The sequence below is a fragment of the Vulpes vulpes genome, chromosome 15 (assembly GCF_048418805.1).
Source record: "Vulpes vulpes isolate BD-2025 chromosome 15, VulVul3, whole genome shotgun sequence".
Classification (NCBI taxonomy): Eukaryota; Metazoa; Chordata; class Mammalia; order Carnivora; family Canidae; genus Vulpes; species Vulpes vulpes.
In genome coordinates this window covers 13,875,461-13,947,549 of record NC_132794.1, presented here as the reverse complement: position 1 = coordinate 13,947,549, position 72,089 = coordinate 13,875,461, and the positions used below count along the sequence as shown (strand labels likewise).

The 72,089-nt window shown below is 35.0% G+C and overlaps 1 protein-coding gene across 1 annotated transcript; it reads left to right on the top strand.

Annotated features, from left to right (window-relative positions):
* Positions 1-47,872: 47,872 nt before the first annotated feature.
* Positions 47,873-48,019, top strand: LOC112909481 (uncharacterized). The gene has a single exon (XM_025985433.1). It carries the CDS (start codon positions 47,873-47,875, stop codon positions 48,017-48,019), a length of 147 nt encoding a protein of 48 aa, XP_025841218.1.
* The last annotated feature ends 24,070 nt before the right edge of the window (positions 48,020-72,089 follow it).

Genomic DNA, 72,089 nt, shown 5'->3' with positions numbered 1-72,089 from the left:
GGGAATAGCCCTTTGGGAACAAAGACCTACTGTCATCATGTTGAACCATGTTTTCCAGCTTCATTTAAATAGATGAACATCTGTGACAATTTTCTGTTGTTGATTAGCATGCTGCTCCAAGATGGGTATGTCCTTCTCTCAGAAGATAGAAAACTTTGGGAAAGATGACACTATAACACCTGCAGATAAACTTTTTTTCTACTAGAGAATTTTAAATATTTTCGGGGCTTTGTTTTTTGTTTTTGTTAAGAACACCATATAAAGCAAAAGTTTTGAAGTTGGATGTCAACAAGGGCATACAACATATGTTTTAAAAAGATAATGAAGAGGGTCTGACAAATGCCCTCTTGTAGGACATGCACCCATTTAATTTGCAGAGATTCACTTACAAGTGTGAAAGTCTTTTGTTGACCACTATCCAGTGGACAATAAACCCTGCTTCTGTTCTAGACAATTTGGAAAAAAAAAAGCAATCTTCATGCAGAGTTCTGAATATAAACCCAGAACAGGCTGAATATTAATAAGAAAATCACATAATAAAGAAAAGAAACTTTTTTTTAACCTTCCCATTCTTGTTTTAGAAATTACATCTCGGGATCCCTGGGTGGTGCAGCGTTTTGGCGCCTGCCTTTGGCCCAGGGCGTGATCCTGGAGACCTGGGATTGAATCCCATGTCGGGCTCCCGGTGCATGGAGCCTGCTTCTCCCTCTGCCTATGTCTCTGCCTCTCTTTCTCTCTGTGACTATCATAAAATTAAAAAAATAAAAAAATAAAAACCTTTACCTTTAAAAAAAAAAGAAATTACATCTCATTTGCACTGAAGAAATTAGTTACATCATATTGAGGTCTCAGTAAATGCCATATTTTACATATTTTTTCTTGATAAAAATTATGTCATGGATACATTATTTTGAATTTGCTTTTTCACTTGTGTAATGTGTTTTTTTTTCAAAAATATTAGAAATTTATCTCACTCTTTTAAAATGTGCACAGAAGAAAAGCATTTACTTTCAGTGATGTCAGAGCAGCTAGTACTGCACTAGCATTCCCTTCATATTAAACTGGACAAAATAAATGAAATAAATTACTGTTTTCAAAAATTACTCAATAGGTTCTCAGGACCACAATCTTTTTCCAAATGGAAACAAACTTTTTAAGCCCTAATATCACTTTAGCTTTCACCCTGTAATTCTCTCAGGCCCACATTTTAAGAAGGGGAACCCAAGAAGAATGTGACATTAATATTGAAGAAAGATGAAATTTCAGAGACTGATTGTAATTTTTGAATAATTATAGTAAAGAAATGAGAGCTACACAGAGAAAGAACTTAGATATTCATATAGGGGTGTCTTCTGCCTGCTATATTGAATAAGACACTCAAGTGTATGGCTAAATTCTGTAAGAAAAGGCAAAGAACAACTGCCCATCATAAGCTAAATAATTTTGAGATCATGCAGAACTGAACAACTCTTGAGATCCACCAGCCAGAGTGAAGAGACTTCATTGAAAAGTAAACCCAAATGAGAGACATTTGAGTAGTTAGGCAAAGACTACGTTAGAGTCATTGCATTGTGCAAAGTTCAAGGGATGCACAAGTAACTTGACTGCCTGCCAAAACCAACTTCCATGCTATTTAAAGAAAGACAAGAAAATCCACATTCCAAACAACAGATTATTAACATTGGCTGGCACATTTTATAAAATTACTAGACAAACAAAAAGCAGAAAAATTGTGACTATAAGACAAAATCAATCAGTTATAACAAACCAAGAAATCACAGAGATAATGAAAATGAACATTAAGATCTTCAAATAACTGATATAAAGATGCTCAAGAATGTAAAAAACATGAAAATTGGAAGACAAGAAAAAACGAAAAAGTACATCTCAAAATACAATGTCTTAAATAAATTTAATGGATAGTATTAAAATCAAATAAGGGGCACCAGGGTGGCTCAGTTGGTTAAGTGCCTGACTTCTGATTTCAGCTCAGGTCATGATCTCAGGGTCATGAGATTGAACTCTGCCTCAGGCTTCATACTCAGCATGGAGTCTGCTTGAGATTCTCTTTCTTCCCCTTCCCCCTCTGGCTCTCTCTCTCTCTCTCTCTCTCTCTCTCTCTGTTTCTCAAATAAATAGATAAACAAAATCATTTTTAAAAATTAAATTCAATCATGAGAATTAGGGTGGAAAGCCACTACTGAGAGAAGATATTTGCAAAAGACATACTTGATGCACTAATTCCGATCCTCTTTGTCTTACTTGACTCTTGCTTCAGTCACCACTACCCTGGCCATTCTGTCTGGGCTCCATCCAATCCACTATCTTGCAGGTATAGCAGATATAATGTAAGAAAGCTTCACCTTATATCCCTGCTGTTTACCTCCCATCACCAGCCCAGGTGCTTTCCTGTTGCTATTGCAATAGGAGATGCTGGAGCATCTCCCAATGCCTACATATGTGTACCAGGATATGCATGAGAATCCATGCCCCCTGGAATGAAAACCTAAATTAGGTTTAATTACATTCTATAACACATACTTGTTCAATGTGTAGGTTACATTTGTTTCCTTATAATTCTCTGGGCTTGCTAGGGTCAAACCTTAGGCATAAACACCTGAAAAAAAATTGTTGCCCTTAGAATGATGAAGGTTTTTCTTTTCTTTAATGAAAATCTCTGTGGTAATAAGACCAGTGAGTCTGTGTTGCGTGTTCCACCCATTCCCAGTAGTATATGAATGTCTCAGGGTGGAATATGACATTCAGACTCTAGAAACCTCCACCTGCTTGGAGGTGAAATACTGAATACCAGCTTCTAGACACCATGTGTTACGACTACTACTGAAACTCATGTGTAGCTATGGCTCTGGCTCTAGCTATGACTGTGGCTATGGTTCTGGATATGGCTATTGATATGGCTATGCTTCTGGCTATGGATACAGTTCTGGATATCATTGTCTTTGAGGTAATGAATACAGGTCTGGCTTTGGCTCTCTGCTGTGGCTACCAGCCATTTTGCTATAGAAGATATTATTCTCCTGGCTGAAATAATTTAACTGGAGTGCACCATTTCTTTTAAACTTATTATTCCAAGACCATTTCTATTTCAATGTGTCATAATTGCATTAGAGCCCACTGAAGAGAGAGTAATCAGAATCTGCAAAAAATGGGTAGCCTTCTTAAAAGTCCCATTTGCTATTGAGGGAGCTGAGTTAACTCATAATGTTCCTATAAGGCAGAAAACCTCATTTTGATCATACCGCAAGTATAAAAACTCACTACCTTCTATTCTGTGTGTCTATGTTGCAACAATTTCCAAATAACTGTGTTTTATGGGCCCTAACAAGTTTGTGTGCCTTGTATGCCAGATGTACTACTGACTTCATAAATGAGCAAGGATAATTAATGTTAGCAGTTTAATTATTTATGTCTGGCTTTCATTCTAATAGACCAATACCCATGACATACTAAATGTTACGTATCTTGAAATTCATCCTTGATAAAAGAAAACTTCTTTATTGGCTGAGTCTTGTGTTCATAATTCATTTTACTCAAGGGTTTGTCTTAAATGTTTATGTTTCATGGTCCTGGGTCTGTCCATTTCTTCCTTTCCATATTAATAAACACTTTATGCACTCATCAACACACGCACACATAAATACTGGATATCACTGCCTTTGCAGTTATGGACATGTGCTACAGAAAAATCTTTTTTGGAAAGTGCTAATGGTGAAAAAGCACGTTGGAAGAAGAGATACAAAAGGCTCAATAGTTAATATATAAATGACCTAGAGACTGGCTGAATGGTCCTGCATTTGGAAGGTGGCATAGATAATGAAAGGGAATAGATGAGTGTAAGGAACTCTGTGAAGGTAGAACCTGTAAGACCTTAAACATCTACAGTGAAGGAAAAAGTAGAAAAACCTAGAGACATTAAGTACTAAAAAAGCATATATTTCTTCTTAGCACTTAGAATTATGAGGCATTTAGGGTGATATATACAGTTACATATCTGAAAGATTGGTATTCCAACATTATTAGGATTATTATTATAGATGTACTCTGTGTCTTTCTAGAAACACTAATCTGGTGAATTGATAATCATGACATACAAATTTTTTGACACAAGTGTTCTTTCTAATATGTGACACCATCTGAAACAAGAGTAATTTCCTCATTAAGTGGTCTTTTACTAGATGTGTCTAAACCTAGGCAAGATCACTCATTACTAGAGTTAATTCAGGAGAAAATTATAAATTCAGGAAGAGTGAATAAAATGATCTTACATACCCATTTCTATCTCCATTCTATTCTAAGATACTATAAGTTAGGAATGAATTTGAACTTTGAAATCTGATTGTGAAAATAGTTAATGCTGACACCAGGAAAATACAGAACTAAAACCTTTTATGTTGCTATATTAAAAAGGAGAAGCCGGTTATAATGCAATTTGGCTTTGCAAATCCTGTCTTTATTTGAGACATAGAAAGACCATTAAGTTTCATCCATCCATATTAAATAAATTCAGTGTTCTTAGCATCCCTTATTTCTGAAAGAAATTGCAGGTTTGAGCAGAGGAAAAGCAAAATAGGATGAATGGATAGATTATTATTCTTGAAGAAATAGAAATCTAAATGTTGGAATAAGTTTTTCAGTACCTACAAATATATTCTGCTGATGTTTTTGTTGAGATTGAGTTAAATCTATACATCAGTTTTGAGAGAATGGGAATCTTAATACTGAATTTTTCAATTCATGAACATGGTATATCTCTGCATATATTTAGGTTTTGTTTGATTTTATTGGTGGATGCTAATGCAATATTGATCAAGAATAATTATCTTTTTCCTCACAGAGTATATATTCTAGCAATATAGAAAAAAATTTAAAAGCAATCAGCCATCTAAATGACTGAATAAAATTAATAAATTACATAATTATAAAGTTTTTATAGTGATTAGAAAAATAAACAGTGGCTTGCTATAAAAAGTATCATATGGCCTGCCAAAATTCACACAAGAAAAAATAGACAATATTAATGGGCCTATATCTATCAAAGAAACTGAATCAATAATTATTAATCTTCTAAAAGAGAAACACTAGACCCAGATGGATCCTGGAAAATTTGACAAAACATTTCAAGAATAATTACTCTCTACAATCACTTCCAGAAAATACAGAGGGAATAGTTCATAATCATCAAAACACTGTGGTATTGGTGAAATAATAGACAAATGGATAAGTGAAACAATAAAGAGACTTAGGTAGGCTCACATAAATATAGTCAATGGATCTTTGAGAAAAGGAACAGAGGAAATACACTGAAACAACTATTCAGATGAAAAAAAAAATGAAACCAAAATCTACAAACAGACCTTGTACTCTTCAAAATAATTAACTTAAAATGGATCATAAAACTAAATGTAAAATGTAAGAATATAAAACTTCTAAAAGATAACACAGGAGAAAAGCTAATCTTGAGTATGGTCATAGTTTAGAAACATCAAAGACGCAATCCAGGAAAGAATTGATAAGTGGACTTTATTAATATTAAAAGCTTTTTCTCTGTGAAGACAATGTCAAGAGAATGAGAGGACAAGCCACAGACTGAGAAAATGTATATATAAAAGACAAATCTGACAAAAAACAGGGTTTATTTATTTATTTATTTATTATTTATTTATTTATTCATGACAGACACAGAAAGAGAGGCAGAGACATGGCAGAGAAAGATGCAGATTCCTCACAGGGAGCCCAATGCAGGACTCTATCCCAGACCCCAGAATAATGCCCTGAGTCGAAGGCAGACACTCAACCATTGAGCCACCTGGGCGTCCCAAGAACAGTTAATCAGAATATACAAAGAACCCTTAAAACTTAATGATAAGGGGGAAAAAAAGCACAATCTGACTAAAAACTGAGCCAAAGATCTTAACAAACACCTCATCATGTTTGATATATAAATGATACGTAAATAAGCATAGGAAAGATGCTTTACATTGTATATCCTCAGGGAAATACAAATTAAATAACAATGTGCTACCACTATATACCTATTAGAATGCCCAAAATCTGGAACATGGATAACACCAAATGCTGGCCAGCATGTAGGGCAATACAAACACTCATTCATTGCTGGTGGAAATGTAAAATGGTACAGCCAGTTGGAAAGACAGTTGGGTGATTTCTTACAAAGCTAAACATACTCATATGATTTAGCTTTTCCACTTATGCCCATACAAGAGAATGTACAGGGATTTTTATAGCAGCTTTTATAACTGCCAAAACTTAGAAGCAAACAAAATGTTTTTTAGTAAAAGAATGGATAAATAAACTTTGGTGCATCTAGACAGTACAATATTATTCTGTGATAAATAAAATGAGTTATCAAGCCACTAGAAGACATGGAGAACTTTAAACACGCATTGCTAAGTGAAAGGATGCAATCTGAAAAAAGTCACACTCCATATGATCCCAACTATGAGACATTCTGAAAAAGGCAAAACTATGTAAACAGTAAAAATATCAGTGGTTTCCATGAGTTAGTGGTAGCCAGGGGAGGGAGGAGGGATGAATAGGTGAAGCACAGAGGAGTTCCTAACAGTATAATGATGGCTACATGTCATTATACATATGTCCAAACTCTTAGAGTGGATAATACCAAGACTGCACCCTAATGTGACCCCAATGTAAACAACGGACTTTGTTTGATTATAGTGTGTCAATGTAACTTCCTTAATTATAACAAATGGTAGAGGGTGTTGGTAATGGGGGAGACCATGCATGTTGGGGGACAGAGAGTATATGGGAAATCTCTATACATTCCTTTTAAATTTCTGTGTGAACTTAAAACTGCTCTGAAAAATTAAGTTTTAAATAATCAAATTTAATATTGCTAAAGAAAAGATCAGTGAGTTTGAAGATAAAACCATAGCAATTACTGAACCCTGAATACAGAGAAGAAAAAACAAACTTTAAAAAGAAGATAAACAGATGCTTTGTTATCTGTGGGGCAATACTGAGTGATATGATATACATATACATATACATATACATATACATATACATGTAAAAATGCATACAGTCTGAAAACTTATATTTCCAGAGAGAGCTCAGAAAAAGTATTTGAATAACAAACAGCTGAAATATTTCTAAATTTAATTTTTAAGAAAAGATACTATAAACCCAGTGACTGAAGAGCTCCACAAGCACCAAGTAATAAGAGTGCAAAGAAAATGAGAACAGGTGTTATCACAGTCAATATTTGGGTAGACTGAAACATTTTTCATTCTTTTCATTGTTTTAAATAATTTACCTTAAAGTAAAAAAAAATAAACATGATGTATGGATTTATGGCATATATAAAAGTAAAGTTTATAATAATAGCAAAATATGGAAGGAAGTATATTGCTATAAGAAGTATATATGTATATATGAGTAAAATGATATAATATTACTCTGGCACAGTATGGCAAATTGAGATACATACTGTAATCCTTAGAACAGCTATTAAAAATCTATGAAGAAATAAAATGGAACACTAAAAAAAGTGCAGAAGAAGGCAAAAAAATAAGGTAAGAACAGGAAATAACATCTGTAGCAAGCAGAGAAACAAATAACAAGATACAGAATCTCATACAACCATGACAGTAATTACACTAATTGAAATGGTCTCAACACTGCAATTAAAAATAAGACCCTACATCTATGCTCTAAAAGAAACCTACAACAAGCATAAAAATGCAGATGAGTTAAAAGTAAAAGAATAAATAAATATACATTATGCACATAAGTTACTAATATATAATAAACATTAGTTTAGGAAAGTTGGAGTGGCTATATTAATATCAAAGTAAGCCTCAAAACAAAAAATAATACAAAAACTGAATTCTTCAATGAAACATAAAATCTCTAAGGAGCCTGACAATAACATTAAGAATGGAATGAAAGAAAAGATGTATGCTGCTGTAAGTGGATTTTATGTGAAGTGGTATATTTGAAAAACAAAAAGTGATAAATTAAGATGTATACTTCAATATTTGTAGTAACCAATACATACATTATATCTAATAAGACAATAGAGAAGATAAAATTCAATTTTTAAAAAACAGTAAAATAAGCCAATAAAAATCTAGGGGAAAAGGGCAGATTAGGAAATAGAAAACAAATAACGAGATAGTGTAGAGTGAAATAAAACTGTGTCAAAAGTACAATGAATTTTAAAAAAAAGTACACTGAATTTGAGAGTCAAAATATATTCATTATAAATAAGAATAATTATGATTTGTGACTTATCCACAATATACCCATATTAAATGTAAAAACACAGAAAGACTAATAATAATAAACCTGGAGTGGATATATCATTACCAATCAAATAAACCTCAGAATAAGGCATATTACTAAAGCTGAAGAGTAATATGTCATAATGATAGAAAAATCAATTCCTCAATAACAATTCTAAATGAGTTTGCACTTAATGACGGGATTTCAAAATGAGGTGAAGCATAAAGAATGCTGAAAATAAAAATGGAAAAATTCATAATTTTAACTAGAGATTTCAAAACAATTAGTTTGGCAACTGACATAGAACTAAGTAGACAAAATAAAAAAAGAACTAAGTAGACAGAAAATCACTTTATTTCTGGGAACGGGAACAAATCAACCCAACTGACCTAATTGGCACAGACAGGGTATTATACTCAATAGTGGTAGAAAGTACATAGTTTTCACGTGTATATGGTATCCTCCAAGATCTGTCATAAGCTGGGCTATAAAATAAGTTCTAATAAATTAAATTCAATAAATTAAAAGGAATAAATTATATTGACATTAAATGAAACATCAGGAACACAGAAATATCCAGAAAATCTCCAAAACAACACAATCTAAATCTCATGGATCAAATGTGAAACACAATATAAGTTAAAGTAAAATCTGAAACGATTAAAATGACAGTTAAAATGATACAAATTGCGGGATTAATATGTCAGCAGAGACTGCAGAATAATTTATGGCTTTAAATGCACATATTAAAAGAGAAGAAAGTTTTAAAATCAAGCTTTAACCCTAAGAGTTAGAAAAAGAAGAATAAACTCTATCCAACCATGTAGAAGAAGGAAATAATGCGGATAAAAGCAGAAATCAACAAAATGAAAAACAAAGAATAAGAGCAGTGAAACCAACATGTACTTTTTTACCATCAATAATTAGTTTTGCCTGTTCTCTAACTTCCTATAACTTGATACAAATAAAAACATATGGTCTGTATATTTGGTACCATCATCTTAGATACAAAATATTTTGTTTGCAGATTTAAGCTCCCTATGTCCCAAGCTGCCAGTAAATACATTGACACCATTGGCACAATAGGTTAATAATTAAGAAATATTATGCAAAACTATAATGGCTTCCATCATACTCTATGTCACCAACCTGTATCAGGAATCAGATATGTGGGCAGGAATAAATACATAGGGTGATCAGTTTTGCACAATTTAACAAAGTTTTCTTCAAATTTACCTTTCTGATATTTGGTTTCCCTTGGTACTACTAAAATAGAAATTAAAATGACTAACCTATAAATCTGTGGATCCATTAGATGGCATAATTTATGCAAATATCAAGCAGAGATCCAACATATATTTTATGTTGGAGAAATCATTTCCCTATTCTCTTCATATTTCCTCAAAGGAATGATCACCAACTTTAACCAGTCACTGGGTTGGGAAAGTCAAGTTAGCACTTCATAATGGGCTGACTTTTTCACTTTGTGGAGGAGGGAGTACACACCGACACAAAACCAAGAAGTTCTTGCCTCTGTTTGGTTTTAGAAAGCTTGCAGCTAGGGACCAGGGAAGAGAACACCAGTCCGTCATGTTGATCTCCTTTATCATGATAAGCCTACTACATTCAAGAGTAGTAAATGAAAGCATAGTAACTATTGTTTCTTTGTGTTTTACTGCCATTTCTTTATATTATTAGTGGCTAACTATGACTATTAATAAAGGAAATAAAAGTAAGAATTCATCACCAGGAGCTTCACTGAAAGTCAATTAAGCTACCAAGGTTGAGACCGTATTATTCAGCATACATTTGGGCCACACATGTGATTCTACGCTATGTGTTACCTTCTGGTAACAGGGACTCTGCCAGGAGATGTCCAGAATATGGCACACTCAAAAGACTCACTGAGCTACACCTCAAAATGAGGTGAGCATTGCTATGGGTATATCAGATTATTAGGCATAACAAGCAGCTACATATAGAGATTCTTACCTGTGAGTGAAAGGGAGAAGTAGGAATATATAATGCAGGGGTGGGATCATATCTGTATAGAGACACATGTTTAAGTGTAGACGCTCAATACAGAAAAATTGCAGTAGAAAATACAATATTTGATAGGCAATAGTGCTACTGTTTTTACCCAGTGACCTGGATCAAACACACATGCACACATACACACACAAGAAGACACAAATGACGAAAAAGAAATGAATACATAGGATAAGCACTACATATCTTGAAAGTTATTAGCTTTATTGAAAAGCAAAACTAGAAATTTTTCCACATGAAAATTGTTAATATTGTATGTAATCAAACATAGGAGAGTAACAAAATTTCTTGATTGATAGGACATTCCACCAATCAGTGCAGTTATGATCCATAGTAATTAAAGGTGAGATTTGGTCCAGTTTGGACAGACAATAGCAATATTTCTGTAACATTTCCATAGTGAAAAGTCCATTTCATTTATGGGAAAAATTACACTTATATAGTCAAAATCTGTCCATTAATAATGTTTCTACTGAGAAGGACACTAAATAACACTTTGTCACAATACTGTGTTTATGCATTTTTCTTATAAAAATATACTCACAAAGACACACAAAAAGGAAACATTTTGAATGAATAAAATATTATTTCATTTATAGACTTGATTGTATTAAAATCCTATTTCCTTATTTGAATTTCTTATCAAGGCAGATGAAATCACTAATATAGAGATTTTGTGCTCTCACCTCTCTGATAATTAGGAAAGAGCTGATTAAGATACAGAGGGTCTCCCAAATTACCTTCATACTGTACTTTAATCTTTATTCTATACTTTAATCTCATCACTGTTAAATAAGCCACACAACACTACTTGACTCTGGCCTGGAACCAGAATTAAAACTATATTATGGAGGGCAATATAATTTGGGGAGGTCAAAGAGATAAAAGGAATTATGGTCAAGAGCAAGTCAATTGAAAGTCCCGAAAACGTTCCCTGAGTTATAGGATATCTGGTTGTAGAATATTAAAGTGAAGATGTGTTATGAAAGATAGCCTTGTAAGTGTGACTCTACCATCTCATTAAAGGTCCTCAATTGGTTAAAGCAAGCCTCCTTAATGCCTTCGGGCATTAGGCTCTGGTCTTGAAACAACAAGTTAATTAGATGAGTCATAAAATTAGCTAAGGACATGAGCACATGTGGTGAGGCCCCCTCATCCTGAGGCATATAAAAGGCCCTCTGCAAGGAGAAATCCACACTGAAGTAACACTTCACCTCTTCTTCTCTACCTGTGCACAACGTCAACAACCAACACCATGTGTGGCAGCTACTACGGAAACTACTATGGAGGCTGTGGCTATGGAGGCTGTGGCTATGGAGGCTGTGGCTATGGAGGCCTGGGCTGTGGCTATGGCTCCAGCTACGGCTGTGGCTTCCGCAGACTGGGCTGTGGCTATGGCTGTGGCTCTGGCTGTGGCTATGGGTATGGCTCCCGCTCTCTCTGTGGCTGTGGCTATGGCTGTGGCTCTAGCTATGGCTCTGGCTTTGGCTGGTACTAACTGAGGTCACGTTGGGAGACTCTCACCCTCCACATCTGGACATGGGACTCGCCAGTTCTGAGACCCACACGTTCTGAGCCTTTGCCTTGGGTGATGATATCCTGAGTGATGAAAGTCTAGTCTGGTCTGTTGTCACCTACAACCTAACCTACAGAGTCCCCGAATTTGCTGCAGGAAATGGGAGATGGTGATCTTCACCTGTGACCCCTACAGTTTTGCTTTCATCAGGATGATGGTGTCAGAGCAACTCCCTGGATGATGTTTATGCTGGACCTTGTTTCTGGGTTGACCTAATAAACTTGTTCAATCCAAACAGCAACCCTGTTTTTATGTCTGTCATTTGATGTTCCAAGTGTCTAACTGGCATTTTGTGGTTTCAGTATACAAAAAAGTTGACAGTAATCTCCCTAGGGAACTATTTTCCTGATATTTTTCGGTCAGGTTCTTGACCAATTTTTCAATTGTCCTAGGAAAGTAATTTATTTTTGGTAAACTTCAGCTTCCTCCTCTGGTACTGAGGGAATAAAATTTGTTAGATTGGGTACCCCTTAACACCAAATGCAATATTATTTTATGAATTATGAATTAAGCTTTGTGTAGTGTATGGTAAATAATTAAGAAAAATAATAACTTCCCCAATTTTATATTCATGTATCTCTTAAAACAAATGGATCCCATAACAGTCTTTTCTACCTCTAATATTTTTTTAAAAAAATATTTTAATAAAAGACACAACCTAAGGAATATTCTTATAATCTATTACTTCCTAAGGTAGTAATTTGGAATGCATGGTGGGCCATAATAACTAGTAAAAAACAGTAGATTACACAAAGTTTCAGGGTCTCACAATGTAGTAATCAAGTTGTTTGCCAGAAGTTTGGTCTCATCAGTCTCAACCGAGAAAGGATCTGCCTTCAAGCTCAACATAGTTGGCAAAATTCAGTTCCTTGCATATAACTAAGAAGCTCAACATTGGCTAGAGGCCTTTGCAGGATGTCTGCTAGAGGTACCTTCAGCTCCAAGAGGCTGCCCATAGCTCCTTGCCAGGTGGATTCCCATATATGGCTGCTTACTTTCTCAAGGCCAGGAAATAAGGGGAGTGGCTCCAACAAGGGTGCTACCATCCCATACAGTTTTACACAACATAATCACATAGACACAATGATACATATTTTACTATATTTGCTGTATTTTATTTATTAAAGGTGAGCCACAGTTTTGCTCCCTCTCAAGGGGAAAGGATCATACAAGGTACTGACATCAAGAGGCAGAAATCATATTTGTCCACCACTGATATCAATGCTCTATGTCTTTCCTAATAGGAAGTTGGACATTTTCCTTCATCTACTATTCTCTGAAATAATTTATAGCAGGTTCAGAATATTTTGATTTGGAGAAATTTCCCTGAGAAACATATCAAGAGTTGGAATTTTTGTGGGTCATTTCCTTAATTTTCTACTAAAATTAATCTCTATGATTTCTAGATATAATGGTACCAGTTTTGGTAATCAGTATTCCTCTAAGAATATAAGTTTTCAAATCTATAGCCATAAAAAACAGCAAAGTAAATTTATATGATTTTAAGACTTATTTCCATTATTTCTTGCTTGCTTTTTATTTTGAATATGCCTTTTCCTTTAGCTCCTTGACCAAATTAGCAAGTGATTTATAAATATTAGTCTCTTTAAATAATATCATTTTGAGTCATTTTTAAGGATTTTTTGTCTTTTCTCTACTTCATTAATATCTGCTTATCTGTTTATTATCATTTATTTAAAGTATTTCTTTGCACTTTCTTTGGTTTACTTGGTTGATCTTTATGAAGATCTTTTTATTCTTAACTGGGATGTTAAATTATTTATGATATTTCTTTCATTTCACTGACAAAAGTGTTTAGTACTATGATTTTGTTCTCTACTGCTTGAAATTTTTTCATTCTGTTAACTATTATTTTCATTGCTGTTATTTATTTTAAAATGCTATAACCTGGGGCACCTGGGTGGCTCAGTCAGTTGAGCAACCAATTCTTGGTTTCAGCTCAGGTCATGATCTCAGGGTGGGAGGATCAAGTCTGTGTCAAGTTGCAAGCTCAGTGGGGAGTCTGCTTGAGATTCTCTCTCTCCCTTCCCTTCTACCACTACCAATGTCCTGCTGGCTCACTTTCACTCTCTCTTTCTCAAATAAATAAATAAATAAATAAATAATAAATAAATAAATAAATAAATAAATAAATAAAAATAAGTAAATCTGTTAAAAAATAAAATTAAATGCTATAACCTCATATTACATTTTCTTTTTCACTCAAGAGTTTTTTAACCAAAGATTTACTTTCCAAGTGAAGGAGATTTTTTGTTGTTAGGTTTTGTTAATAATTTTTAGATTTATTGGATAGAAATCAGAGAGTGCTTGTGCAGCATTTTTTAATTCAAAAATTTACTAATTTTGGAGTACCTAGGTAGCTCAGTGGTTGAGTGTCTGCCCTTGGCTCAGGTCATAATCCCAGGGTCCTGGGATCCAGTCCTACATCAGGCTCCCTATAGGGAGCCTGCTTCTTCCTCTGCCTATGTCTCAACCTCTCTCTCTCCCTGTCTCTCATGAATAAATAAATAAAATATTTTTTAATTACTGATTTTTTTTCTTTATGACTTAATATATGATTAATTTTTGTGTATTTTCCATGGAAGCTTAAGAAGGCTTATTCTCTATTATCAGTATAGAGGTGGATATATATCATAAAAGATACCTTTTATTAATTATAATGCTTACGTGTTTTCTCTGCTTACTTACTTTTTTCTACTTGATTCTGCTTTGTGACAGTGGTATATTAAAGCATTCCATTACTAGTGTGTTTCTATCATCTCCTTGATAGGTAGATAATATAGATAGAGATAAAGATAGAGATGAAGATAAGTATTCTTCATAAAAATAGTTTCGGTGTTTCCTTTTTTTTTAAGATTTTATTTATTTACTCATAAGAGAGAGAGAGAGAGGCAGAGACACAGGCAGAGGGAGAAGCGGGCTCCATGCAGGGAGCCCGACGTGGGGCTCGATCCCGGGACTCCAGGATCAGGCCCTGGGGTGAAGGCGGTGCCAAACCGCTGAGCCACCTGAACTGTCCGTGTTTTGGTGTTTTGGATATGAAAATAAAATACTCACAAGTGTAAAATATCTTTTATTCAGCATCAGTTTTGGAGAGAAAGATTGGGGTTCAAGTACCAAGGCTTCTGCCATTTTCTTAAGTTACACATAAGAATGTAGGATAAATACTTAAGAGAATTTTTCAGTGAAGACACCTGAGCCTAGAGTTTTCTTTTTGGAAAGGTGTTTTTAATTAATTCCTTTCTTTTATTAGATATAGTGCTATTCAGATTGCAATCAGTTATGGTAGTTTATGTATTTAAGGAAAATTTTCCATGTCTTCTGTATTGTGGAATCTATTGGCATAACATCCTTCATAATATCGACTTATCCTTTTTAGTGCTTATGTCTTAAAAGATATTCTTTTATTCTTCTTATTGGTAATTTATATTCCCTCTCTTATGTTCTCAACCAATCTGTCTGGAATTTATCAATTTGATTGATTTTTCAAAATACCAACGTGGGTATTATTCATTTTCTTTTTTTTTTAAGTTTTTATTTAAATTTCAGTTAGTTAACATACAGCATACTATTAGTTTCAGGTGTACAATAAGTGATTCAGCACTTCCATACAACAGTGGGTGCTCATCATAAGTGTGATCCTTAATCTCTAGCACCTACTTCACCCATCTCCCCAATCTCCTCCCCTCTGAAAACCATAAGTTTGCTCTCTGAAGTTAAAGAATCTGTTTCTTGGTTTGCCTCTCTCTCTTTTTTTTCTCTTTACTCCTTTGTTTTGTTTCTTAAATTCAACATATGAGTGAAATCACATGAAACTACCTTATGATCCAGCAATTATGCTACTGGATATTTACCCAAAGAACACAGAAATATTAATTGAAAGAGATACATGCGCTCCTGTGTTATTTACAGTAACCACTTTATGGAAACAGCTCATGTCTATCAACTGATGAATGGATAAAGAAGATGTAGTATATATGTGCAATGGAATACTACTTAGCCATGAAAAAATAATGAAATCTTGCCATTTTCAGTGATCTGGTTGGAGCTAGAGAGGGTTATGGTAAGTGAAATAAGTCAATCAGAGAAATACAAATACCATATTACTAATTTTCTTTATAGTCCATTCATTTTTTATTGAATTGAATATACTCCCATCTTTGTTTTTCTTTCATTCTTCTTACTTTATATTTAATCTTCCTTCATTTCTAGCTTTTTAAAGGAGATTAGAGCATTAATTTTTAACATGTTTTTTTTTCTAACATAAATATTTGAAGTTATGAATATCTTTCTAATCACTTCTTCAGGGTTAGGTCATACACTTGGTATGTTTGGGATGTTGACCACTTTATTAATCAATTCAAAATAACTTCTAACTTTCCATGTGATTTCTTTTTTCTATATATCTGTATATTATTTAATGAGAGCTGTTTCCTGATCCAGTAAGACTGTGTTTTTAAGTGCCTGGGACTCTTCTGCCCCTTCCAAGAGACCTCTTGGCAGTGAAGGAGGTAGGTGGGGATTCTCACCATGCCCCTATTCCACCAAAAGGCACACAGCAGATGGACTGGCAAAGGTTCTTCTACCCTTTCAGGTAGTAATGGCAGGGGCCAATGGGACAAGTCAGTGGTGCAAGATAAACCAAAGAGACCAAAATAAGACTGCAACAACTCTGAAAATTATGAATCATACACCACAAGACCCATGTCCTACGCCTAAGCAGTGTGACTACTTCATTTTATAAAAACATTTTTAATAGGATCAAGATGCTCTTAACACAAAAAATTACCATCATACCCATCATACCCAGAAACAAGAAAATTACAACTTGAATGAGAAAAGATAATTAACTGACCTTAACACTAATCAAGTTTTCCAATTATATGGTACAGATTTTAAAGTTACTGTCATAGAAACATTTCAACAAATTCTCTTTTAACAAATGACTTTAAAGTAAAAGAATGGAAATATATATACGTGTTATCCAAATAGCAATACTTTAATGCCAAAAAATTTAGTAAAGAAAAAGGGGAACATTTTGCAATGATTAAGTAGGGTAATCTATCAGGAAGATATAATGAATGTACTGATGTTAAATCCACTTGGTGCTAACAGCAGAGCACCAAAATAAACAAATCAAAAAATTGATAGAATTGAAAGATAAAAAAGACTGCAATAACAATAATTGGAGGTGTTAATATCTCACTTTGAATAATGGATATAGCAACTATATAAAAGATTATAATATACATAAACTTGAAAAAAAAAACCCACTATAGATCAATCAGATCTAACACTCTTCTCTTCTAGACAGCATTTTACCCAACTGCGAGAAAACACAAGTTTCTTTCAAGTACACATAGAGGCTGTTTTCTAAGATAGATCATATGTTATGTTAAAAACAAGAGTCAATGAATTTAAAATAATTTAAATTGTACATGGTCCCATGTGCTATCTTCAGCTAATAGGGGAAGACATGACTATCTAATTGTCTCCTCTAGATACATTTAGAAAACATGAATTAGGGGCAGGTTAAGATTTTGGCCAGCTTCCTAATTTGATCTCTATTCAGAAAGTAATTTTTTTTCTTTATTTTTTTTTAAATTAATTTTTATTGGTGTTCAATTTACCAACATACAGAAAAACACCCAGTGCTCATCCCGTCAAGTGTCCACCTCAGTGCCCGTCACCCATTCCCCTCCAACACCCGCCCTCCTCCCCTTCCACCACCCCTAGTTCGTTTCCCCGAGTTAGGAGTCTTTATGTTCTGTCTCCCTTCCTGATATTTCCCAAAATTTCTTTTCCCTTCCTTTATATTCCCTTTCACTATTATTCATATTCCCCAAATGAATGAGAACATACACTGTTTGTCCTTCTCCGATTGCAGAAAGTAATTTTGATGGGCCCATTGTCAGTTTTAATTTTACCAAATTCCAACATTATTTCTTAAAATATCAATAGATATTATTGATTTATATATTATTATTGCTGACATTATTATTACTTAATAATAATAAATCAAGTGAATTAAGAGAAGTTATTATAAACAGCTATACTGAACAGACTACCAGGATCAGGGATACATTTCGCAGTCTGCATTTTAGATCAGACTTATGTTTACATAATTTTAGTCTGTGCAAACCACTGTCTTGTTATGAAACATATCTCTTTCCAAGAGCCAAGCAGAGACTGACCCCTTGAAAATTTCACTGAAATAACCTTCAAATTCTATATCTTCCTCAATATTTTTCACAGAACCAGAACAAATAATTCTAAATTTGAATGGAAACACAAAAGGTCCTCAATAACCAAAGCAAACTGGAAAAAGAAAAACATAACTGAGGTATCACAATTCCTGACTTCAAGTAATTCTAAAAAGGTATAGTAATTAAAACCATAGGTACTGACACAAAAATAGACACCTAAATCAATGAACAGATCAGAAAGCCCAGAAATAAACCTATGATTACATGGTCAATTAACATTTGTCAAAGGGGGAAAGAATATGCAATGGGGAAAACATCTCTTCAACAAATGGTCTTGGGAAAACTGACCAACTACATGGAAAAGAGTGAGACTAGACCACTTTCTTACATCATACACAAAAATAAACTCAAAATGGATAAGGACCTAAATGTAAGACCTGAAATCATAAAATCCTAGAAGAGAGCACAGGTAGTAATGTCTCTGACAATAGCCATACAAACATTTTTTCTAGATGTCTCCTGAGGTAAAGCAAACAAAAACAAAATAAACTATTAGGACTACATCAAAATAAAAATCTTCTGCACAGCAAAAGAAACAATCAAGAAAGCTAAAAGATAACCTGCTGAATGGGAGAAGATATTTGCAAATAAATATCGAACAAAGGATTAGTATACCAGATAAAGAATTTATACAAATCAACACCAAAAGAACAAATAATCAAATTTTTAAAAGGACAGAAGATATGAACTGGCATTTCTCCAAAGAATACCTACAAATGGCCAACACATGAAGAGATACTCAACATCATGCATCGTTAGGAATATGCAAATCAAAAACACATTGAGATATTACCTCACACCTTTCAGAATAGTGAAAAAAAGAAAGAAAGAAAGAAAGAAAGAAAGAAAGAAAGAAAGAAAGAAAGAAAGAGAAAAAGAAAGAAGCCACAAGTGTTGATGAGAATGTGGAGAAAGTAGAGCCCTTATGCACTATTGGTGAAAATGTCAACTGGTGCAGCCAGTCTAGAAAGCAGTATGGAGGTTCCTCAAAAAGTTAAAAATAGAACTACCATAAGATCCATAATTCCACTACTGAGTATCTACTCAAAAAATACAAAAATACTAATTCTGAAAGATAATGCACCCCCATGTTTATTGCAGCATTATTTACAAAAACCAAATTATGGAGTACCCCAGGTGTCCATGGATAGATGAAAGGCTAAAGAAGACATAGGATAGATATACAATGGAATATTATTAAGCCATAAAAAATAATGAAGTCTTGCCATTTGCAAAGGCATGAATGGAGCTAGAGAGTATGATGCTAAGTGAAATAAGTCAAAGACAAATGCCATATGATTTCACTCATACATGGAATGTAAGAAACAAAATAAAGAAGCAAAAGAAAAAGAGGAGAGACAAGCCAAGAAACAGATTTAACTATTGAGAACAAACTGACAGTTACCAGAAGAGAGGTGGGTGGAAGGATGAGTGAATTATGTGTAGGGGATTAAGGAGTGCCCTTATTGTGATGAGCACTGGGTGATATGAAATTGTTGAATCACTATATTGTCACCTAAAACTAATATGATGCTGTATATCAACTATATTGGAATTAAAATAAAATAAAATAAAATAAAATAAAATAAAATAAAATAAAATAAAATAAATAAAAGTACTAGTTGAACATAGATATTCAGCCACACAACTACCTTATAAACTATAGACAACCAAAAAGATCAACAACCACACACCACACACACATAGATACACACATGCACAGAGAGAAGAAACCTAGATAAATATACACAAAACGTTGTAGGTATGGAAAACATTACTTTTAATGAAAAATGAATTTAGATATTTTCCCAAATGGAAATGGTGCAGATTGTTTGTGTTCAATCATGTAATAGTAAAGATCAAATGAATATTTTTCTCAGTTGTTGAAAACTCAGGTGATTTCAATCAAAAAAGTTCTGCTGTTATATGGTAGTCTTAGATTTGATTGTCATTTATTTGAACAGACAATAACATAGTTATTATAAGTAATTCAGAGGGTACATATAAGACCTCATACAAAAAGTTCCCAAAGACATCAGTAATCTAGAATTTCTCAGAAGAAACCAGAAGACCAGTATCCTCCAAAGCAACATGGATGGTAAGTGGCATATCCATAGCCACCATAGCCACATCCATAGCCACATCCCAGGCCACCATAGTAGTTGTTGTAGAAGCTCATAGTGTAAGGACTGAAGGTTCAGTTGAAGAGCAAAATCAATTTCTAGGATTTTAAGTTTATAATCTACACGAGGTCAACTGAGTGATATGTAGGGCAAACCACAAAGCACCACTGGATTCATGCTTCAAACTAATTGGCATTATAACCATCTCAAGAATTCCTCATAACCAATATATCCAAGACAATTTTGCTGTGTGTCAGGATACCTGTAATAAAATCATGTGCCTTTAATGAAAGGTTTTTCTCCTACTTTGGTGACTTGTTTATTCCAGATGAGAGATCTAAGCTGTATTACGAGCAACCACGAGATCACATAACCCACACATGTTTCACTTCTTCAAAGTTCTTTTTTTTCCCCCCTTTAATAATATCTCCCTTCCTAGTTGCATATATTCACCCTTGGGAGTAAAAGTATAGTTTCAAAGATGTAGGGAAGGTTGGAAAATTATCATGTGGAGAAGACATGGTAGAGTCATATAGACTACAGAAAGAAGTCCTGGCAGAGACTTCTAAATATCTGAATGATTAATGTGTTTTGTTTTGTTTTGTTTTGTTTTGTTTTGTTTTGTGGAGCAATATTATTCACCTTGGTTTATACTTCTCATGTATAGGCATCTATCATTTTGTATATGATCAAAAACCACAGTAGAATCCATGAAGTTTAAATCCATGGATCATGGTTATATAGAAATAGAAAGACTTACTCTATTAGTAATTTGAGTTTAAAAATCTATTGCAGGGATGCCTGGATGGCTCAGTGGTTGAGCATCTGCTTTCAGTTCAGGGCATGATCCCAGGGTCCCAGGATCGAGTTCCACATTGGACCCCCATGGGAAGCCTGCTTCTCCCACTGCCTGTGTCTTTGCTTCTCTCTCTCTTAAATAAATAAATAAATAAATAAATAAATAAATAAATAAATAATCTTAAAAAAAGAGAGAAATAAAAATAAAAATCTATTCCAGAAATTCTCAAAGACTTACTGACATGTACCTCCCACTATGACACAATGAAATAGGTATGCCTCTTTTGGTATTCTTGCCCAAAATGTATAACCTCAACTTTGTTAAAACAAAAAAAAAAAGAACAAATCCGAATTGAAGAACATACTACAAAACATTTGATTTTTAAATTGTGAATGCCATTAAAGTTAAGAAAAGACAGAAACTACCACCAGTTTGAGGGAGATTAGAGAGATAAGACAATCAACTGCCATATGGGATCTTGAATTGGGTCCTGGACCAGCAAAAGGACACTAGTGAAAAAAAAAAAAAAGTGAAATCCAAATAAAATGTATAGATTAGTTAATAATATTGTACAAGATTAATTTCTTAGTTTTGATAATTGTACTTGGTTATGAAAGATATTAACATAGTTCTGTGACTGGGGGAAGGGTATCAGAGAATGTTCTATATATTTTTGTAACTTTTGGTAACAAATTATTTCAAAATAAAAGAAATTTAAAATGTCACTTGATTACATTGATTTGGTTGTTTAGTAATCTTTTCATGCATCAAACCTTTAAGACTCAATTATGTGTCAGGCACTACTGTGTGTATTGGAAATGGAGCTATGAACAAGCAGACAAGATTCCTATTGTTAAGAGCTTATATTCTAGAGTGAGCAAGGGCAGGAAGTGCAGGCAGATATTTGAAACCAAATATTACAAGTGAAGGAGATCATTTCTGATAGCGATGAGTCTATTTGCATAACAAATCAAAGGCTAGGGAAGGTAAATTTAAAAAGAGCACTAGTAAGAGATTACTTCAGACTGGGTGGTCAGGGGAGGGAAGAAAAGGGCCTAGCCATTTTTGCTATTACTTTCAAGGGTTCAGCAACCCCAAAGCAGAAGCTCAAGCTGGAAACAGAATATATGCATACCTGAAGAAAAAAGAAAGGCTACTGATCTCTGTGTAATACAAAGAGAGAAAGAGTGTTCCAAGAGGCACTCATAGATCTAGTCAAGGCTGTAACCAGGCAGCCCATAAAGACTGTGTTACTAAGCTTTGGATTACTAGATATAGGAAATAAAAAATTGACTTTCAGATAAACAATTTTTTATATAAGCATATCTCATGTGGTATTTGGGAAATCCAATATTCTGAATTTCAGCATTCTGAAATTCAAATTTAACTAAGTGTCCAGTGTAATCTAGCAACCTTAATGTGGAAAGGCAGTAAAGGATAAACCAGGGGGAGGCACTTCATCTGATTTATGTCTCATATGCTTTAAGATGTAGGAAAAAAAAGAAGAAAGAAAAAGAATTGGGGCTATAAAGAATCTAGAGCTTAGTTTCATTTTATTGAATTTTTGATGACCATTAACAATCTAAGGAGATTTCAAGTGATTATTTGGCTATAAACCAGAACTGGAAATGTGAACTGAGATTAATTGGCTAAAATAATGCAACCAGAGTAATTCTGAAGAAACTTTAAATACCATATTGAATCTATAAAACTCATGTAACACAGACTATATGTTATCTACTATGAAGTTAAAAAAACTTAATTTATAAAAAAAAGTTTAAATAGAAACTATAGGTGGGACAAGCACTCAGCTGGGCACCCTCACATTTGATAACAGGATCTGAAGAAGAGAAAAGAAAAAGCTTGCTAAAAAGGAGCACCTAGTGATATGGCAATTATATCCAACGTGTGGGGCACCTGGGTGCCTCAGGGGTTGAGCATCTGCCTTTAGCTCAGGTCGTGATCCCAAGGTCCCCAGGGTGGAGTCTCACCTCGGGCTCTCTGAGGGGAGCCTACTTCTCCCTCTGCCTATGTCTTTGCCTCTCTCTCTGTCTCTCATGAATAAATACATAAAATCTTAAAAATAATCAATCAATCCAATGTATATGGTAGGAGATAGGTAAGTGTCAGGGAGTCTTCCAAAATGAAAAGAGAAACTGGTAAATCTGACTGCTAGTCAGTTTTAGTTAAAACAAAGGAGACTGGCTTTCTAGCTTTGACAAGATTGGGGGGTTAGTGATCCCCACAAGAGCAGTTTTGGTGGAGTGGTGAGGATCAAAGACCAAGGTGTGAGAAAAGACAAAAAGAGAAAGCTACATGAGGAATAGAAATTGACAGGAGGTTTTGCAATGAAACAAGAAAAGGAGAGACAACAGCTGGAAAGGCCCAAGAACCCAAGGAGCATTGTTTCCCTCTGCTTTTGATCATGGACTGTACTTCACAACTGAATATGATTCAGAAAATCGCAGCAAACAAATTGCTAATGGAATCTCCTTGGATGCAAGCTCTCAATTATGATCAGAAAAGCAACTAGGCTCTTCAGAAGAAACAAATTAGCTCCAGGAAGTAAATTCTATAGAGATAACCTCATAAATGTTGTTATTAGGGACATTTTCTTGCACAAAACAATGTCTTTTACAGCTACATTAATCAAATACCAAGAAGAAAAAGTTAATCAGAGTTTTGTGTGTGTGTGTGTGTGTGTATTTTAACCAACTGATGCAATTTAGTAATACCAATTTCAAGTGATGTTCTAAGAACTTAGCCTAGAAGAAAACTGATCAGTATGTTATTGATATTAGTTTTTATTGAAAACTTATTCTAAGTTATTCCTTGATTAACTGCAGTGAGAAGGTACGGCTACTTCTATTTTCTGTATGGAAAATCTGAAAATTATATAGTGAAGATGTTCTCTCCTTCTAAGATCTCAATCCAGGAAACAGTGAATAAAATGACAATAATATGCCCAATTTACAAAAATGAAGCAACCAAAAGACACACATGGAAAGAACATTCAAAAACATACACTAAATAAGAGGTTGGATGGGTTTGATCAGATCCTTAGTGTGAAAATATTCTATTTTATTAAGAGGAATTTTTGACTTATGAGATACACTTTAAAAGGCAGATGAATTGGAAAATTTTTTAAATCTTGTGTCTTTGTTCTGATAATCTGTGAAGAGTTAACTAAAATACTGAGAGTGTCCATCATCTTGTACTCCCTGTCTCTGCCTATGGTTATGAGGGGATATGCAAAAATATTAGTTTGACTCAGAAATACCATTAGAAAAACAGAAATATACTGACATTACACATAATGTGTGGATAATGACACCTCCCCACATTCATTCTTGTGAAGTTACAAATGTACATTTTTTTAAATGTCACATGAAACTGTTCTCATTTTTCTGGTGCCTCCCCATGGGAAGAATTATCACATCAATTTGAAGAAAGATTAATGGTAGGGCTGTGTAACAGAATGAAGTATGATTGGTTACAGACTTCTGTGTAATATATTGACAAATGTAAATATGTGATATTAAGCCTATTGGATACTTCCTTAGAATAGAAAATGTAAATATGTGACATTAAGCCTATTGGATACTTCCTTAGAATAGAATTCTAATATTAATGAGAATACTATTTGCATAATTGTATGCTCAATTTATAGAGAAAAAAAGCAGAGCAATTGGATTCTAAAGAATAGCTTCTGTTTTGCAGTTCTTTGGGATACATTGAATGTAAATGGGAATTAGACACATTTGTACACTAGAAAAGTGTAATGTATCTGGCTCAGACTTGGTATTTTGGAAAACTTCATTGGATTATTATCAACATCCTGAGAATGAAACATACATTATCGTTTTAGTATTGAAAAATAACTGAGGAATGCCTGGGTGGCTCAGCAGTTGGGCGTCTGCCTTCAGCTCAAGGCATAATTCTGGTCTGGGGATCCAGTCCCACATAAGGCCCCCTGTGAGGAGCCTTCTTCTCCCTCTGTCTATGTCTCTGTATCTCTCTCTCTGTGTCTCTTATAAATAAATAAATTAAAAGTCTTTAAAAAATACAAATGATTTTTTACAAAAAAGAACTGAATCCCCGAAGGAAACAATTAACTTGGATCAAAAGAAGAAATATTTATGAGCCAAAGGTAGTATTATTCTCATGAAATATTAAAAATGCTAGTGAAACTAACTGGTTCCAAGAGCAAATAAGATTGAGACTAATAAATGTATTCTTTCTTTCTTTTTTTAAAAGATTTTATTTATTTATTCATGAGAGACACAGAGAGAAAGAGAGGCAGAGACACACAGGCAGAGGGAGAAGTAGGCTCCATACAGGGAGCCCACCGTGGGACTCAATCCTGGGTCTCCAGGATCAGGCCCTGGGCTGAAGGCAGCGCTAAACAACTGAGCCACTGGGCTGCCCCCTACATGTATTCTTTCTTGATATAAAAAAATGGTTATAGAAGGCTAAAATGAAATTCTAATTTGGGGCAGGACTATATAGGTGTGAGTGTGTATCTCCTCTCATTGAAGCCCTTGATTGGTTAAAGGGAGTCCAAACTGAGGGAGAAACACAGAAAGCCTCCCAAAACCCTCTAAAACTTATTTTATGGTTGAGGAACAACAAACTAATTAGATTAGTCATAAAATTAGCCAATGGGATGACACATATGGTGGGTTACACCCACACTGAGAGCATATAAAAGGTCTCTGCAGGGGGATTATCCACAGTGAAGTGATACTTCTCTTCTCCTTCTCTACCCAAGCACAATCTCAACAACCAGCACCATGTGTGGCAGCTACTATGGAGGCTGTGGCTATGGACGCTGCGGCTATGGAGGCTGTGGCTATGGAGGCTGTGGCTATGGAGGCTGTGGCTATGGAGGCTGTGGCTATGGAGGCTGTGGCTATGGAGGCTGTGGCTATGGAGGCTATGGCTACGGAGGCCTGGGCTGTGGCTATGGTTCCAGCTATGGCTGTGGCTTCCGCAGACTGGGCTGTGGCTATGGCTGTGGCTATGGCTGTGGCTATGGCTCTGGATGTGGCTACTACTAATGGAGGTCACCATAGGAGACTCTCACCCTCTACACCTGGAGGTGGGATTCATCCGTTCTGAGCCCCACAGGTTCTGAGCTTTGCTGAAGACTTGCCTTCTGGAGCCCTTTGGGTTGAATACAGCAATCTTTTTCCTTCCTGTATTTAATTCATGTGAAGTGGGAGCATGTGAAATTCATCCTGAGAACGTGTGGTCTCTCATTGGAATGATGCTGCCATAGATCCTCCCTTTTGGCGTTCAAGCAGAAACCATTTCTCTAATTTCTCAATAAATTCATTCAGTCTGGAATAATTAACCTGGCTTTCTTCTCATTTCTTCTCATTTAAAGTCCCATATTTGTCATTTTGGCTTTTTTTTCCTTCCTGGATGAATTAAAGGAAACAATTGCCTTATTTGAGAGATGTTGTGTTTTAATAATTTGACTTCAGTTGTTCTACCGAATTCTTGATTGGCAACATAAGGAAGTAACAAAACTTGAAGCTCTTGTTTCTCTGCTTTGGTAAGACACTGGCATTGTGTGTTATGCTGGTTTATTGTGAGGATTAAAATAGGTAATGTTTGTCAATTTAGTTAAGCACTGCCTGGAAACACTGTATATTCCAAGTGCCTTTACACAAAACCTTAATTATGAATATATGAAAGTTGGCATAGAATTATCCAATTCTAATCTGTTTGGAGGCTTATTTATTTATTTATTTATTTATTTGACAGAGCACACATGAGCAGGGGAGGGATAGCAGAAGATGGAGAGAGAGAATCCCCAGCAGGCTCCATACTGATCTCAGTACCCTGAGATCATGACCTGAGCTGATATGAAGATTCAGATGCTTAACCAACTGAGCTACCCAGGGGCCCCAATATTTGGGGGCATATTTAAGAGAATCATTTCCTATGGTTGTTTACCATAAGAGGTAGAGAAATTTAAACCTACTCTCTACCTAACTTCTTTGTGTCAGAAAATGTATAGGTTTTTTTTTTCTTTTTTAATTGACATCTTTTTTAACATCCATTACATATTTAAATTTAGAACCGCTTGATGGTTTTCTTGAGATTTCTTTTTCCTGTGATTTATGTGATTTCACAGTTGTAGCCATAATCATTTGTTTTTCCACTAATTTTCTGTGACTAATGTATCTGTAAACTTGGCAATTATCTTCTCTTGATAGGGTATTTCAAGCTTTTGTGTTAGACATGAGTGAATTTAAGTGGCGTTTTAGTGTAAGATAATGGATATGTCCCAATTCATTTTGACTGGTCCAAGGTAGTAAAGAATTTGAAGCCATAGAAGGAATTAAGATCCTTGGAAAAATCGTAACCCAGAAGAGAGTACTTTTTTCCTTTAAAATCATTATTTTATGAAGACTTGTCTTTCCTATTTATTCTTGAAGCTTAGAATTTTCTATTGCATATTATGAAAAATTTAGATGGCTTATGCTTGTCCATCTCAGGAAATGGTAGATTTTAAAACTATTTTGGCTTACCTGGTAGATCATAACAATCGAACACAAAGAAACTAGATATTGACTTGACTTAGAGAACACGTCCTTAATATCAACTCACGAGATAAGACTATTACTGATCATAATTTTCCAAGATCTGCTGCTTACACTCTCTCAACATGAGCACATCCAGATGACATATTAGCTTCTCTAACATATTTCACTTCAAGTGAAATGCCGCCACTAGCAGCCCCAAACATACATCTACTTTGCATTCACATTGCGTTGTTCACTTCTTTAAAGGCTTCAAATTATGAAGAACTCCAACTGAAACTGAAACTTGTAAGATTCTGTTATATTTTATCCAGTTCCACAGTTGCTTCTTTTTTTCTTCTTACACTGAAAACTCTGGACCACAACAACATCGCTGTGTTAACTCTATTCAAACCTGTGCACAGTAGACACTCTGAATTTCCATACTGAAAGCAAAATACCCCCGAGCAACCTGCTAAAATTTCTTAGCAGCATCTTTAGTATGAGAAGGGATCCCACTAAGAATGAACAGAATATTGTGCTCGACATTTATATGAGTTAATTTTCTTCCTGAATAGTTATGCTATTCGTTTTATGGCTAGAGTTCTTTTGTTTCCATTTATATTCAATTTCAGGTGTATTTATTCTGTTTTTAAAATATATTAAGTATTTCCATGGTTCAGAAATCAAAACTATATAGAAAGATATACTCAGAAATAGTCTCACTCCCATATTTATTCCTTCCATCCATTCCCACTCACCCTGTTTGTATTTTCATTCTCTTCTCCTTTCTTATTACAGAAGCAAACTTATATATCATATTTATGCATCCTTATTCTCCCTCTGTGTTACCCAAAGGTTGCATACTTTTTGCAGTCTTTCATTTTTATTTTTTTATGTTTTTTATTTTCCCTCTTACTTGTTTTAACCTTTATGCTCATATTCAAGCTTTCACATGGGAGTCACTTACATTGAGGCATTAAGGAAATGACTCAATTCAAATTTTACTACTCCAAAAAATAACGTTTTTCTCTATATCAATTCATTTCTCCCAGCATTTACTTTTGAGAAATTTCAAACCCTAAATTTTGGGAAAGCAATATAATGAACAGCTAAGTACTCTTCACCTAGATTTGGCAATTGCTAGTATTTTGCCAGTTTGGTTTCCCCTCTTTGTCTGTCTGCCCTCTCTCTGTCTCTCTGTTTCTCACCACACACACACACACACACACACACACACACAATTATTCCTGAGCAATACCACTATATAATTCATAGTCTATGTTCAATTTTTTAAATTGCCTTATTTCTGATACAGAATCCAATGAGTGAAAACTAACGTACTTTGCAATTATTGTCTGTTATAATCTACCATTTTATGAAATCTAGAGTACTTCTCAGCCTTTTGTTATTTCATGATATTAATACACTAATACATTTTTAACATTGCAAGATAATCATTTACTAAAACATGACAAAATCTATTTTTTCTGACTGTATCAATTATAATAATCATATATTTCCAAAACCAATATTTTTATGACAGAGATTGAGATCATTAGATATATCAAAAATTAGGAAATTAATGCCAAAATTGAGTCAATCAAGTATTGAGTGACTATAAGGCAACTTTTTGTTCTTTTTGGGGAGACAACTTTGTGTTCTATAATAAATTCTGGGAATAAAATTCAACGTATAAAATGTCAAAATTGTATCAGTGATAATCCCAGATAATAGTTGGATTACTTAAGAGCTTTATACTAATTTTTTAAATATTTATAACTGGACCACCCTAACATATGTAAATTTAAATGTTGTGCATTCACCTTTGGTCCCCATCTTCTGGGATTATTTTGTATAGTAGTATTCTATTCCTCTTCAGGAATGAAAAAATGATTCTCCATTTGCTGGGGGGTGTTACAGGCAGAGTGCTGTCAGCTGAAGAGCACCACTTACACAAGACAATGCCCATTTGCTGCCACCAGCCTCCCATGATTCATTCGTGAAGGGTATAATGGCACACCTTCTTGCCCTGACTTCCAACTGTTCTTCTGGCAAATCCCAACTTTAGAATCTTCCATATTGGTTTCTGAGCCTTCCATTGAGCCTACTGCCAACTCAGCTCTGCCTTCTCCTCTTCTTTTCTACAATATTCATTCCAAGAACTAATTGCTATAATAATGCTCTTATAGAAAAATAATCTGTGAGGCACCTGAGTGGCTCAGTTGGTTAGCATCTGCCTTTGGCTTATGTCATGATCTCAGGGTCCTAGGAATGAGTCCCACGTTGAGCTCCTTGCTCAGCGGGGTATCTACTTCTCTCCCTTCCTCTCCCCCTACCCCAACTCATTCACCCCCATACTCTCTCAAATGAATAAATAATATCTTAAAAAAGAAAGATAATCTAACCTGGGATAACAAATGTACTCAGTTGTCACACTGCCTATAGTCTTCCCTGGCCTTAATATTTGTACAGATTACAGGAGAATTTTTTCTTTTAGAGTATTCCTTGGTTCTGATATGCCTGTTTCCTCATGATTAGAACAGGTTATGCATTTTGTCAAGCAAATAAAGGAATGGCTGATGTTAGCTTTTCATTATATTCTATTCATTGGCACTCGAGTTGATTTATTCCATTACCGATAGTGATAATTTTACACTTGATCACTATGGTGGATACCCGACTTCTCTACTTGAAAGTTACTTTTATTATTCTTTTAGCCATTAAGAAGTTTTTTTGGTACAGCTATTTTGTGACTATATAAATATTCTATTCAAATCCCACAAATTTATCACTAGTCTTAGCATTTATTTTTCTTTCTGGCCTGAATTATTTATTATGATGATGGATTGCAAATGTTGATTTTTCTGATTTTCATCTTCTTTTTTTCAAATATATTAGCTGGCATTCTACTGCAAGGAAGTTTTCTTTCCACTTCATCATTCACTTATTTACATCAGTCTATATTCATGGATTTCTATTATAAATAATCCATTATTATAACAAAGATAGCAACTCCTAGGCTCTCTCACTAGGCAAAAAGTGTGCGCATAAATATATTTCATTGTGTGAGATTTAGATTCTAACATTTAGCTGCCTATGACATTGAGCGAATTATGTAAATTCTTTGGCCTCATTATTCTTACATAAAAATTCACCACCTATAGTTTGGTGCTTTTATGAGAATTAAATGTGTTAAAATATGTAGAACATTCAAACCATGCCTGGAATTTAATAAATGCTGTCTATGTGTTATCATGTACTACTCTACACATGGTTTCTTTCTGCTTCTTCGTATATAGAATATTCTCTGTTTATCTTGCCTGGTGCTGTTCATGGAATTATTATATTAGAACTCTGTGTAACAATTTATGATTATTTTAATGACAATAACAATTAAATAGCATTTACAAGCTGTTTACCACACAGCACTCACTGTGTGAAATCCCTTGCGTGTGTTATCTCATATCATGCTTGGAACAAGTCTGCGATGTGGTAAAACCATCACAGTTGCATCACAACTGCAAAAAAGTAGCGATGAAGTAATGTACTCAAGTGGTAGTTCTCATCACTACATGATTTTTGTCTCTTAATGTATAAATATAAAATATTTTTTCCTGCCTAGGTAATATTTTCCCCAGAAGAAGCAAAGGAACTCCCAGGACATTTAAATATTGGTATCTTTTAATTATTAATGTCTGATATAAAACTAAATATACATTTACATTTTAGGAATCCCACTCCTACAAATGTCTTTCTTTAAATGTTTCCCTGCTTCTTCTCTCTGTTTAATCACTTTGTGATTTTAATCACCATATTAGATACCTAGAATCAGATCTACACATCTTTTATAATTTTGTATATTTTTTCTTATACTTTTACTCTAAATTTTAGGAGAATTTCTGAATTTGCCCCCCTGTCTGACTTCGTATTAATATTTGTCTGTCTTTAATGAATTTTTACATTTGGAAGTCAACTCTTTCATGACAAATATGTATTTTCTCTTTCCAGATTTTGCTATTTGCATGTATGTTTGTCATACTTTTCTAAACTATGTGGCTTTTAAACATTAGTAAGTCAAAAAAAAATGTCTGAGAGTGTTGTCCTTGTCTTATAATAACAACTATTTAAAAAGTTGGAGTCTTTCTGAGTCCTCAGATTGATCTTCTGATTTCTAATAGCTAGTTGCTTTCATATAGTTCTATCATTAAAAACACTGATCTATACATACCTAGTACTGAGACTAGAGATTTATTCTATCAGAACTTATATGTGTTCATATGTAAACCTCTCAAACACAGAAAACGTAGAGAAAAATACTGATATTTTTCCCCTTTTAGTTTGCCTAATAAGGACTATCCATTATTGGGATGCCTGCGTGGCTCGGTGATTAAATGTTTGTCTTTGGCTCAGGGTGTGATCCTGGAGTTCTGGGATCAAGTCCTGCATCAGGCTCCCTGCATGGAGCCTGCTTCTCCCTCTGTCTGCCTCTCTGCCTCTCTCTTTCTGTGTCTCTCATTAATAAATAAATAGAATCTTTAAAACAAAAAAAAAGAATATCCATTATTATCAAGGGAGCAGTGTGGTAGACAGAGCCAGTTATTTCTAACATAAAGTCATATAAAAGATTTTATGCACATGTTCATTGATGCTCTATTTCAGATTCCTTCTATCCTCTCCCTAGGTAAGATTTTCTTTCTTTTTTTTTTTTTTTTAAGATTTTCTTTTTTAAACAAAGAATCCTAAGTTATTGCAATTTCCCTTCATCCTAATTTTTTGTAGATAGGTCAGCAAGCAACACTTTCCAGATTCTTACAGGGGATACTTGTGTCTCAACCATTTTCCTTTGTAATAATCACACACATGGTACATGTATGTTGACACAGATAAATGAATATACATTTCAAAGTATGCTTCCAAAGGACTTTATATTTAATAAAAAAATAAATTAGATTTTTTTTCTAAAGAAAAGTTGAGTGAATATGTGCAAACATAGTGTAACACACATCTTACACTTATCAAATGTGTTCTACTCACTCCTAGAAATTGATTTTTCTAGGGACATAGAAGCTCAGAGTGTTTATTTGATTATATCATTGAATTCAATGATGAACTTTATTGTAGTAAAAGTAATAATATAACAATGATAATAACAATGTTTTTCTCATATTTTTCAGAGTATGGGATATTTTACCAAGAGTCTTTTAGTTAGGGAAAATCTAGTAGATTCCATTAAAAAGTATCTGTCAGCATTATTGTTTTATTTTTTTAAAGGTTTTATTTATTTATTCATGAGAGACACTGAAAGAAGGCAGAGACAGGCAGAGGGAGAAGCAGGCTCCTCACAGGGAGCCCAATGTGGGACTTGATCCTGGGATCGGGATCATGCCCTGAGCCAAAGGCAGATGCTCAACTGCTGAGCCACCCAAGTGTCCTAGTATTATTGTTTCAAATTAGAAACACCATACTCTAGTCAGATCACAAAGAATTTAAATTTAAAAAAATATATTTCATGAAAATGTCATTTTATAAGTCAAATGAAACCTCATAATTTCTCTTTTTTTTCTAACTGTGAATTCAGGATATAAATTTGAAGCCATGGGGAAAATATTTCATGCTTTAAAAATAGAGTGTTAAAAGTTTAAGAAATATTAATGTAAATGAGAACATCCAGTTTTCTTAGGCCTGGTATTTCAGAACTTTAAACTATTTACTTTTTACCAAAATCATCATGAAATGAAGTAATCAAATTTTAGCTTCTAGTGGTAAAACATCTCTCACATTAAAATGAGATGAATCGGGATCCCTGGGTGGCGCAGTGGTTTAGCGCCTGTCTTTGGCCCAGGGCGCGATCCTGGAGACCCGGGATCGAATCCCACATCGGGCTCCCGGTGCATGGAGCCTGCTTCTCCCTCTGCCTGTGTCTCTGCCTCTCTCTCTCTCTGTGTGACTATCATAAATAAAAAAAAAAATTAAAAAAAAAAATTAAAAAAAAAATAAAATAAAATAAAATAAAATAAAATGAGATGAATCTCTCATGGATAACAATAGGTTTGGGGCAGGAGGTAATAGATGGAGAATTCAAGCTTAAAGGAGAATATTATGATCTGCTGAATGTCAGTAGAACGAAGGTAAAATTATTCATCTGGAGCAGGTCAGAGTTTGTCAATAAAAATGCTATTTCTTACCACAAAGATTGGTTACAAAAGGTAATTGAAGATTTCATGAGTAAAGCTTTGAGGATGAGACGATTGATTCTCATCAATGGCCCACAAAATAGTTCAGATGTGGTGAAACAAAGCAGGTATCTCCATTGCCTCTGAAGCCATGTCTAAAACCAGAAGTCAACAAATTACTCACATTGGCCCCACCAATTAGCCAATGACATGACATTTGTGGTGGGTGACACCCACTCTGAGAGCATATAAAAGGTCTCTTCAGGGAGAAAATGTTCACAGTGAATTGACACTTCTCCCCCTCTCTGCCCAAGCACAACCTCAATAACCAACACCATGTGTGGCAGCTACTACGGGAACTACTACAGAGGCTGTGGCTATGGAGGCTGCGGCTATGGAGGCTGTGGCTATGGAGGCTGTGGCTATGGAGGCTACGGAGGCCTGGGCTGTGGCTATGGTTCCAGCTATGGCTGTGGCTTCCGCAGACTGGGCTATGGCTATGGCTGTGGCTCTGGCTGTGGCTCTGGCTGTGGCTACGGATATGGCTCTGGCTTTGGTTGCTACTAACTGAGAATGCCCTAGGAGACTCACTCTCTACAACTTCACTGAATGACTCAGTGGTTCTGAACCATGTGAATTTTTTGTCTCACCCACAAGAGATGTTTATTCTACACTACATTGCAAACTTCTGATATGATTTGGTAAAGGTCTGATACCTGGAACTGATACTACTTGATGTCTGGAAGAATATGAATTTCAACTTGTGAACTCATGTTCCAACAAAATGATGTTGGTATAGCTCTTATTTTTGTGATTTTATGCTAAATTTGCTTCTCTTTTCTTCCTAATAAATTTTTAATTTCCTCATAAATATGAACGAGAAAACTTTTTAAAATTAATTTATAAATAAAAAATTTAAAAAAAAAAAAATAAAATAAAATTAATTTATTATGTGGAGGTTGGCTTTACTCTTTTGGGTTATTAATAGAGTAACAATTACTTTTCTTTGGGAACTAATTTTTATCTTCTTATGTTTGCATACTGATCTCAATATTTGTGACTACAGAAAAAATCTGTGGCCTTTGTAAATCTCAGTTTCTTGTCTGGTAAAGAGAGGAAATATTTTTTTTTCTTATAATGATTTTAGCTCTTTATGTTTTTTTGCTGTATAAATTTCTACAATTTCTTAATTGGTATTTCAGGCCACTTCCAATCTCAACAGCGACCTGACATGTGGGGCAGAAGTTGACTTTCCCTTACATGGCCAGAGATCTATGAGTGCTGATATTGTCAATAAGTTTCATTGATAGTTCTTGGATAGGGTATATGGAATTTTGTCAGGTATGTTCCAAAACTACAGTGCAGATAGCCCTATATGAATTCTCTCCACTGGAATCCACACAGAGCTCTGGTTTGACTTATACCTTACTGCTCACAGGCCCTATCAACCATTTGGATCAGGAAAAGAAAATTATACTTAGGAATGGAGGGGAAAATAATATGGTTCAGATTGCCCAATTGCTCTATTCAAAAGATTTAGAATCTGCCATAGATATGGGTTAATATCAATGTTTCAGCAGATTATTAGACACTAATTTTTATGGCTTCATAATAGACAGGAGATATTGCAGCCTGAGAACATATTATATGAACATAGCTTAATGTATAAAATCTTACCTTCTGGTTTCGAGTTTCTTCTTTCGCTTTGATATATATATATATATATATATATATATATATATATATATATATAACATATTCAATAATGACTGAATAGAAACTGTAATGGGATGAAGCTTCTCAGGCTAATCTCCTGCTAACAGAAAATAACAACAACAAATAACAATCTCTCAAGACTTTTAGCAAGATCCAGATAACCACAGCATAATATTCAAGACAATATTATATTGTCTCTAAGACACAATATAAAAATCATATGGCATACAAAAACCTAGCAATTGTGATCAGTTCTCAAGCAGGAAGACCACTGAAGCAGGCCTCACTCTGACATATATACTAAGATGGCCCACATTTTCCCCACCTACTGATATTCACACCCTTGTATTACCCTTTCCCCTTCAGTGTGACAGGACCTATGGTATCTTCTAATCAATATAATGTAAAAGGGTAATAGGAAGTTACTTTCGTGATTATGTTACATAAGACCATAATGTTCATCTTTCTTACATACTATCTTCTTTGCTGGCTATGATTAAGCATGAAACTATGCTGTGTGCTGCATAATGGAGAGAACCACTTGGGAAGGAATTGTAAGTGCCCTCTGGCCAATAGCCAGCAAGAAACTGAGTCCCTAGGGGCACCTGGGTAGCTCAGTCAGTGAAGCATCTAACTCTTAATTTCAGCTCAGGTTATGATCTTAGGGTTGTGAGATCAAGGCCCACCTCAGGCTCTGCACTGGTATGGAGCCTGCTTAAGATTCTTTCTCTCCTTCTCCCTCCAACCCTCCCCTCTTCATGAACACATCTTCTCTCTTAAAAAAAGAAGAAGAAGAAGAAGAAGAAGAAGAAGAAGAAGAAGAAGAAGAAGAAAGAAAAAGAAGAAAGAAAGAAAGAAGAAGAAAGAAAAGAGAGAAAGAAAGAAAGAAAGAAAGAAAAAGAAAGAAAGAAAGAAAGAAAGAAAGAAAGAAAGAAAGAAAGAAAGAAAGAAAAAGAAAGAAAAGAAGAAGAAAGAAAGAAAGAAAGAAAGAAAGAAAGAAAGAAAGAAAGAAAGAAAGAGAAAAGAAACTAGGCCCTCAGTCCCACAACCCAGGAGTCACTGAATTGTGCCAACAACGATATGGGCTTAGAAATGGGTCCTTTCCCAGTCAATCTTTGAGTCAATCCTGGGTTTTAGACCCAGCTGACATCTTGACTCAAGCCTTGTGAGAAATCCTTAAGCAGCAGAGCCAGCTAAGTTATGCCTAGAGCAGAGGCTAACAAAAAATGTGAAGTAATAAACTTGTGATTTTTAAGCTGTTAAGTTTGTGATGACAATAGGTAAACTATTATAGGTGTAGGGCTCAATTTCACAACCTTGAGATCATGACCTGAGCTGAAATCACGAGTCAAACACTTAACTGAGCCACCCATGTACCCCTAAGCAACTTTATAACTATGATCCATAGGGTAAAGATAAACATTGAATGAAAATAAAATAAAAAAAGATATCTTCAACAGAGAAATAGAAATATAAAAAGTACCAAATGAAAAGTTTATAACTAAAAAATACAATGTCTGAAATTTTTAAAAAAGATTCTTTGGATGGGTTCACTAGCAGAATTGAGATATCAGAGGAAAGAGTCAGAAAATCTGATGATAAATCAGGAGAAACTATTGAATGCAAAAAAAAAAGTAAATACAATGTAAAACTATAAATAAAAAGTGTCAGGAACTTGTAGGACATACCAAAATTTCTAACATTCATAGCGCTAGAATCTCAAATGGAAGGGGAATATAGATTGATGCAGAAATCATATTTGAAGAAATAATGTTTGAAATTTTCTTAAATTTGGGATCCCTGGATAGCTCAGTGATTTAGCACCTGCTTTTGGTTCAGGGCATGATCCTGAAGTCCCAGGATCAAGTCCCACATCAGGCTTCCTGCATGGAGCCTGCTTCTTCCTCTGCCTGTGTCTCTGCCTCTGTGTGTGTGTGTGTGTGTGTGTCTCATGAATAAATAAATAAAATATTTTTTTTAAAAAAAGAAATTTTCTTAAATTGGTAAAATTCACAAGTTTAGAGAGTCAAGAAGTTGTATATCCCAATTAGAATAATCTAAAAAATTATGTCCATATGTAACGGAACCAAAGTGAGTTTGCTCCTTGGTGAGTCAGAAACTGCATCAGATTGAGCTGTTACACAAAGAAACTTATTTGAAGCAAAAAAGGAGATCACAGCAAATAGCTTCCAAAGCTATGACTCCCTGAGAGACTGAATGGATTCTTCTTGTTTAGGGTTAAGATGAATATTTAGATAGGGAAGCCTTGTCATGTATGTAGAAGTGGGCATAGGTCATGCCCACACACCCTAAGGAAACATGCCTATACATACATTATATGTTATGTAAATTAGGCTGAGGCTTCTCCCTGGGCAGAGATATTAGTATTATAATGAGGCATGTAAAGGTGATTGTAGGTCATTTCAAAGGTCACTCATGGTCCATCCACACAGGTGTAAGTCAGGTTTAGACCAAAAAGTCTGGATGGTCTGGACAGATGGGAGATTTGTCCGGGCAGTTGCCATCACCTAGGCATGGTTTCAGGTTTCATTTGTCTAAGTTAAGGGAAAAGCCTATAAGAAGAGCTTAGGGGAAAATGTTTAAGACAAAGGTTAGTGAGTAAAAGCAGGTGGACAGTAACAGGCAGGACTTAGGGTCTAACCGGGTGACACATGTATATCCAAAGTCCTAAAGAGAGTGGGAAATATACATAATGTGCTTATAGAAAAGAATCCAACATTCTATACTTAATATCCTTTAGGGACAAAAGTGATGATGAAGGAAAACTAAGAGAATTAGTGTCTGGGAGATTTTTTTTTCTAAAATATGTGTTGAAGGAAATTTTACAATCTTAAGGAAAATAATACTAAAGGGATAGCTAGAACTTCAGAAATAAAGGGAAAGCAACAGAAAGTTTTACACATTTAGGTAAATACATTAGATTATTCTTTCCCTCTTAAATTCTTTAAAATATGTATAACTGCTAAAAGCAGAAAGTTATAATACTGAATGAAGTGGTTTAAAGGTATGTTGACATAATATATCTAATAAGTGTAACAAGAGAAGGCATTGGTAAAGGAATATTTAGGTTTGTAAGGCTTATACCTTTTACTTAAAGTAGTAAAATATGAGCTCTGAGAACACTGTGAAACATTAGTTATTTATATTGCAATTTCAAGACTACCCACTAAAAAATATAGAGATACAGCCAAAAAGTCACTAGATAAATTAAAACCTATTATTAAAAATACTGAAATAATACAAAGTAGGTTGTGAAGTGGGACTAAGAAATGGAAAAAAAAAAAAGTAAAATGGTAGACCTAATTCCAATGTCAATAATTAAACAATATGTGAATATCCAGATAATCAATGAAAAGGCAGAGATGATCAAATTGGTGAAAATTAGACCTATCTACCTATTTTTTATAAGAAAATCACTACAGGGACGCCTCAGTAGGGGCTTAGCAGTTAAGCGTCTGTCTTTAGCTCATGGTGTGATCCTAGTCTGGGGATCAAGTCGTGCATCAGGCTCCCTGCGAGGAGCCTGCATCTCCCTCTATCTATCTCTGTGCCTCTCATGAATAAATAAATAAAAATAAATAAATAAATAAATAAATAAATAAGTCTTTAAAAAAAAGAAAATCACTACAAATATACTTGTGTGTATCTGAGAGAAAATTTCGAGGGATATTAAAAATATCATGAAATGAATGAAAATTACAATAGAGATACCAAAATTTGTGAGATGTAAATATAAAAGTGCTTGAAGGGAAATTTATAGCAGTTAACTCTATACTGAAAAAGAAGAAAGTTCTCAAATCAGTAATCCAAGATTCCTCCAAAATAATCAGCAAAGAAGTACAAAAAAAGGAAGGGGGGAAATAATAGCTGGAATAGATATAATTTAAGATAGAAGACAGAGGGAAAAAATGAAGCCAAATACTGATTCTATGAAAATTTCAATTAAATTTTTAAGCCTATAGCAAGACTCACAAAGAAACAAAAGGTACATTTACCAATAATAGGAATAAAATAGAGATATCACTATAGACCCTACAATCATCTCAAAAGCCAATAAGGGAATACAGGGTACAATACGCTAAAAAATTTGACAACTTAGATGAAATAAATAGACTCGTTCCTTAACAGGCAGAACATTGCCAAAAACTTGCTCAAAAAGAAACGAATCATCTGAATAGCCACATAACTTATGGGAAAGTACATTTTGTGATTAACATCTTTCAAAAAAAAAACAAAAAAGAAAACTCTCAATTCATATAATTTCACTAGTAAACTTCACCAAATATGAAAGGAAGAAGTAATACTAGTTATATGGAATCTCTCCAGAAAGAGGGGGGAAGAGTGAGCTCTGTGTGACCCCTCCTGAAGGAAGAAAGCATGACAACATCTTCCCATGGATACCTCCAGAATCTGCTTCATTCTTTTCCCCTTATCTAGCTATGTATAATTACTACTTTGCTATAAACACAAGTATATGCTGAGTCCCATACATCCTTCTAAAAATGTGGTCAGTCTTGGGGACCTCCAACATAATATGACCTTCTGAAAGAGGCAAAAGTATAGACAGATTGAAAAATCAGTTATTTATAGGATTTAGGAGTATGAGAAAGGCTTGATTAAAAAGGGGTTTTGAAAAAGCATGAGGGACTTCTGTACTGTTTTCCAGAATGGCTGCACCAGTTTGCATTTCCAACAAGCATTTAAGAGGGTTTCCCTTTCTCCACATCCTCACAAACACTTGTTGTTTCCTGAGGTGGTAATTTTAGCTATTCTGATAAGTGTGAGGTGATAACTCCTTGTAGTTTTGATTTGTATTTCCCTGATTGAATGATGTTGAGCATCTTTTCTTGCCATTTGCAACACTGTGGATGGAGCTAGAGCGCATTACGCTAAGTGAAACAAGTCAACCAGAGAAACACAAATTCCATGTGATTTAACTCATATGTGGAATTCAAGAAACTAATGAACATGGGGACAAACCATAAAACAGACTTAACTATCGAGAACAAACAGGGTTGCTGGAGGAGAGGTGGGCAGGGGATAGGTTAAATGCATGATGGGTATTAAGAAGGGCACTTATAATGCACACTGAATGTTGTAGCTAAGTGATGAATCATTGAATTCTACTCCTGAAACTGACATTACACTATATGTTAACTAACTGGAATTTAAATAAAAATTTGAAACTTCAAGGAAGAAAGAAGCATGAAGGATTTTGCAGGGAGAGTGATGGCACCATTTTCTATCTTCATTTTGATGGTTGTACCACAACGCTATGCATTTTTCAAAACTACAGAGCTACACACCAAGGGAGGGAATTTTTGTCTATAATTTAAAAATAAAACATAAAAAAAGATTTGGGGAGGCTTGGAGTTTTGCAGATGATGGCTTGTGAAAGGAAAGGGTGTGCATAATATTTACCATGAGCTAAGTAACTGTAAACTAAAAGACAAATGTTACCTCATTTAGTCTAAAAACTCCCATCAACAGAGACATAATAGAACCAGTAGAGCAATTGAAATAGAAATAGCAAAAGAATATCTGTCGAAAACAGGCAATTGCAATGTTTCTTAGAATCAAACAAATACAATTGCAATGTTTCTTAGAATCAAACAAATACAAAAAAATTTTTAATAAAATAAATTCTGGGAAGCTTGGGTGGTTCAGTCAGTTAAGCTTCCCACTCCTGATCTTGGCTCAGGTCATGATCTGAGGGTTCTGGGATGGAGCACGCATCAGACTCCATGCAGGAAGTTTACTTGAGATTCATTCTCTCCCTCTGCCCTCCCCCTCTCATTTGCACACATGTGCTCTCTCTCTCTCACTCTCTCTCTAAAGTAAATAAATAAATCTTTTAAAATAAATTTAAAAATTCTATTATTTGTAATAAATAAAAAGAAACAAGGTTTTTATTTCAGGTTTGCCAAATTTATTAGGGAACACAGAAATAGAATGATGCAAAAAAATTATCAAGGCAGGATCAGTGACAAATAAAAGGAGGTAAGTGGGTTCACAAGATGAATATCACATTCTAGCTTTTCATAAGCAAAGGTTGGGAATAAAAAACTATGGGTTTTAGATCCAGACAGGGAGCACTAGATTGTAGGCAATTTGCAAATCAGAATTGGTTCAAACTAATGTAGGAACACAAGGACATGGTCTTCAAGACTGGCGAATAGTGATGTTCCATGTGTGAAAGAGAAAAGTCTCCCACGGCATCCTCAATAGTAATGGCCAAAGCCAGAGCCGCATCCGTAGCCACAGCCACAGAGAGAGCGGGAGCCATACCCATAGCCACAGCCAGAGCCACAGCCAGAGCCACAGCCATAGCCACAGCCCAGTCTGCGGAAACCACAACCATAGCTGGAGCCATAGCCACAGCCACAGCCCAGGCCTCCATAGCCACAGCCTCCATAGCCATAGCCTCTATAACTGCAGCCTCCACAGCCGCAGCCTCCATAATAGTTTCCGTAGTATCTGCCACACATGGTGATGATTGTTGAAGTTGTGCTTAGGTAGAGAAGGAGTGGAGAACTGTCACTTCAGTATGGACAATACCCCTGCAGAGGGCCTTTATATATCCTCAGAGTGGATGGAATCCACCACACAGGTCATGCCACTGGCCGATCTTATGACTGATCTAATTAGTTTGTTGTTTCTCAACCAAAAGTTAAAACCTCAGAGGAATTAAAGAAGTTTGTTTTATTTGGTGACTCAGGACTCCCCCCAAACAATTCAATGCCAATAATGAGGGGAGATAGTCATACGTACAAATCCCTGCGTTACTAAATCTCACTTAATCTCAGTAAACACGCATAGTTTCAAGAAGCATTTGCTGAAGGCCAATTTTGGCTTGCTTTTGGCACACACAAAAAAATCTATACTTTTTTCCTGTATTTCCAGAAACCAATAGCACTCATTTTGACCTATGAGTTTTGCCTCTACCTTGTTTCAAAACATTTCTTCCTCTTCGGTGTTTCAGTGGTCTCTCCACCTCTGAAAGGACACAGCACAGAATATCACAATGCCTGTTCAACTCTGGAATATAATTAACAAAGGGCCAGCTTATTCATATGTCTTGAAGAACCAGCTTGAGCCAATTGCATTTCTGGTTTTTCACTTACGCAAATTATTGTTTTATTTTTTTATGCCTAATTCTTCTTCAGGACACTAAAAATAGTTTATCCTTGGTAGTGCAATTTCTGTTTAGAGCCTACCACCAGAAGAGTAATAATAATAATAGATCCACTCTATTGAGATGTCTATCAATTGCCATTTTCAATTGATACCATTTTTTAGCTTTTGGGTAATTGAAGAATTTTTGCCAGTTACATATTTATGGGCTTTACTATATCTGAAATGTCAGTGCTTCCCAATTTTATTTTTTTGTAATTCCTCAGTAGTTAACAGGGAGAACTTTTCACATTTGAGGCTGCACAATTATCAGATAATATTCTGACTGATATTTTTATCTTCAAATACTTGATTTTGCTCATCATACAAAAGAAAATTCATTTTTAAAGACCTACAATGTTAAAATAGATAATGTATTTTTAATCAGGCACCTATATTTAATCAGGAACTCTCTTAAATAACCATTGTTTTTTTTTTTTTGTTTTGTTTTGTTTTTGTTTTTGTTTTTACTTAATTGTTTTCACTTTGACAATCCAGGCTATTAAGAGGTACAGAAAAACCAAGAGAATCTTGTTATTGTCTTAAAACGACTAGATTTTATGTCTTTGGGAAGATTCAGAAAGGAGATATGATTATGCACATAAATCCATAATCAATGACCAAGGTGGTCACAATAAAATGATGCTCTGAATTGAAAGACTGTTAGTACATATCTCCTCATATAACCTTAAAGCATAACCAAATAATATAAGATTGGGTTATTCAGTAGTGAAGAGGGTTCAAGATTGGAAATCATTCATACTTCAGTTAACTTTTCTCTGGAATTCAGTACCCAAGGTCTTTGTAATTCATTCATTCAGTTCATCTGCTTTGATAGGTAATTCAAATTAGTCAAGGGAATATAGTCTCTAAATAGAACAGAGCAATGTTTTTCTACTAATAATCAGGTTAAACACAATCACTTACCCATTTACCATGCATTTTTTATGTATTTTCTATTTATTTTTGTTGGTAAGTATATTTCCATAAATTAGAGACATTATTATGATTTTCAGCCCCTCCTTCAGTGAGATAATAAGTGTTAGAAAATCTCAACTACATCAAATATTTGTTTCAAATTATCATACTTTGGATGTCATCAATAAGTTCATTCAACTGAGAATTATTTTTTATGAACATCAGTTGAAATAATGTGATTGACATTTTTATTAGAATAAGTTCTATACATTGAATAAATTCATGTGCCAGAAAGGTGTATGACTAAATTATATTGGTTAATGAAATAATTATTTAGCAAGTAGTTTTGCAACTAGTTAAAATGATCGTGGAAGATTTCATCTGTCCCATAACTATCGACATCTGGGAGCACAATGGTACATTTATTACAAATGATCGACCTACATTGACACATTATTATCATCAAAGTCTATAGTTTAAATTGGGGTTCACTCTTGATGTTATGCATTCTATAATTTTTGACAAATTTATAATATTATGTAGCCATCATTGTAGTATTATTTAGAATAATCTCACTGCCCTAAAAATCCTCCATGCTCTGCCTATGTATATACAATGGCATTCCTTTTTTTGTTAAGTATTACTGCCCTAACGCTCTGAAATATAATTAATGCTAATTATCTCTCATGAAAAACACATTAAACAATAAACAAATCATTCTACAACAAAATACCCTTGAGTTTCCCAAAGTAACTCCTTAACTTACTATTCGTCTTCATAGAAAGCTCAAAAATGTATTTCTAAGGTTACGACTTCCATTCTCATGTTCTTTCCCTCAAATGTGTAGACTGTTGACCCACCACTCCATTAAAAGTGCACTTGTCATGTTTTTCCAAATATAAATATGGTTTGTTTCTCTATATTCATTTTACTAGAGCTCTGCAAATTCAGTTGAACTCTTCTTTCTTGACAGATCCTCTCTCTCAGAATGTGATACACTGTACTTGCTCACTTCTTTTGCCTCCAATTTCACCTTTCCAGGAATTTTTGTATTATCTTCTCCATAATTTGACTCCAAAATCAGAGCATTGTTTTTGTCCTCCCTATGTTCTTTATCTTCACCCTTTTACAAATGTCTAGTCAACTGTTTACTTACTTGATTATTCAATTTTTCTCATAAATAGCCATCAGAAATTTAACATTCCCCAGTCCATGACCCCTTATGACACCAAATATATTATCTTCCAATATCTCAATCTTGTGACTCAAGAAAAATTAAATTATAGCCTTCCCCTGAAGCATACCTACATAGACTTCCCATTGCATTTAGAATATTCCACAATAAACTATCCTCTCTGACATCATCTCCTACCATTTTCTTTCTCATTTTCCATATTCCAAACACCATGGCTCTTCAGCATCTCAGACCAAGTTGTCTTCCTTCTTAAGATTTTTGCCATACTCCTGACCCCTCTTTCTGGAAATTGTAGCCAGAATGCTTATATCCTTCTATTCATTCAGATTTCAATGAAAGTGCCATCTCTAATGGCAGAGTAATATTCCATCGTATACATAAACCACATCTTCTTTATCCATTCATCTTTTGATGGACACCGAGGCTCCTTCAACAGTTTGGCTATTACCATTAGAAATGACAAATACCCATCATTTGCTTCAATGTGGATGGAACTGGAAGGTATTATGCTGAGTGAAATAAGTCAAAGGACAAACATCATATGGTCTCATTCATTTGGGGAATATAAATAATAGTGAAAGGGAATAGAAGGGAAGGGAGAAGAAATGGGTAGGAAATATCAGAATGGGAGACAGAACATGAAGACTCTTAACTCTGGGAAACGAACTAGGGATGGTGGAAGGGGAGGAGGGCGGGGGGTTGGGGGTGACTGGGTGATGGGCACTGAGGGGGTCACTTGACGGGATGAGCACTGGGTGTTATTCCATATGTTGGCAAATTGAACACCAATAAAAATTAAATTTATTATTAAAAAAAAGTGCCATCTCCTCAGATATGTCTTCTCTTATTGACTACTCAATTTAAAATTAACTCCTCCAAGTAACAAATAACTTATTCAACTCATTAGTTTTTATTGTTTTTCAAGTACTCATTCTGATCAGAATTTAATATATTTATTTCAGAATTTAATTGCCTATTGTGTGTTTGTCACTGACTGTCTTCCCTCTACCCTCATCAGGAATTTAAGTTTCTTGAAAATAAAGACTATGTCTATCTTTTCATTTCTCTTACCCATATGCTTAAAGTGAATGCCTGACATGGAGTGGGTTCATCATAAAAACATAAGTTAAAAAATGAAAAAAAATCAAAAAAATAGAATAGTTTTCTAAACTGAGACTTCTGGTAGAGTACAATTTTCCTCTTTATGTCTAAGGCCCATAAAGATAAATGGCACAAATTCAGCTGTATAAAAAGAAGACAACTCTGCCATTTACAAAAACAATGATCAAACTGGAGGACATTATGCTGAGATAAGACAAAGAAAAATACCATATGGTATTACTCATGTGTGGAAACTAAAACAAAAACAAAAACAAAAGGCAATTTCACAGAAACAGACAATATAATGGTGTTGCCAGGGGCTAGGAAAAGGAGAAAATGGTATGATGTGGTGCAAAGGATGCAAATTTTCAGTTATAAGAATAAGTTCGGAGGAACTAATATACAACATGGTGACTATAGTTAGTAACAGTTGTATGCTTGAAAATTGTTGAGTAAAGATCTTATGCACTTATGCACTCTTACTGTTGTTGAAAACCAACCTCTGTGATCCAGAGGTGAAATATAACATGAACACAGAGTTTGGGGGTTAAGAGGAAGAAGAGAGGGGTCTCTGGGTGGCTCAGTTGGTTAAATGTCTGCCTTTAGCCCAGGTCATGATCTCAGGGTCCTGGGTTTTAACCCTGTATTGGGCTTCTTGCTCAGCAGGGAATCTACTTCTCCCTCTTTTTTTGCTCCTCACCACTGCTTGAACCGTCTCTCAAATACATAAATGAAATCTTTAAACAAAATAAGAGGAACAATAGCTCTATTATTTTGCCAAGCAAAGGAGGGTGAATAGACCCAGCCTTCAGAACTGCAGACCCACCGGGAGTAACAGGCTGAGGGGTTTTGTAGGAAAACACAGGATATGGGTGGTTCCTAGAGGAATCTGGTAGTTGCTGCCAGCTGTTCACATAGTAACATAACTTTGAGGTGGTTTTATGACTAGCACTGACACTGGCCATCTGAGACTCCTTACTGAGTCCACATTGAAGTCAGTGAAATGTCAATTTTGACATGGAATTTCTGGAACAAAGGGTTCTATAGAAAAACAAGTGAAGGCAAAGGAGAAGCTCCACGTTTTAAATTCCAGTTTTAAGTCAAGCCTTGCTGCACGTGTGTCCATCTGAATGTCCATCCATCTTTATGTTTCTATAATGATTTCATTACAGCCAAACACACATAAAAAAAGTTAATGATGTAAGGTGATAGACATGCTAGTTATCTTGATCTTGATAATGATAATCATTATCATTATCATTATCATTGATAATCACTCCATAATGAATATGTATGTCAAATCATGTACACTTTAAATGTATACCATTATATTTGTCAATTATTCCTCAGTAAAGATTAGAAAAAGGAATCACCTATCATATCTTTAAAAAATCAAATCAATGGTTACCAGACGAGAGGTGGGTAAAATAGGTGATGGAAATTAAGGAATGCAACTTGTGATGAACTCTGAGTGGTGTATGGAAGAATTGAATCACTATATTGTACACCTAACACCTAAAACTTTTGTTACACTTTATGTTAACTCACTGGGATTTAAATAAAAACTTTAAAAAAATTCAAATCAAATCAACAACAATAATCATAACAGAGATGAGGTTTGCATTGCTCATAAGATCTCATGGAAGCTGGGTTCTTAAGTAAGCAAACACTGTGTAATTAAGAAATACTTTTTTTTTATAGGCACATGACTTTACAGCAAAAGAGTCCTGAATATACTGGCTTTAAAGAATTCTTCAGATTTTTTTTTTTTAAATATCAATTTGTTTGGAAATGAGTCAATCCTTCCTGTGGTCTTCTCACATACCACTCAGGTTGTATAAAAGGCCCTGTACAGATTATGAAATTCAAACTCAAGGAACTGATTCTGCTCCTCAACTGAACCTTCCACTCTTGACACCATGTGCTATTATGGCAACTATTACGGCGGCCTGGGCTACGGCTATGGTGGCCTAGGTTGTGGCTATGGCTATGGCTGTGATGGCTATGGTTATGCCTGCTACCGTCCATGCTGCTTTGGAAGATACTGGTATTCTGGCTTCTACTGATCTATTCTAGTTTGCTGATCCCTTGGGTAGTTCCTGTTGTCATTTATATAAGGATTCTTTATTATGTCAGTATTATTTTCTTTCTTAACACTACTATCTAAATCTAGGCCAATTATGATAAAAGAATCACTAACTCATTAACTATCTAGAATATTCAACGCTTTTGTGGGGTAAAAAAAAATCCATTCATTTTTTTATGTTTGCACAAATCCAATCTTGCGAAAATTCTGATTTTATGTATCATTTGTTATTTTTGCATTAAATATAAGTTAATTTGCAAGTGTATAGTATGTTTTTTTCATATATTCATTCATCTTCATCACTTCTGAGTGTCAGAATCTGTGCGTGCGTGTGTGTGTGTATAGCTGCATAGCTGTTATTTTTCTATCAGCTGAAGTATGCTCCAAAGGCATGAATTCATTGGCACTTGAAGGGACAAAGGCTTCATTCTGAGAACTTCAACAGCTTGCAAGAGAAAGCCTTAAGCATGGCTGAAATGGATGCAGAGCATATACCGCCAGCCATCTTCTAGAGTTTACTCTTTGCACCACTCAGGTGCAGGCATATCTCCTGTTACGGTCAATTTCTTCTATCACCACTTCTTAAAGACAATAGCTGCTCATGAATTCTCAAAAACAAAACCAAATTACACAGCAGCAAAAAGATTAATCAGACAAGCTAAAGTCCCTTTTTAGCTACAAATTGGTTTCTAAGCAGTAATTGACACTCATCATCTCTGCCCTTTATTACCATTCTACATTGCCTTCATAGTTTGCTGGTGCCTCTGCTGGTCTAGGTAGCTAAAACTTTATCCCTGAGAAGTCTGAATCCTCAGTTCTTTTGCCCTTGTACAGTAGAGTAGTTCTTTGGAAATGGAGTCAACCCCAATAGGTCCTGTAAATTTCTGACATGTACTTTCAAACTCTCACTAGAGAGCAGAACTATATGTCTTCATAGTAATCATTACTGTGATTAATTTCTCTGCTGATCTACTGGTATGTGGAGCGCACTGTTATCAGGTAGGCAAAAAGTCTTTTTTATTCATTAAGTGGGTCCCAGGGAGTGATGGTGAAAGCGAACAATTTTCTTCGAAAGGTTTTGGGTTTTTTTTTTCAAATCTATATATTGCAGATCTTAGGAACAGGGTCTCATTGGTTAAAAGTATATTCTACATTGTAAAGACAATGCCAAATCTCATAGAGTATTATCCTTAACTCATTCATTAGCTGCATTTTAAGAAACCATTTTAGCTAGCTAATGTGATATGTGCTAAGACGAACAGATCTCATGGTCATGGGTGCATTATTTCATCTTCTTGTCAGAGACTGTCTCAGTCCAAAGCAATGTTATGCAAGACCTTTTTTTTTTTAATTCATGAGAGAGAGAGAGAGAGAGAGAGAGAGAGGCAGAGAAGCAGGCTCCATGCTGGGAGCCCGACGTGGGACTTGATCCTGGGAGTCCAGGATCACGCCCTGGGCTGAAGGCAGCGTTAAACCGCTGAGCCACCCAAGGATTCCCAAGACTTTTTGATCATAAATAAGCCACTACATATCTCAGATATTGGTGATGGTCATGTCACTGTGGACAGTAAAGGCAAACTCATACCCAAATAGCTATCACTCCTATTAAATAGCAACTTCCATCTATATGGAAGGAGTCTGATAAAATCAAATTGCCATCAAGAGCTGGTTGGAATCTTCTAAGTGTGGTGTCTCATTGAAGACTCAGTGAAATCTTTTGATGCTTTCAGATTGAATATTCCAACTTCAATATTCTCTAGATCAGCTTTATAAAAGAAGACTATCTCTGCACTATGGTAATTCTATTTTTGAGCTCGTTTGTACATGTGCTGGAATTGCAGATGACAGAAGCTGTTAGGCACTTCCTGGCTGAGTCACTGTCCACCTGGTTGTTTTGTACAACCTTCTCTGATGCTGATGCACTATAGTGAAAATTGACATCAAACTCAAACATCTACATAATTTTATCCACTCTGGTACAATTCCTTCTCAGATCTCTTTATTTAAGCATACTCTTTCCAACCCCTGAACAACTCACCCTACTATTAATAACTGTCGAGATGTCTTTGTATGTTCTTAGCTCAGACCACATCTCTCTTCACATAAAATTAATGATTGGACATACTGCATGAAACTTCCATCTACTGGGGGCGTTTTCCTTACTATTCTTTCTCAAAGCAATTCTTACTGCAACAGCAGTCTATTTTCAGGTTAATTCCAACATATTGAGAAGACCCATCCACAAACCATGCCTGAGTATATTCTTGCTCTGCCATTTAGTCATCAGAACACCCATGGGGTTATAGCAGTGAGCTTATAGAAAGGCTTTAGTGCTACAGGTAAGCGTTAGGCTAGATAAGGCTTTAGGCAGATAACAAATGGAACTCATTCATGACCTTTGCACCTGCTCTAACTAACTCTGAATCTATCTTACCACTTAACATTAGATTCCGGCTGCTAGGTCTACCAAAATTTATGGCTTGGTGGATCTGAGAGTACCCAGTCATGAAGGTCAGCACACATCGTCATTTGATATTGCACAGTGACAGATGTTTAGTCTCTGCCTGGTTCCATTAGTATCCTAGATGCTTCTTTTTGAGCTGTGAATATATTTTACCACACTATGGCCTTGCTCCAGAAATCCGGCAGTCTGTGCTACAACTCGCATATGGGGGTTTGCCAAAAACTGAATTCTGCAAGAAGAACAATAATGAATCAAGTGTGTATATGATGGATATCCCAATTCCTACATCCTTTAAGTCTTTAATGGTGGCAATAATCTCGGTCATTCTATGCTGTGATGGTTAATTTTATGTGTTAACTTGACTGAGCTAATGGATTCCCAGATAGCTAGTAAAACATTATTTCTGGATGTGTCTGTGAAGGTATTTCTAGATGAGATTAACATTTGAGTTCATAAACTAAATAGAGAAGGTCACCCTCACCAATGTGAGTACCCTCCAATTGATACCCTCCAATCTGTTAAGGGCATAAACAGAACAAAAAAGAATCAGGAAAAGGGCAAATTTTCTCTCTACGGGAACCAGAACATGCCCTCTTCTCCTGCCCTCAGACATAGACACTCCTGGTTCTCAAAGCCTCCAGACTCAAATTGAATTACACCACTGGCTTTCCTGGTTCTCCAGCTTGTAGATGGCAGACTATGGGATTTCTCAGCCTCCATAACTGGTGACACAATTCCTATATGAAACCTTCCTTTCTTTCTATATATTTTTTCAGGGTCTTCCAATTGAGCATTCCTACTTTATTTATTGGTAGGGAACCATGTAAAAGTTCAGTTAGCTTCTATCCATGCTATTTATACCCACAAGACTGCAAAAAATGATTACAACATGGGTTTATGCATTAGTCCCATTTTGAGACATAGTTGGACCAGAATTTTGATTGACATCTGGTCTTTGTGTGCCTCCAATGTAATAAGAGGTTATTTTTGTATTTGAGGTCTCTATGCAAACATGAGCTCAGATCCTATGACAATAGCACTCTAAAAATTGAGATTTTCTCTTTTCTTAGTATTCAGTTACTTTGGTAAATTCCAAAGTCTCTTCAAAAAGAGATTGAAAAAAATATCCATTTAGAAAGAAATTAGTTGGATAGATAGGGGATAGATGGATAGATAGATGGATAGATAGACAGATAAGTAGATATGTTCCTTGGCACTGCAGCATATTTTCTCAGTGAAGCCCAAATTCAGGAGGGAGAACTGTGGGCAAGTAGGTGATAGAAGGAATCATTATATATTGAAAATAGTAGCAAACACATAATATATAAGGAGGGGAAAGCATAGAATTGCTGATAATTATTTCCAAACTTCATCCTTGCAGCCTGCAATGTCTTTACTCAAGAAATGGCACAGTAGTGTATTCCTAGAATCTCCTTAATGGGATTTTAAAAACTGCTGTTTCATTTTCCTGGTTGCATAGCTTTTCTAGAAAACCTGAGAATGCTAACTTCTTTTATTTATTCAATACCTGATATTTGTTCTGTTTTTGAAAATCAGCAACCTTGACTGATTCAACATTGCTATACCGGGTATATATTAAATATGCAATCAAAAAAGAATGTAGCATTTATGCTGAATTTAGGTTCAAAAATATGATCAAAAATGACTTTATTAAGTTTCTAAATATTTTCAGAAAATAAGGGACTATGATAGCAATGGTGTAAAAGTTCTGTAATGCTACAAGAAATTAATAGATGTTACCGTAATTATGCAAGTGGTACCATCTATTTGCAAGAATTTTTAGACTATTTTTTTATGCTATTTGATAAGACTGGCTATAAGAAAAAGCAAATAGATTAAAATTCTGTATATAAGAATGAAAAAGAAAAACCAGTCACCTAGGGAGAAAATAGAAACTGAAGTTAAAATCATTAATATCTACCGTAGATCAGCAGGACAGCCACAATTAACATAAGCAATAAAATATTTGATGGAGCGTTTGAAATGGCTACCTCCACTTGCCCTCACCATAAGGTCTTCCTAAGAATGATAGGTATTGCTGGGGTGCCTGGGTGGCTCAGTTGGTTAAGCATCCAACTCGTGATTTTGGTTCAGGTCATGAGCTCAGGGTCATGGGATCAAGTCCCAGTTGGACTCCATGCTCAGTGTGGAGTCTGCTTAAGATTCTCTCCTTCTGCCCCTCCCCTTGTCCCCTCTCTCTCACTTTCTCTCTTTAAAATAAATACATCTTTTTAAAAAATAATAGATATTGCCAGATAGGCAAAATAAAATTAGAAATCTAAACATTTTTCTTTATGATTGTATATGAAAGATTTGTATATGAACACACATAAATTCTGATGGAACAAGTACTAAGCTTAAGTACTGGGTATGTAGAGTATTCTTTTAAGGATAAAACTGTATGAAAAGAACAAGCTATCAAAAATCAGAGAATCGATCTAAGGATTCAGAATAAGCCCACCTGTCAAAAGAGCACTATTGCAAAAGAAGAGAGAACCCTTTAACAGATTTTTTAAATTCTAAAATTCATAATGTTTAAGATACATAGAATGGATAATTGTGAGAATGCAAGCATAGTAAGTCTAAAAAGAAGAAATATATATTTTTCAGGAAAAATATATTGCATTTACTGAAGGGAGAAAATTTAACATAAGCTAAGATGGGGGAAGGGACTGACAAGCTCTCCCAAAATTTGGAGCAAAAGTATAAAAAGACAACAATTATGCCAAGGAGAGTAAGACATGTACATCAAAAAGTCTAGATGTCTAACAAAAATAAGATGGAATTTTATATTTAAAGTGGCAGGTTGAGAATAGAGGAAGAAGAAAGGAAGTAATGAAAGACTTGTTCATCAGAGTTTATACTAATTTTGTATTAGTATATAATAAATGATATTAGTAACTAAACTTATCCCAGGAGATTCTTTTGAGTTTAGTAGGGGGAAAAATCCTTGCAATTATTTAGGTAAGAAAGACCAACAACATTTTTATATTCACATGCACAGAGACAACAAATAGGTAGTTATGAGATATCTCTTTGCCACATTAAAACTGCCAGTGGGAAAGTTAACTCATTCCTCTTTTATTCAACTATAAAACAGTAATTTTAACACATCGTAGAGTTGTTCTGGGGCTTATGTAGGACAATGTGCATAAAGGACTTGGCAAGTGACTGTCCTATGGTAAGCAGCTAAAAAAATGCTACTAATTATTATTATTTAGATTTTAAATATATATTATTATACAGAGCTTTGGAATATGAATTACATAAGCAGCATAGAACAAGTTTCACAGAAAATGGCTCTTTTATATGCAAAGAATCAGAAAATAAACCATGCATGAAATAGTAAAAATTTATATTTACTAGATACTAACATTCTCAGAGCAATCCAAGAAGCCTGGTTCTATGGTCACACCTAACATTTTTACAAGAACACCAATTTCCAAAAAGCTCCGTAATTTGTCAAATGTCATGAGCCAGTTAAGAGGCATGTTTTATGTTTTAGGGTGGTAATTTAGGAAGTATTTTGTGTATACTGTTGGATAGTGTGAACACAACGATGTTGAGGTGGAGATCTGTCACTGTAGAAAAAGAGAAACAAATAAGGAATAACGAGTAAAAGATTCCCATGTTTTTCAATTTCAATTAGAGATATTCATAATTTAAAGATTTTAAAGAAGTTGACAATCCAATGTGAGTACAAAAAAATAGATGTTTATTTGGGGATGATAATGGTAGCATTTAACATCAGATTCAATATGGTAGAGCTGCTAAGAATATTAATCAATTCTAGGTGACATTAAAGCATGTGTTGGGGGAAAATCCTGGAAAAGCATAACCAACAAGAATCTTGGCTTGTGACCCTACATCCAAGGCATCATTTATATTCAACTATTATGACTTACGAGCAAGGCAAAATAGTTGTAAAACCTACATTTCTTTAGATGTGTAAACATAGGTCAATTAATTTCTACTTAATATTAAACAAAAATTCTAAGCTTCAAGAATAAAGTAAATAGGAAAGACAACTCCTCACACAGGTATATGTTGAAGAAAATATGTTCTCTTTTGGGGTTTGATATTTCCAGGGATCTTAATTCCTTCTTGTGAGGTCAACAATTTTGAACTGTGAACCTTGGCAGGTTATCCATTATCTTAAATACAACACTTAAACTCATTCATGTCCAGGATCGAGAAATCACTTTTTGAGAAATGATAATTGAGAAGTTTACAGACATATGACACACACACATACACATGGAAATACACAAAATGGTGGAAAAGGCAAGCAACTGCAGCTATAACTGTGAAACCACATGCATGACAGGAAAGAAATGACTCAGGACAAGAAAGTATGGAGGATGCCATGAAGCAGCTTGATCGATTGACTGATTATAAAGCAACTTTAAATATAGACAGGTAATGGATTTTAGAGTTGATGCCATCTTTTTTTAAAAAAAGATTTTATTTATTTATGTGAGAGAGGGATAGCACAAGCAGGAAGAGAGGGAGAAGCAGGCTTCCTGCTGAGCAGAGACTGGGATTCCAGGATCATGACCTGAGCCCAAGGCAGATGCTTAATGAGTAAGCCACCCAGGCCCCCAAAATGGTGTCATCTTTTAAAAATAGTTTCTTAAACCATATCAAGACTTGTTAGGTGGGTTTGAACTACTTTACCTCTTGGGCTGAATAAGCGTAAGAAACACTTCTTGCTTAAATATGCCCGAACCAAAAACGAGAAACTGGAATCATGCATGAACACTTATATCTGTTTTTTTTTTTTTCTTTCAAGATTAGATTTAGATTCAAATTAGTTAACATATAGTATTAGCTTCAGGGGTAGGATTTAGTGACTCATATTTTCCATATAACACCCAAGGCTCAATCACCAGTGCCCTCCTTAATGCCCATCACCATTTAGCCCATCTCCCCACCCACGTCTCCAGGAACCCTTAGTTTTTCCCTAGAGTTAAGTCTCTTATGGTTTTTTCCCCTCTCTGGTTTTATTTTATTTTATTTTTCCTTCCAACACTCATATCTTAGAAGGAATTTCAACAAATAAAGATTTTGATGTAAAAGCACTTGGAATATATAATGCTTCCAGGCAACCCTTAACTAAACTGGCAAATATTATCTCATTTATCTTAACCCAGCATCACACATTATTACCACTTAACCAGAGTAGAAAATTGACAGCTACAAAGATTGTTGCTTCCTTGATGTCACAAATCAAGGATTTGGTAGAGCAACTGAATTAGAAATATAAAAAGAAGATATCCTGTAAAGAAGGCAATTGTTTCCTTTAATATAAATAATTTTTTAAAAAGCTAAAAACATAACTGTCAATATTGAATGAAAAGAGAACCGAGATAGTTATGCCAGATTGAAGAAGTTTATTAGAAAAATGAAGAAAAACAATCTGTATGAAAATCGAAAGCCAGGATCTAAGGCAGTATTATTCAGATGAGACATCCAGTAAGAACTCACAGGATACTTTTCACATTCTTCTACTTTTCATGAATTATATCCAGGAAAGGAAGGACTTGTAGTTCAGACGAAGAGAACACCAGAGTTCAAGTCTTCAGAAAAAGTCATGTCTAAAACCTGTGATGTAGGGTAATCAGCACTTAACCATGAGACTCAGAATGCGTGGGGCTCAGAACAGGCAAATATCTCAAGTTCAGGTGTGGAGGGTGAGAGTCTCCCAGTGTGACCTCAATTAGTACCAGCCAAAGCCAGAGCCATAGCCAGAGCCACATCCATAGCCACAGCCACAGAGAGAGCGGGAGCCATACCCATAGCCACAGCCAGAGCCACAGCCATAGCCACAGCCCAGTCTGCGGAAGCCACAGCCGTAGCTGGAGCCATAGCCACAGCCCAGGCCTCCATAGCCACAGCCTCCATAGCCACAGCCTCCATAGCCGCAGCCTCCATAGCCACAGCCTCCATAGTAGCTGCCACACATGGTGTTGGTTGTTAAGGTTGTACTTGGGTAGAGAAGGAGAGAAGTGTCACTTCACTGTAGTGTGGACAGTTCTCCCTGCAGAGGCCTTTTATATGCTCTCAATGTGGATGTCACCCACCACATCACACATGTCATGTCATTGGGTGATTTTATGATTAATTGCATTAGTTTGTTGTTCCTCAACCATAAGAGAAAGCTTCAGAGGCATTAAGGTGATTTGCTTTGTTTGGAATTCTTTTATCCAGTTTTGGGCTTAAGTGAGGGAAGACACTCATGCACTCTACACAGACCTGCCCCATTTTAGACCTTCATTTTAATGTCCTATAATCATCCTTTATTTCAAGAAAGAATGCATTTGTTAGGGTCCTGGCCCCCAGATAATTATATTATTGTATAACATTTCACAAAGAATAACATTTCTTCTTATTCATGAGTTTTTCTTCTGTCTTGATCCAAATAATTAATTTCTTCAGGGATTTAGTGCCTTTTTCTATATTGAAAGCATAATTTATCTTTTATGCTCATGATGTTGATAATAATTTAACTCATTAAAATTTCAAAGGAAACAGGTCTGAACAAAATATCTTCTACTTTCCTGTTTATACAAATGGGTTTTATTCTCACTTATGTCCAATTTCTACTGAAGGACATGAAAATATGTTATTCTGTGGAACCCAATTTTTATATTTCTTTTTTTTTTTGTCCTAATTGTATATGCACTGATTAGTCAACATTCTAAGTAACTATCCAATAAGCTTAGCATCACATAATGTTAACAATAAATTAGAGAACTGTTTCTTTCTTGAAACGTCCAATCAGTACGGAGGTGTTAAATTCACATGCTAAGCTCTCTTGCCTAACCCTTGAATTAAAACTATCTTCACTCAAATCAGTGTGATAGCTCATACTTTAAGGTATCCAAAGAAAAGTAGGGGTAGTTTTATGTTATAGTTTAAAAATGTACTTCTTTGTCTTTAAGAAATTGCATGTGGGAAGTCAGCACCATCTATACAGCCACAGTGATTTCTGATATTTAATTCCAGTTCTTATGCAAAATATCATTTTATGTATTCCTTCAAGTAACCTTAGGCAGGGTGTCTAGAATGGAATCTGGGCTGGGCTGGTTTATATCACAGTGAAGATGGTTCAAGAAGTTAGCCACCCTCTGCATTTTAACCAACTCTCTCTGGAGATCATCAGAATAAGGACATAGATTTTTAAAAGTATACAATTCATCTTACATGGTAACTATTTCAAATGAGTCAAAAGAAAATAGCATGTCAATGAACCAAAAATTTTTTTCATACTAATGATCACATCCACACATTCATCTATTCAGTGACCATATATCTTTGAATGTACTTTCCATATACGTTTCTTGGTAGGTGCATTTTTGTAAAGTACCACATCATTGTGACATTTTAGTCACTATCTGCTGAATCAAGATATTACAGGCAGAGGACATCTTCACCACATCATTCAAATTTCCCATATGGAAAATCCCAATAGACTCAATTCTCACAGTTCAGAGCCTAGCGAACAATAAGTTTTTAGCAACAACTAGTTGAAATAGCATGATGTTTATTCTTCTTCAAGGATATTTAAGTTCTTAGAACATTGCTTAAATCTGGTAAAACTAAATTGCATCAGCCAATTAAAAAAACTATAATTAGCCTGAGATAATTTTGTATTTTATTTAAAAAGTCATTGAATACATTGTGTTATGTACAAATGATGACTCTAATAACATTTTCTAGGTTTTTTTCTCCCTGGATTCCTAATTTTAGGAATTAATTCCTAAAATGAATGTTTCCTCTGAGATTTAAGTTGGTATCTCTGATCATAACAATGAGAGCTTTGCACTGCATGCCATTTTTTTCCCTATGTTTTCTGATGTGTTCTAAATATACACAATTCTCAAATATATTCCATAATCAAAAATTAAACAAGCCTTCTTTCACTGCTCATACTCTTCAGAGTAATCCCCATTTCTATATTCTGCTTCATAACAGAACTTCACAAGTATATCTCTACAGCAGTGCTCTAAGACCACTTTATCTCTCTGCTCCTATGTTTTGATCTTTCATCTCCACTACTCTCCTGAGATCCTTCTTCCAGGGATCATCAAGATTTAAGTCCTGCCAAATCTAGAGGTCAAGTATTTTACTCGGCTTCTGAGCAGCATCCAGATTCACCAACTTCTCTCTTCATTCCTAAAAGGCTCTCCAACCTTAGTCTTCATCCTACCAACCAAGCACACTTGGTTGAATTCCAACCTCAGTCACTGCTTCTCCTAAATATCCTTTCTCTTTTCTCCTCAGATTTTACCCTCAGATGTGAGAATTCCCTGCTAGGTGCTTACCCCACATATGGTTCTAGTCTCTGCCTAAACTCTTATTAGATGGATTACTTTGGATACATTCTTTTCTCCAGTCTCAATTTGTATTTCCAATCTTTAATTACATATAATTAAATTATATAATATAATATATAATATATACATGATTTATATATATAATATATGTTTCCAATCTTAATATATATAAAGGTATGTATATTTTCATAGATTAATCATTGTTAGAAATTTAACAAGATAAAATTTAGTTGATGATTCTTTATACTACTCAGGCTTATTCATTCTTTTCTTCTAGGTTTCCAAGTGTACATAGCATAGATCCAATCATGACCTTCCCTGCTGGTAATCCTTCAATGTCTGCCCACATTAGGATGGCTAGAGTATGTACCAGACACGTAATTAAAATTGAATTTCAGTATTCATTTGCTACATCTGGAAACCCAAAGCTTAGAAAACACAGCTGACATGACCCTGCATGCCACAGCCTTGACTATATCTATGAGCTCATCTGGTAACTCTATTCCTCTCCATTACAATATATAGATCACAGTGTCTTCTCAGCTCTTCAGATGGGCTTGCTTTGCTTCTGCCTTCAAGACTCTGCCTCTGAGCTCTTGAAGTAACAGAGAGAATGGCTTATCCTTCTCTCTTGGTTCTCTCAGTGAGGCTTTCCCTGACCACTCGGAAGTAATCCCTCACCAATAACTCTCTAAATTTTCCTTAGCTCATCTTGATTTGTTATTTACACAGGCTCATCACTATCTGAAATTATCTAACTCACTCACTTAAATTTTGTCTGTCTTGAATTTCCTGTCCCTGCTTATCTAGAATGTAAGCTCCATCACAATATTGTCCTTGTCTGTCTTATCTATTGCTCCATCCCAGCACTCATAATAGTACCTGGTATGGGGCATTTGGATGGCTCCATTGGTTAAGTGTCTGATTCTTGATTTCTGCTCAGATCATGATCTCAGGGATCAAGCCCCGTGTTGGGCACTGCACTGGCTGTGGAGCCTGCTTGAGATTTTCTCCCTACCCTTTTCCTCCATGCTCTTGCTTTCTCTCTCAAATAGATAAATAACTCTTCAAATAAAAAAAATAGTGCCTAGTATACAATTAGTTGCTAATAAAGTTTGATAAGTGAATTAGTAAAAGACCAAATCAATAAAATGGAGGATTATTTTTATGTTTCCTTTTAACTTCTTATTTTGGAATAACTTTAGGCCTACAGAAAGTTCCCAAAATAGTACAGAAAACTCTTATATACCCAACACTCAATGTTCCCTAATGTTACATCTTTCATAACCATAGTATATTTATCAATCCAAAGAAATGAACTTTATACAATACTCTTAGCTACTATAGATTTTATTTCATCATTTTTTCCCATTAGTGTCCTTTTTCTATTTCAGAATCCAATTCGCATTGCATTTAGTTGTAGAATCTTTTTTAGTCTCTTCTAATTAGTGACTGTTCCTCTGTGTTTCCTTGGCCTTCATGATCTTGACAGTTTGAAAGAGTTGGGTGTTTTGTAAAATATTCCCCAGTTTGGGTTTCTCTGAAGTTTTATCATACTAGATTGAGGTTATACATTTTGAGTAAGAATACCAGAAGAGATGTGTGTTTTTCAGTGCAACATATACAGTGATACACGACATCAATAAATCATTTGAGAGTTTCTAGAATCCATTAAAACTCAAATTTCTAGTAAAATAAGTCCCTCCTTTTCATATATTCAGGGTAATTGGGGTCAAACTTCAAGGTCTTTGTCATGGCGTGGAATAACATATAAAATTATAGATAAATGTATATTTGAAGTGTAAACCAAAGCTAATATTATTGCTTCACCAAAAAAAGATAAAATAGTCATTCAGTGTTAACAAGTGAATCCAGGCACCATGTCTTCTCTCTCACAATCTTTCCATCCTTCTCTTTCCCTTTGAAACTACTCTTTTGTTCCCATGGCAGCAAATATGCAGGTGTAAGAAGGATATTATTAGTAAAACTAGGATTTTCAACAGGTAGAATATTGTTTTTACAATGTTAGGGTAGCACTGACATAGTCTAAATTAGGAATCTGGAACAAACAAATCACCAAAGTAGAAGAATCTTTCATCAAAAGCACATGATTTCATTACAGGCGTCCTGACACACAGCAAAGTTGTCTTGGATATGTTAGTTATGAGAAATTCTTGAGATGGTTTTAATACCAATTAGTTTGAAACATGAATCCGACAGTGCCTGTGGTTTGCCCCACATACCACTCAGGTTGTTTATAAGGTCCTGAATAGATTATAAACCTAAAACTCTAGAAACTGACTCTGCTCTTCTGAGCCTTCTTCTCACACATGAGCTTCTATAGCAGCTACTACAGTGGCCTGAGCTATAGCCATGGAGGCCTGGGATGTGACTATGGTGGTTATGGATAGGCCCCTTACTGCCCATGCTGCTATGGAAGATTCTGGTCTTCTGGATTCTTCTAAGAAATTCTAGATTGCTGATCTCTTTAGATCATTATCCTATGAGGCACTATGTGTATCTCCTCCATTATTTATAATAACAATATAATAGGTTATTCAAACAATGACAAACAACTCAGCCTATAATACCACATCAGGACTAGTTTCCCACAATTAAAAAAAAAGCCTTGATGTTATGTTATTAGTACATGATTAAATATAATCAGCTTAAACCATTTCCATTTGAGAAGATGTCTAAATTAATATTTCATTGAAAGTAATCTTATTTTACAAATGCACAGCATATATATTATATGCACACATATTATATGTATACATTTCTATAATGTCTGCTGTGTGTGTGTCTGTATGTGACAGAGAGTTTGCTCACCCTTTGACAATCTATAGTCAACGATATGGATGTGTTAAGCCTGACTGATATCTATATTCAACCAGCACTTCTGCAAAATGTGTTTTCATAAACAGATCCAGAAGCTACTATAATATATCCTGATCTCATCAAAACCTCACCTTCAGTACAGCCGTTTGACTAAAATCATTGGTAAAAACAGTACCCCCTTTCTTAACACTTCATCCAATCTCATTCTTTCTTGATACTCAGTAGTTGAATTTGTGGCTCCTGGCAGCTGTAACTGTTTTCTCCCAAATCATGTATTATGGCTATTTTTCACTCACTGACAAAATATCTTCTGGAACTCAGTCTATGCATGGCGGCTGAACACGTAGCTATTCTACCTGTGATTCTCATGTTGGCACAGAGAGATGACCAAATTTAAGTCTGCTTCACTGAAGTTTTCACAGGTGTTGATATTGGCCTGCCTTCAACCCCACAACCTTTCATCATTCATAACAAAGCAGTGACTTAGGTAGACCAAATTCACAAAACACAAGTCTGACCCAAAGTATAGGCTGGAAAGTATAGCCTTGATCCTCGTAGCCTGGTTCATGATCAGCAAAGATGTTCATAATGACATTTCTTAATTCATTCCATTTATTATTGTGTTAGTGATGACATCAATAATGATAAAGTATAAAGCAACATTATCTTCTTTTTTTTAAAGATTTATTTATTCATGAGAGACACAGAGAGAGAGAGGCAGAGACACAGGCAGAGGGAGAAGCAGGCTCCTCACGGGAGCCCAGTATGGGACTGGATCCTAGATCCCGGGATCACAGCCTGAGCCGATGGCAGACGCTCAACTGCTGAGCCACCCAGACGTCCCAAGCAACATTATCTTCTAAACTTTTAGTGACAAATGTTAGAATTAGGGGCTCTACTACTAATTTAAGATCCATACAAAATTGCTTTCTGGATGGCTATTAAAGTATGAAGCTGGTTAAACGCTTAACCAGCTACAAAAATGCATGTTTCCTGAAGACATCCAGAGGAAGAAACAATATAGAACTGTCTGTTGGGGATCCCTGGGTGGCTCAGCGGTTTGGCACCTGCCTTTGGCCCAGGGCACAATCCTGGAGTCCCCGGATCGAGTCCCATGTCGGGCTCCCTGCTTGGAGCCTGCTTCTCCCTCCTCCTGTGTCTCTGCCTCTCTCTCTCTCTCTCTCTCTCTCTCTCTCTCACTATGTCTGTCAGAAATAAATAAATCTTAAAAAAAAAAAAAGAACTGTTTACCTTCCATCAATTGGAAACAAGCAACACATAGTGTTGGGCCACCCTGGCATCTCCAAAAGCTGACAGGCAGTGAAACTGGGAGGAGAGACACAAAGATAAGTCCTTTTTCTAATAGGCTTGGCTTTGGTCCTGCCATACTGGGCAGGGATCTCAAAAGGCAGGTCAACAGAAGGCCTTGTCTTACAAAATGTCAGAGAACCTATGGATTTTGACTCAACCCCATCATATTTTAAAAAGCGGCATCAGAGATCAGCCCTTCTTTAGATATATTACATACTTAAAAAAATTCAAATCTTTGGAAATTGTCCCAAAGAAAACACATGAAGAAATATTCATTCAAGAAAATCAACTTAATATAGGTTTAGTGACAGTCTTGATCTACTTAAGCCACAGTCTGCTTCTTCCATCCTCCCTCTTCCAAGTTAATGGCAGAAGCTCACCTCTGGACAGAGGAATCCACAAAATAGTACTCCCTACTCTTGTCAAAGGCTACAGCATCTCTCCTATCTGGGCAGGCCATTTGTCTATCTCATGCTTTCTTGTTCTGTGTTGCAGTGGCTAAATTCCAAGTGAACATGGCCAAGAGGCATGTAGTTCCCTTTATCTACTCTGTTCCCAGTTGTAGTGCCAAGTGCTACCCATCACCCAACAAACTAACAATCTTGAGGCCTCATCTTGCTTTCCATCACTCCAGGCCACTGATAGGAAGGAGGTTTCATTACAAGTGTATCAAGCCTGAAAAACTAGAGGCTACCGCCCAAGCCCAGTGATTGCTAGTAATGCAGATGTGTCTCTGTTAAGAGAATAAACAAGCAACTGTTCCTATCTCCAGTTCTGGAATAGTTGCTCAGATATTTTGCACAAAGCAAGAGGCAAGCCATAAAAACAGAGAGCTCTGAACCTTCCCTCGAATAAACTAGTTTATTTAGAATAGTGTGTAAAAAAGTCAAGCTTAAGGGTATGCTTGAAAACGACAGAGATTTTGAGGATAAGCAATTAAGAGGCAGCTTGTTGCTCCGTGACAGCAACAAGTTTAACCATAAGCCAATTGGTTTATCAGACAGAACTAGGGGGAAAGACAGCTAAGAAGAACTCCCTTGGTGGCAGGGCAAAACTTAAAGACTGGCCTCAAAATATATATGTATTTTCATTGAAAAAAAAAATATATATTCATTGCTGGGTGAAGAATTCTATATATTAAAATTCTTTTGGCTGATTGTATTGCTCAGATCATCTGTCTCCAGGTTATTTTCTGCATACTAGTTCTATCAGTTTCTCAGAAGGTGAGTTGAAAATACTCAAGGGTAATTGTAAATTTCTCTATTTCTATTCTCAATTCTATCACTTTTTATTCATTGAGTTTGAAATTCTGCTGTTGGTGCACACTTGGAATTGTTATTTCTTCCCGATGTATTAATCCTTATTCCATATGTAATATGTCTCTTTGTCTCTAGTAATTTTCTTTGGTGTGAGGTCTATTTTACCTGATTAATATGACCACCTCCTACTTCAGTTTATTACCGATGGCTTGATGTAACTTTTTCCATTCTTTTACTTGCAGCCTACCTATGTCAAGGAATTTCAAATGAGTTTCTTATAAACAGAATATAGATAGGTCATGCTGGATTTTTTTTAATCCACTTTTCCAATTTCTATCTTTTGGCTCATGTATTTAGACTCTGCATATTCAATGTAATTACTTATACGTTAACATTGAATTCTGCCATTTTATTATATGTTTTCTATTTGTTTCTTCTAATTTGTGTTACTCTGTTTATTTTTCTTGACTTTCTATGTTTTTGAACATCTTACAGCATTGAATCTTAATTTATTTATGGTATTTTTGAGTGTATATATTTCCATAGCTTTTATAATGCTTCCTCTGGGTATTACAATATGCATATGCAACTTATAACAGTGTAATGGTATCAATATTTATGGCCACAAGTGAAGTGTTGGGCATTTACTTTGATTTCAATCCCCTTATCATGTCTACTTTTAATAGTATTTCCTTGATTATAGTGTTATAATTTTTATTTTGATCACCAAATAGGATCTCTAAAACTCATAAAGAAGAAATTAGTCTATTATAGATACTCACAGTCCTGTTTTTTCCATTGTGTCTTCTTGATGTTTCAAGATCCCTTCCTTTAGCAATTTCTTTTCTGTTTGGAGAACTTTTTGAAGTCAATCTTTAAATGTAGGTTTGCTACATCAAATTATTTTTTTCCTTCTAAGGATGTTTTTATTTTCCCTTTCATTCTTGATAGATAGTTTTGCAAGATGTAAAATACATGGATGACAGTTCTTCTTTTTCACCATTTGTAAACTTCTACACCATTTTTTATTACTACATTCAGATGATAAATCAGCTGTCATTCAAATTGCTATTATTTTTTAGATAATGTGTTGTGTCTCTGGTTACTTTCAAGACTTTTTTCTTTGCCTTTACTTTTCAGATATTTATTTATGATGCATTCTGGTGTTTATTTTATTTTGTTTGATATAAAAATACCCATAGACAGGTCCTAATGGTAATAGAATGTTAATCTAAAACTGTTAATTATAAGATATATATTATTTAAATATTATATTTCAATGATAAAAAGGCTTACTCAAGGCTTTTAGGCAATCAAATCATTTACAAAGGATAAAAAATGAGACTATTAATCAGAATTTTCAAAAGATAACATTCAAAGACAGAAGAGAGAGCATTTAAAACCTAATAAAAGCAAGCATTAAGACTTTATATTTAATGAAGCTGTCTTTCATGTAACAATTTATTAGAACAACAGTTTTCAGCATAGAAGAAATTAAGAAATTCTGTACCCAAAAGGCTATACTGAGCGGCAAAATTTGGAGACAAATAGATATATAGATATGCATGTGTATATATATGTCTTGTGTATATACATACATATATATGACAATATATGTGTGTGCAGTGATATATTTTTAGTGTAATATATAACCAAATCAAACACAGGGATTAATTTGAGGATTAATAATACACTAATATATTGTGATACAAAGTAATGATAAACAAACTAAAAGACAAGGGAATGGCAGAAGAGGAATAGAGAAAAATAAATTAAGCTTCTGTTGTTTAGACAGCAGTGGAAGTTAAGAATATGAATATAACTAGTATATCACATAATAAAAGTTTGACTAAGAAGAGAGAACTTAGTACCTTAAAATTGTTATAGACACAATGATACCTAAGTAACCACTAGAAAAACTACAAACGCATTCAAATGCCATTATAAAAATTTATTAAAATGTATTGAGTTTTGAAACACATCAGTCTTATCAATACATATGAATTGGCTTTATTTATCTATTAAAGAAAACTTTAAATTTGGCTCATAAAGTAAGACATCACTATAATGCTATATATATATACATATATACTTAAACAAAATGATTCAGAATACCAAAAACAAAGGCATAAACAAAGGTATCTGGGCAAAATGTCATAGGAAACATAGAAACTCTGAACCAAAGAGAATTCAGGCCAAAAAAGCATTAATTATGACAAAGAAGAGAGCTTTCTCATGTAAATTCTAAATAAATCACAAGAAATATCTTACTCATATATACCACATTTTCTTTATCCATCCACTAGTCAGTGGACATTTGGGCTTTTTCCATAATTTGGTTATTGTTGGTAATGCTGCTTTAAGCATTCAGGTACATGTGTCCCTTCAAATCAGTATTTTTGTATCCTTTGGGTAAATACCTAATAGTACAATTGCTGGATCAAAAGGTAGTTCTATTTTTAACTTTTTGAGGAAACTCTATACTGTTTTGCCCAGGGACTGCACCAGTTTGCATTCCCACTAGCTGTGTAAGAAGGTTTTCCTTTCTCAACATCCTTGCCAACATCTGTTGTTTCCTGTGTTAATTTTAGTCATTCTGACAGATGTGAAGTGATATCTCATTGTAATTTTCATTTGTATTTCCCTTATGATGAATGATGTTGAGCATCTTTTCATGTGTCTGTTAGCCATAAGTATGTCTTCTTAGGAAAAATGTCTATTCATGTCTTCTGACCATTTTTAACTGGATTATTCATTTGGGGGGTGTCAAATTTGAGAAGTTCTTTATAGATTTTGTGTATTAACCCTTTATCAAAGATGTCATTTGCAATGCCTTCTCCTATCCTGTAGGTTGCCTTTTAGTTTTGTTGATTGTCCTTCACTGTGCAGAAGCTACTTTTCTTGATGAAGTCCCAATAGTTCATTTTGGTTTTTGTTTCCCTTGCCTCTGGAGACATTGCTGTGGCTGAGGTCAAAGAGGTTACTACCTGTGTTCTCCTCTAGGATTTTGGTGATTTTTGGTCTCACATTTAGATCTTTTATCCATTCTGAATTTATTTTTGTGTGTATGTTGTAAGAAAGTGGTCCAGTTTCATTATTTTGCCTGTGGCTGTGCAGTTTTCCCACCCCTATCCAATAGAAGAGAATGTCTTTTTCCCATTGGATATTCTTTCCTGCTTTGTCAAAAATTAGTTGACCATAGAGTTGCAGGTTCATTTCTGGGTTTTCTATACTCAGCTATAAAAAAGAATGAAATCTTGCCATTTGCAATGAAGTGGATGGAGCTAGAGAATATAATGCTAAGCAAAATAAGTCAGTCAGAGAAACACGAAAAACATGATTTCACTCATAGGTGCAATTTAAGAAATAAAACAGATGAGGTGTGTAGGTGTCTCAGTAGGTTAATTGTCTGCTTTTAGCTCAGGTCCTGGGGTCCTGGGATCAAGTTCCACGTTGGGCTTCTTGCTCAGCGGGGAGTCTGCTTCTCCCTCTCCTTCTGCCTTTCTTTTTTTTTTTTCTCAAGATTTTTTTAAATTTTTATCTATTTTTATTTATTTATGATAGTCACAGAGAGAGAGAGAGGCAGAGACATAGGCAGAGGGAGAAGCAGGCTCCATGCACTGGGAGCCCGATGTGGGATTCAATCCCAGGTCTCCAGGATCGTGCCCTGGGCCAAAGGCAGGCGCCAAACCGCTGCGCCACACAGGGATCCCTCCTTCTGCCTTTCTATCGTGCTTGTGCTCTCTAACTCAAATAAATAAAATCTTTAAAAAAAAGAAAACAAGAAAAAAAAAAAACAGATGAACGCAAAAAATAAAGGCAAGTCATAAAATACATTCTTAACTATAGAAAAAAAGAAGGTTGCTGGAGGGGTGGTGGGTGAAGGGATGGGTTAAATAGATGATGGGGATTAAGGAGGGCACTTATTGTGATGAGCACTGAGTGTTGTATGTAAGTGATGAATCACTAAATTCTATACTTGAAACTAATATTCACTGTATGTTCACTGTATGTGAACTAAATGGAATTTAACTAAAAACGTGGAGGAAAAATAGATATCTTACACTTATCATGTATACATCAAATAATACACACCCTCTTTATGAAGATATAGACATATGAAGCCAAGACATAGATGGAAACACACTAATAATAGGGAATGTTAAAACAGCTCTTTCAGAACAAGACATGGAGTGGGAAATGTAAGTAGCAATATTAGCAATTTAACAATATTCTCAATAAGGTAGCTTTTATGGTTATATGTTAGCCGTTATACCTTAATAATAGAGAATGAACCTTCTTCTCAGCTCCCACAGAACATGAACAAAATTTGATCATATACTTTGTTACACTGAAAGCATTAGTAAGTTTCATAAAGTGAAACTAGTAAAAAATATACTATCTGATGTCAGACAACAAACTAATAATTGCTAACAAAAACAAAGAACAGAAAGCCCTTTAAAAACAAAATCAAATAGTGAAGAGAACAAAAATTAAAACACTCTTTATTTTGGAAAATAAAAAACCTCCCATTAAAAAATTTTTGGGTGAGAGAGGTCATACAAATTAAATTACAGATTTTAAAATAATTAATAATAATGAAAATAGCCCATAACACTCTATAAGAAATATTTAAGCAGTTTTCAGAGAAGAATTCATAGCATGAACACTTTCATTGGTAAAAATGAAAGGACATAAATTAATATTCATCATATTATTTTTATAACACTTACAAAGGAAACTTCTAAAAACAAAGAAAGCACAGAGATAGAAATAATAAATAGTAAAGCAGAAAATAATGAGGCAGAGAATCGGGAAAAATCGGTGATTTAAATAATGAACCAAATGAAAGAATTAACAGAACTTGCTAACTTGATGAAGAAAAAGAAAGAGACAGAAATAACAAAAAATAAATAATAGGAACATTAAAACAGAAGAAATTTTAAACACCATACAAGACAACTTTTCAGAGCTCTGTATATAAAAATTTGAAAACTTAGATTTTCCTAGGAAACATTTCCTAGGAAAATATATATTACTAAAATTGATACCATTAAATTTAGAAATCAAAAACAGTCCAATTTCCTTGGAAGGAATAAAAATATATATATATTAACAAAATAATTCACTAAAAGCCAAGATTCAGATGATTTCTCAGAATTCTACCAAAGATTGTTCTAACACTACCTAAGTTGTTGAAGAGCACTGAAAATGATGGACAGTTTGCTAATTCCTATGATGAAGAATGAATTACATTGAGTCTGTGGTAGGGTAACTCTCCATATACCCCCTTGATTCCTACCTCCTGATGCGAATTACTATGTGTGACCCCTTCTTGTGAGTGTGAGGGAGACCTAGTCCTGCTTTGTAACAAATGAAATATGGCAAATGTAAATGGCTGTGTGTGATTATGTCACATAAGATCTTTGCATTCATTGTACAGGAATCTTTCTTCTTATTTGATGGCTTGGAAAAAACAAGCAACCACGTTGGAAATTTAGCCAAGATCTCTGGGCAAATTTTTGCAGCTGAGGGTGACTTCCAGCCTGCAAGGGTGTCTGGCCAAATACCAGCAAGAAAATGAGTCTTTCATTCCTACAAGTACAATGAACTGAGATCTGCCATCAGCAACATGAGTCTGCAAGTGACTCTTTCCTCACCTAAGCCTCAGGTATGACCAGAGCCCCATCCAACATCTTAAATTGGAATCTGAAACTTCTCAGCCTATATCTGAAATAGAGTTATCTAAATATTATGGTCCACTATGCATGCCAGACAGTTTTATAATTTATTACCAGCTTGGGATGTAATGGATTATTAAACCATTCCTTGGGTTATGTCTTTCATACCTTTAAAATATGTACCTTTAACAAATGGATACCTATTTTAAAATTATACCTTTAAAATGGAAGATGAAAAGAAGGATACAGCAACATTGTTCATTTATTTTAAAGAACATGAATATGAAAGTTTGGGGAAATTAATTTCTTTGTTATTATGTACTATATGCCAGGCATACTTAACCTAACATATAAGTAATATTTGATTTAGTGTTAATAGTTATCCAGCATACAACATTATTCCCTCAGTAGCAGAGGAGGAGGACACTGAAGTTTGCAAGAAATAATTTTTTTCTAAGACAACAAGGGCAATAAATTTTTTCTAATTTTTTCTAAGACAACTGTCATAAAAATAATAAGAAAAAATTAGCTTTCTTGAAAACAGAAAAAAAAAGTCTGTAAGTTATCTTAGACACCAAATGACTGACATAAAAACCAGGGTTGCTGTTTGGATTGGACAAATTTATTAGGTCAACACAGAAACAAGCTACAGCATGAATATCATCCAGGCAGTTGCTCTGACACCATCATCCTGATGAAAGTAGAACTGTGGGGGTCACAGATGAATTTCACCATCTCCCACTTCCTGCAGGAAATTCAGGGAATCTGAGGTTTGGTTGTAGGTGACAGCAGACAGAACTACTTTGATCATGCAGGATATCATCACCCAAGGCAAAGGCTCAGAGCATGTGGAGCTCAAAACTGGCAAATTCCATGTCCAGGTGTGGAGGGTGAGAGTCTCCCAGTGTGACCTCAATTAGTACCAGCCAAAGCCAGAGCCATAGCCAGAGCCACAGCCAGAGCCACAGCCACAGAGAGAGTGGGAGCGATATCCATAGCCACAGCCAGAACCACAGCCATAGCCACAGCCCAGTCTGCGGAAGCCACAGCCGTAGCTGGAGCCATAGCCACAGCCCAGGCCTCCATAGCCACAGCCTCCATAACCGCAGCCTCCATAGCCACAGCTTCCATAGCCACAGCCTCCATAATAGCTGCCACACATGGTGTTGGTTGTTGAGGTTGTGTTTAGGTAGAGAAAGAGAGAAGAAGTGTCACTTCACTGTGTACAATCCCCCTGCAGAGACCTTTTATATACCCTCAATGTGGGTGGGATCCACCACACAAGTCATCCCATTGGTTAATTTGCAAGACCTCTGTGAGTAACTTGTTGACCCCTGGTTTTAGGGTAAGGCTTTGGGGGCAATGAGGACATTTGCTATTGTTTAGCCACATTGAATCATCTGTGAGTCATTCATAAGAATCAGTTGTCCTAGCTTCAAAACCTTACTTATACAAGATCTTCAAGTTAGAAATTTGTAACCAGTCTTCATGACAAGAAATAGCATTTTAGACATTCTGACCTCAAACCACCAAATGACCAGCCTTCTTTTGGCTGACATTCAACAGGTCATAATAATCTGCCTTAACTTGAGATTCTCCATCTCTTCTTCTCTGTTTCAAATCATTTTTTCTTTTAGGGATTTTCCTTATTTTCACATGAGGAGTAGCTTACTAGGAAAAGCCAAAAGGTATCACTCAACTTCATGAGACTATTAACGAAAGCCAATAGTTTAAAATTCTGGAACACCAAGGCCTGAAAAAACTGAGCTTTTCTTTCTCACTTATATTAATATTTCCTTTTATGACTCTACTTTTAAAACATCAAATTTTTTTTCATGATTTCAAATTTATGCCCTGAATCTATAGCCAGGAAATAGAAATGAGATTTTATTTCCTTTATAAAAGTGCATTTTCATGAGTGAGTTTTCTTTATACTTAAACATATTTGTAATGTTTGTGTTTTGGTTCAAAGATGAGTATAGGCATTTCTTTATTTAAAATAATACTAGCAGAGTTACCTTTCGTGACACTAATAAATTTTCATCAACAAACAATGAAGTCTTGGTAAAACATCTTGGACTAAGAGAAATATATTACTAATGGTCAGGGTTTTTTTAATATAAAAAAGCTCAGA

Coding starts and splice junctions, on each gene's coding strand:
- LOC112909481 (XM_025985433.1), top strand. CDS start 47,873: ATGTGCTATTATGGCAACTATTACGGCGGCCTGGGCTACGGCTATGGT.